Source organism: Sardina pilchardus, chromosome 5 (assembly GCF_963854185.1).
Source record: "Sardina pilchardus chromosome 5, fSarPil1.1, whole genome shotgun sequence".
In the NCBI taxonomy this organism is placed as follows: domain Eukaryota; kingdom Metazoa; phylum Chordata; class Actinopteri; order Clupeiformes; family Clupeidae; genus Sardina; species Sardina pilchardus.
This window is the reverse complement of record NC_084998.1, coordinates 20,784,050-20,856,138: the sequence shown is the minus strand read 5'-3', so window position 1 is coordinate 20,856,138 and position 72,089 is coordinate 20,784,050. Positions and strand designations below refer to the sequence as shown.

Genomic DNA, 72,089 nt, shown 5'->3' with positions numbered 1-72,089 from the left:
TCAGTAAGATGGTCAACAAATATACTTCTGATGTCTTATACTTTGGTGGTCTTTCTCATTTCATGCTCTCTACAAAGCAAACAGCATATAAGCAGTGATATAGGCAATACCTCCATTTTCCTTTAGCTTCTCTACCACAGCATTCAGATCCACCATTTCGGACATAATTTCACTGATTTGGACATCGGTGGAGTTTGACCTGTTTTCGAGAACATCCAGAACAAAGTCCTGGGCTGAAATCACAAAATATGTCAACATTAGCATGGAAAATAAAAAAAAGATGTGTATTTCATATCTATCTCTAACTTAGTCCTTATACTGTATGTGCTGATATTGACATTGGTATGTCTGTGCCAAAACCCAGTTTCCCACATCTATCCCTTTTACCTGCATTCTCCCTCTTCAGTCCATCTAACTCAGTCCTGAGCTCTCCCATCACAGTCTCATGCTCGTCCACCTGAGCCTCAGTGGTGTTTGACCTTTCATCAAGGGTCACCAGCTCCTGGTCTTGAACTGAAGTTAAAAGTGGTTATTATATGCATTGTGTGTGTGTGTGTGGTGTGTGTGTGTATGTGTGTGTGTGTGTGTGTGTGTGTGTGTGTGTGAGAGAGAGAGAGAGAGAGAGAGAGAGAGAGTGAGTGAGTGAGTGCGTGCGTGCGTGCGTGCGTGCGTGCGTGCGTGCGTGCGTGCGTGCGTGCGTGCGTGCGTGCGTGCGTGCGTGTGTTTGTGTGTTATCCAAAGGCTCAAACATAGATAGATAGATAGATACTGTAGATAGATAGATAGACAGATAGATAGATAGATAGATAGATAGATAGATTGATTGATTGATTGATTGATCGATTGATTGATAGATACTTTTGTTCTGTTGGCTTAGCTTGTCCACTCCATCCTTCATGTCCTGTAGCGTAGCTGCCTGTGCTAGCAGCTGACTCTTTGTGGAGCTAATCTGCTCACCAAGGACATCCAGCACCGAGTCTTGAGCTGATATGAAGGCACAGATGAGACAGTGAGTGTTCACATTTCACATTTCAGACACCATTTCAAATTTCAATCAGAGTTCAATTGCTCTGCTTTTTCTGCCATCATATAATAGCATGGAATCCAGGACATTAACCCTAAAGCACACAAACAGATACCATTACACATACGTAACCCATTAACTCACAAATACACTGAGTTGTTGGTTGGCTTATAATAGGTGTGAATATAGTTCTAGAGATAACAATTAGCTTGAATGACCAGGTGGATATAATTTCTCTGTGGTTTATGTTTATGTTTGTAAGATTTACCATCTTTTTAAATATCCCTGAACACAAGCAATTTATCCTATTTCTTTCACAGTGTATTGCTTCTGCTCTGTATGGGGCACAAAGTGGCCATGTGGCCATGTGTGTTACCTGCATTCTTTGCCTTCATCTCATCCATCTCATTCTGCAGCTCCACCACTGCAGATTCCTGTTGCTCCACCTGATTCTCAGTGGCGAGGGACTTGCTAGAAAGGGCCTCTAGTTCTGTGTCTTGGGCTTATAGTTAAAGAGACAAATACAAAGTGACAAACATATATACCCATTCATCTGTCTATCGGTATGTCTGTCTGTCGGTCTGTCTGTCATCCTTCCATTTAAGGCAGGATGTATTAGCCAACATTTTCAGTGTACACAACTCTCATGCCCCTTGTGCTTGTTAGTAACCGTGTACAAACTGTGATTGACAGTCAGATCAGATGGACCGGGAGCGGTGGATTTTTGCAAAGCAAATGACAGGCTGTAGGTGTAGGTAGAAGCGTGTTTTTTTTCTTTCTAAAACCTTTCTTTCTAATTTATGTTGTTCTGTCGGAGGATGCTGTCGGTTTCAGTGAATGTGATCAAAAACATCTTGCCAACGGCAGTTTTAATTTGTTATTCGCTGTTAATTTATTGCCAACTGTGACTGTCTGTAATCAACATGTTGGAACCAAGAACATTTAGAAGTGTATAGTTCGTCCATACTATCGTCCTTCCTTTGAACCCTGCACCTCTGACTGCTGCACCGGGTGGTGGAATCATTAAGAGTTCTACATGTGAGTAGCAAATTACACTTTGATTGGCTGGGATGCTGAAATGGTCCTACCCCGCAGGGAATTTCAAATTCAAAAGAATTCAAACTGATTTATCATCCCTGCAATTTAGCGCTGTTCGTTGCTGGCCTACTGTACACTAGGTGTCTGTGGAACCAGAACATGCATTAAGTCAGAGTTGGCTGTGACTTACATGATGTATGTTTGCATTTACCGTCTTCTTAAATATCCCTGAACACAAGCAATGCAACATATTTCTTTCACAGTGTATTGCTTCTGCTCTGTATGGGACACAAAGTGGCCATGTGGCCATGTGTGTTACCTGCATTCTTTGCCTTCATCTCATCCATCTTATTCTGCAGCTCCACCACTGCAGATTCCTGTTGCTCCACCTGGTTCTCAGTGGCGAGGGACTTGCTAGCAAGGGCCTCCAGTTCTGTGTCTTGGGCTTATAGTCGAAGAGACAAACACAAAACGGTAAGCATACTCTATACCCATCTGTCTATCTATCGGTCTGTCTGTCATCCTTTCATTTAAGGCAGGATGTATAGCCCAGCATATATGGTTAATATACACTGTACATAATCTTTGTGAACACTGTGAATAGTTTAAAAGTTTTATTGTTGTTAATTGCCCAAAGCAGCCTTCATTTTATGTGTTGTTAATTTGCTGCCAACTATAACCATCTGTAATTCACATCTTGGACCCAAGGATGTTTAGAAGGTATGTACCGTATTGTCCATCCATGCTATCGTACTTTAAACCCTGCACCTCTGACTGTCTGTTGATCTGTCTCAGTGTCTAACACACAACACGGTGTCATTTAGTCCAGATAGTGTTGTCATCCTCACTGCAGCCTACCTGCATTTTCATTCTTCAATGTCTCTACTTCAGACTCCAGTGTTCCCAAAGTAGTCTGCTGGTCCTCAACTTGGATCTCAGTGGAATTTGACCTCATGGCAAGGTCCTCGAGCTCAGAAGCTTGGACTGCAATTGGAACAAGAAAGTAAAGCATTTGATAATTAACTTAGTGTTCACTTTGACACAATTATACCTTGTTAAGGTCTGTTTCTTATGAAGTGTTTATTTTGGCTATAGTAACAGCATTTGACTCCGTACCGGCGTTCTCCATCTGTATCTCCTCCACTTCTCCGGTCAGGTCCACCAGCACAGTCTGGTGCTGCCTCATCTGCTCCTCTGTCTTGGATGACCTCACCCTGAGCTTCTCCAGCTCATCAGCCTGAGCTGAACCATACACAGGAGTGGAGTAGATATACAGTTGAGGTCATAAGTCTACATACACATGCTAAAGTTTCTTAAAAAGAGGTACAAAAAAATCATCTATTGGAAATTTGTGAAGGAATAACGTATTGTAAATAAATAAATGTTCCTAAAAATAAAAACAGGGGCCATAAGTATGCATACCCCTATGTTAAATTCCCATAGAGGCAGGCAGATTTAGATTTTTAAAGGCCAGTTATTTCATGGATCCAGGATAGGACTACTATGCATCCTGATAAAGTTCCTTTGGCTTTTGAAATTGAAATAGCCCCACATCATCACATACCCTTCACAATACCTAGAGATTGGCATGGTGTTTTTTTCAGATAGCCTATTAGCCTGTTTGATGCTCATTGAACTACTTTTCACCCATAGATATTAGAAAGCTATAGGTCAGGCTACCGTTTTCCCCGTTGAGTTCTATTAAAAGGCATAGGCTGGTGTGCCGCGGCACAGTGGTAGAAAATCACAGCTTTAGAGGGGGGTTAATAAGCTTCAGTACCTTCATTCACAGTCTTCACTTGCGCCAGCTGGTTTTCAGCAGCCTTCAACTTGGCCTCCAGGTTTCTCAGCTGTGTTGCTTGGGCTGCAGAGTACATTGAATCATTTTTTTTTTGCAAAGAACCCCAATGGTTCTATATAGCACCCACAAGCACCCTTTTTTCTAAGAGTGTATAACAGCCTCATTATCTAAAATGGTTCTAATGTTTAGTCATTCTCAAGGCTCAGGAGGAGTTTTTTCAGCAAAAATCGAATTGATTATTTATTTTCGTAAATGTGTGGCTCCTACCTTGATTTTCCTCCTGCAGACTGTCTACCTTTTTCTTGCCGGCCTGCAGCTGCATCTGCGCGACCTCCAGCTTCATGCCCAGCTGGGTGACGGTGGTCTGCTGCTGCTCTGACCGCCTCTCGCTGCTCTCCACTCTGGACTCCACTCCTCTCACGTCCGACGCGACTGTGTTGAGACGCCGCGTTTGCTCGGCTGCCAGCTCAAGCTGATCTTCTGACTGGAGCTCGCCGGCCCTGATCCGCGCCTCCAAACCGGTCATGTCGGACTGAGCGGCCGACAGGCCCATCGTGTGCCTCACTGCCACCTCGCCCAATTTCTTCACCACAGCCTGCAGTTCCCTCAGCTGAGTTTGGACGTCCGCTTGTTTAACTAGGCCATCCTGACTCGGCCCACTGTTAGCTTGTGCCCAACAGCCACATATTAATAGCACCAGTGCAAATGTAGCTGTCATTGTAGGATTAGTCTCTCAGTCAGTGATCTGAACGGACTAAATCATCGTGGGTTCATCTAAATATATGGAGGGAAATATGACAGAAAGGCTGCGACTGCGATAAGGCTTGTTTGCTCTTGATGATATGAACGTTCTTGTGAACATTGCTATCAAATATATATCTGTGGGAGGCATAACATGCTGATAAACTGATGTTTCCAAGCAGAGTTAAACATTTGTATGGTCAAAATTGCCGACTGCAAAGTGTGGGATTTCCCAGGACCTTGCCCAGACATTTGGGGGAAAAGGCAACCCTCATCGACACTTAGCCTAGTGCACTGCACAATCAATGGCACCCCTTGTCCTATAAAGATAAGGATAATACAAGATTAAATAAAAACTCTTTTTGATTAATTGTCTTAGCTTAATCCAGCCTTCAAGACAATATATTCTAAAAAAAAAGAAAAGAAAAAAACCCTTCAAATCATAAAATTACGACGGAGGATTAGTGCCACATGAAAATAGTTTTTCAATATTTTACGCAAGTTAAGACCAGTAAATCGGACCTGTGTGTTGAAAGAGAACCTATGTTTACTAACGTGACAGAAATGTCTGCAAAGTTCGTGTCGCCTTGGTGGCCTGTAGGAAGAACCGGCCCTGCCTATAAATTTTATGTAGGCCATCAATTCGTTGGCTTTTTTGGTGTGAGCTTGATACGTAGCCTATTCTCCTTGTCTCATCTGTCATGCACACGGTAACAGATCTCACAAAGCCTTTTGTGCGCAGCTAAAAATGTATTCATACAGTTTATCTAGCCTATATATTGTTAACCTAACGTTAACATGTTTGAAGTTGAAACCTCGTGAGCTAGTTTTGAAGAAACGCTGATTAAGCTCATTCATGAAACTGAAACTCGTCCTGCGAGGATAATAAACGACTTTATTCTCATAATTAATTACTTTATTCTCGTAATTAATGACTTTATTCTCGTAATAAACGACTTTATTCTCATAATTAATGACTTTATTCTCATAATTAATGACTTTATTCTCGTAATAAACGACTTTATTCTCATAATTAATGACTTTATTCTCGTAATAAACGACTTTATTCTCGTAATTAATGACTTTATTCTCGTAATAAACGACTTTATTCTTGCAATTAATTACTTTATTCTCATAATAAACAACTTTATTCTCATAATTAATGACTTAATTCTTGTAATTAATGACTTTATTCTCGTAATAAACAACTTTATTCTCATAATTAATGACTTTATTCTGACTTTATTCTCGTAATTAATGACTTTATTCTGACTTTATTCTCATAATTAATTACTTTATTCTGACTTTATTCTCGTAATAAACGACTTTATTCTCATAATTAATGACTTTATTCTGACTTTATTCTCATAATTAATGACTTTACTCTGATTTCATTCTCGTAATAAACGACTTTATTCTCATAATTAATGACTTTATTCTGACTTTATTCTCATAATTAATGACTTTATTCTCGTAATTAATGACTTTATTCTGACTTTATTCTCGTAATTAATGACTTTATTCTCGTAATAAACAACTTTATTCTCATAATTAATTACTTTATTCTGACTTTATTCTCGTAATAAACAACTTTATTCTCGTAATTAATAACTTTATTCTGACTTTATTCTCGTAATAAACAACTTTATTCTCATAATTAATTACTTTATTCTCATAATAAATGACTTTATTCTCGTAATTAATGACTTTATTCTGACTTTATTCTTATAATTAATGACTTTATTCTCGTAATAAACAACTTTATTCTCATAATTAATGACTTTATTCTCGTAATAAACAACTTTATTCTCATAATTAATGACTTAATTCTCGTAATTAATGACTTTATTCTCGTAATAAACAACTTTATTCTCATAATTAATGACTTTATTCTGACTTTATTCTCGTATTTGTATGGACAAGTTGTTTCAAAATTGCCGACTGCAAAGTGTGGGATTTCCCAGGACCTTGCCCAGACATTTGGGGGAAAGGCAACCCTCATCGACACTTAGCCTAGTGCACTGCACAATCAATGGCACCCCTTGTCCTATAAAGATAAGGGTAATACAAGATTAAATAAAACTCTTCATGATTAATTGTTTTAGCTTAATCCAGCCTTCAAGACAATATATTCTAAAATAATAAAAAAAAAACCTTCAAATCATGAAATAGGTAGTTTTTCTAACAAGAAAAAAAATCCCTCTCCTCTCATCATGTCTCATAAAGTTAGAGAATGCCAATATGAGACCATTCCTTGTTACAGAATACAGATTTTTAAGTCGCTCTTGTGTATTCTCCTCTTTAGCTCACCAACAGTTTTTCTGAAGTTCAGCTCAGAGGACAGAGATGGCCTAACCATGGCACAAATAGTCGGTGAGCCAGAGGGGTTGGTCGTTACCGAAAAAGTGGCAAAGTCTACCATACCTTTTCTGAAAGCCTGGAATCTCAGCTTTTCAATGATGTATGATGGCCATCTGACAAGAGTAGCTGTTTTGAGTTATGACGCATAATGTAAACTAAGGTTGAAGAAATAATGCGTATAAATCAAGCAGAACACTGAAATATTTTATTTTGTTATGTTTGGTATCATATTAAAGGGGAGACTCTGAGCTTTCATTTAAATCCTTTTGTGAACATTTTGGATAAGTACAGCCAACCCTGGAGCTCTTCGAACCTTTAATCACACACATTTTCCTGCCATTTCCCTGCCATCTTTTGTCTTTTAATCCTGTGGCACCTGGAAGCATCAGAGAAACAAAATCCAAACACTGAAATACTGGCATGACCCTAAGGATTCAGGAAATGTATCATTTACCCATATTATCTGATTTGGAGGGGATGATTTTCCGTCTTATATCAGACATGGCGTTTTTTCAAAGACATAAACAGTAGTGTACTATTACCCTTAAGGTTAATTTGTTGATATGTCGAGTTGAAAGTCTGAGGTAAATATATTTGAAATAATAATTATTGATACAGATAATTTTGAAAAAGTTGTTATACAGTGCAACACACTGACATGAGGAGTGACACAGTCCCTCTTGCATGAGCAGGACAGAAACTCAAGTACTGCTTGTGGACCAATGGAGACATTGAACCAGTCTATGGAGAGCTGCAAGTCACCATCTTGGTCCAGTCTAGACCACCCATGCTCAACTGGGGAAGGAACTTCAGGGTTGTTCTCGAGGCTTCTTCTCCAGATAGCACCTTGATAGTTAGCTCTGAGACCGTGCTTCCTGAGAGAATCCGAGCATGGAGTTAACTGCCAGGATTCTACGCCTTTCTTTGCACAAAAAAAGTGCATACTTCATTTCACTGATGTTGGTGATTCTGGACTTGGAGCTGTACATTTGACATGTGAACTCCTTTAAAGGGATATTCCACCATTTTTTGGAAATACGCTCATTTTCCACCTCCCCTCGAGCAAAACAATCGATATTTACCTTGTTCCCGTTCATCCAGCCATTCTGTGAGTCTGGCGATACAACTTTTAGCTTCAGCCTAGCATAGATCATTGAATCGGATTAGACCATTAGCTTCTCGCCTGCTAGCTTCATGTTTAAAAGTGACTAAGATTTCTGGTAATTTTCCCATTTAAAACGTGTCTCCTCTCAAGTTAGAAAGTGCAATAAGACCAACTGAAAATGAAACCTGGCGTTTTTCTAGGCTGATTTGACATGGAACTACACTCTCATCTGGCGTAATAATCAAGGCAACTTGCAGGCGCAGTGATATCGTACGCAGTATCTGAAAATAGTCCCCATAGACAACAAGCAGTAGTAGTGCCAGTAGCTGCAAGTTGCCTTGATTATTACGCCAGATGAGAGTGTAGTTCCATGTCAAATCAGCCTAGAAAAACGCCAGGTTTCATTTTCAGTTGGTCTTATTGCACTTTCTAACTTGAGAGGAGACACGTTTTAAATGGGAAAATTACCAGAAATCTTAATCACTTTTAAACATGAAGCTAGCAGGCGAGAAGCTAATGGTCTAATCCGATTCAATGATCTATGCTAGGCTGAAGCTAAAAGTTGTATCGCCAGACTCACAGAATGGCTGGATGAACGGGAACAAGGTAAATATCGATTGTTTTGCTCGAGGGGAGGTGGAAAATGAGCGTATTTCCACAAATGGCGGAATATCCCTTTAAGGCTGCATACAACTCAGGTGTCATTGCCCAGTCTACCCCAACCTTCTGAAAGGTCTCACAGAAGTTTTCATTCTTCGGAAAAAGTTTTAGGGCTGACACTTTACCATGGCCTGCAAATGCACTTACAGTATCGCAGCCTGTGTATACATGTATTTTCTTGCCTGAGAACAAGGCATTCATTTTTTCATGTAAATTCCAAGAAAGTGGGGACCTGATATAAATTATATGTGGTGGATATGTATTAAGGACCTTTTTAACTATCTAAAAATGTTGAGAATGCTGAATAACAACTTTTTCAAAATTATCTGTATCAATAATTATTATTTAAAATATATTTACCTCAGACTTTCAACTCGACATATCAACAAATTAGCCAAAGGGTAATAGTACACTACTGTTTATGTCTTTGAAAAAGCGCCATCTCTGATACAAGACTGTAAATCACCTCCTCCAAATCAGATAATATGGGTAAATGATACATTTCCTGAATCCTTAGGGTCATGCCAGTATTTCAGTGTTTGGATTTTGTTTCTCTGATGCTCCCAGGTGCCACAGGATTAAAAGACAAAAAATGGCAGGGAAATGGTAGGGAAATGTGTGTGATTAAAGGTTCGAAGAGCTCCAGGGTTGGCTGTACTTATCCAAAATGTTCACAAAAGGATTTAAATGAAAGCTCAGAGTCTCCCCTTTAAAATGATACCAAACATAACAAAATAAAATATTCCAGTGTTCTGCTTGATTTATACACATTATTTCTTTAACCTTAGTTTACATTATGTGTCATAACTCAAAACAGCTACTCTTGTCAGATGGCCATCATACATCATTGAAAAGCTGAGATTCCAGGCTTTCAGAAAAGGTATGGTAGCCTTTGCCACCTTTTCGGTAACGGTTTCCATAATTTGAGGCCCTGGCTCACGGTCTAAAATCTGAATTTGTGTTAAGCAAAAACATGTTTGTGTTGGTGTGGACACAGTGGTGTTGATCCAATGATACTCAGTGCATGACATATGAAGAGTTTGCTTCCAAAACACTATATCCTCCACTTTAAGAATGTTCATAAATCAGTTTTTTTTTTGTTTAGTTTTTCAGGTAGGCCTAATTTCAGTGGAACTGTAATTCGGTATCATTATTTGATTGATCTTTACTCAATCAAAACAACACAGTTGAAATTGTATTACTTGAAGTACACAATTAAATAACATTACTTATGAATGTTTTTATTATTCCTCATATTGTACCCTCAAAAAAGTTCTCTAGGCCTTTGGAGGACAAAAACACCACATCGTAGATCCTCCACCACACACAACAGTGGATATCAGGTTTTTTCAGTCATCCCTTCTTGTACACCAAAGCCATCCTGATTGTTTTTAGCCAAAAAGCTGGGCAGGGGGAAGCACGTTGTTGTTAGGCTAAAGATTTTTAGGATTAAAACAAGGTTCAACAGGGATTGTTTTATTTTAGCTATATCATCACATACCAAAATCCTAGCACTTGCAATGCCTCCTTGCCAAAATGATAAGCAGAATACTGCAGTAATAAATCAAGCTGACATTGAATGCCCCACCGGTAGGGGTTGATATCTGTGTTTTTAGAAGAGATATATTGAAGTAATTATGTCATTATCTCTGGACAGCAAAGTTTCATTATCTCAAGATAAATAAGTCAAGATCTCAGGAAAACAGGGGTCTAAAATAAAGGACTCTCATTCTTAATGCTCTTGTAACCTAAAATTGGATGACATTGTCATTACATCGCGAATTATATGTAATCCTTTCTGATTGAAAGAAGTTCACGGATATAACAAGGTCATATTACTGAATATATTTACAGTCACCTGTAGTGTGTGGAAGAAACAGATTGTGAAAATATACTGAAAACAACAACAGTTAGCGCGTTATGTGTCTACATCGATGAAAGAATTGTCTTGACTTGTACCTTATTGTAAATCACACAAACATTCAAAATGGAGATTTGACATTTGAGTGCAGGCCTTGTTTAAAGACAAAATACTGCAGCAACTCCTTGTAAACGGCATGTCGCATTTTCAAAGTAATCTCCACCCCTTACACCTTTAACACTCTATAAGCTTAAAATCCAGAGGTGGAAAAGTCTAGCTTCAGTCTAGCTTCATGTGGCATGTGTGTCTGTCTGTGTGTCTGTGTGTCTGTGTGTCTTTACAAGCGTGTGTGTGTGTGTGTGTGTGTGTGTGTGTGTGTGTGTGTGTGTGTGTGTGTGTGTGTGTGGATGGATTGTGAAATCAAGCGCCCCTGGACTAACAAGCATCCTTGAATGAAATAATAACATTCAAGAATGACAACCCGTCATTTATACCCTCTTGAGCGGCCCTTGAAACACACCTCTTTCTGGGACAACAATGACACTCACACAAAAAAAAGGCTTTAATAGTTTATGTTTTGTTTATTGTTTTTAATTCCCATAGATGTATGTCCATGTTCAGAGTGGTGACACCAAGAAACCACTGAAGGTGCTAACATTATAATCATCATGGCCATAGATTCTGTAATTCTGGGGAAGCCACATGTAGACAGTATCTCCCACATCCAGCTGCAGGACAGCTGCATTGGATGCATATCTGAAGTAGTTATGAGTGTCCTTCTCAGACACAAATGTAATGGCCTGGGTATTTTTGTACAGGTAGGCCCCTACTACTTGATTTGAGTACAGCTCTCCACAAATGGTAAATCGGAAGTAATAGATTCCCTTTACTGAAGCTGTGAAGATACCTGCGAGAATCAATACAAAACATTAGAATAAGTTAAAGACCAAGTGGCTATTATGTATACAGTGTAATTAACACACACACACACACACACACACACACACACACACACACACACACACACACACACACACACAACTTGTTTTGTGTTTTAAAGACCCACTACAGGCATCAACTCACCCCTCCTCAAAATTGCATATTCAGATTTTTTTTTAACGAAAAACAAAATATCCCTTCAAGGCCTTGAAATGACTTGAATGTAATTGCTTTACTTCATTTAATATTTTCAGAGCTATGCCAATACAGACTGACAAGCAGGCTACACAGGCTCATAACTGAAGCTTTCTTTTTAAGAAACTGGTCTAGACTTTTGAATGTATGCAGGCAGTGCCAGTGGTGTAGTACGTGATACGCAGAACTGCACAGTATCCCCACAATAAAACATCACCATCTCATCACATAAGGATGCTCCGGGCATATAAAGTCTGATTCTTTTTTTTTCTTTTTTTTAAAAACTAAAGTTTAAAGTTAAAATCGCCTGGTATTTAGCAGACATGTTTATCCAAAGTGACTCTACAGCAATACAATTGATGATGTAACATACCGTATCTAACAAAGTTGTGCCCTGATAAACTGTTTATTACCTTTGCCAAGGAGGTTATGCTTTTATCGGGGTTTGTTTGTTTGTTTGTCTGTTAGCAACATAACTCAAAAGTTATGGATGGAATTTGATTACATTTTCAGGAAAGGTCTGAATAGACCCAAGGGAGAAACCATTACATTTTGGGAGTAATCCGGATCACTGTCTGGATCCAGGAGGCGCTTGGCGGAGGTCTGCGCTCTCGGATTGCTTTTCTAGTTTGTATTGTATTCTAACTTGTATCTTGATAAAAGCTCTACAAATCTGCAAAATGACTGTAATTCTATACATTACCTGTTGCTGGATCATACTGGTTTCCGACATTTGCGAGGACATTGTTGTAGACAAGTGTCATGCCTGAAGAGGAGGGACCCAGATATCCATTCCCGCCCAAGGTGGCTGAAAATCCAACCTTAGGTCTGTCTGTAATTTTCAGGACACGTGAAGCATCAGTCATCACAAAAAAAAAAGCTTTTATTCTATTATTTCTGTTTTCTCCAGTGTTTCACCTTAAAGTGTAACTGCACCCTAAAATATGTTTTTTGAGCTGTTGATTGATTGAAATTATCATAAGTGGTGAACTACACTATTACCAGGGTTAGTATTGACGAAAATTGTTTCCCGAGAAAAGTAACATTTTGTATGATTTTGTATTGGAGATATAGCTCTCCGCGCCTTCTACAGGTTGAAACATGCCATGGCATTTTCGTCCAAAATGCTATTGGAATGCTGACGTAGTCCTGCACTTCTCTGGTGAATCTACGTCACCGGGTTGTTATAAATTAGGAATGAAACGCCCCAACACCTGCTGCCCTGATTAGGCTACCTGTGATAAGCCATGTCTGCAGCACTCATTCCCAGATTGACACAAAATCACCATGGTTGATTGGCCGCAGCAGTGCTGCACTACCTTCCAAATTTCAAAACGTCCCGCCCATTTTGAAAGCCTTTTTCAGAAATTTGAAGTGGGTGGAGTTATGGGGTGCAGTTACACTTTAATTTCTCACATGACTTACTGAGAGAAGAAAACCAGACACATCACGCAAAGCACGAGTTATTTTTGGCAACTGCCATTATGAATACCAATGGTCTTAAAATAAAGTAGTTGAACAACATGCCAACATGGCCGGGTTTCCCAGATTCGTTAAGAAGCTCTTAAGTGCTAAGAACTTCTTAGGAGCACTCTAGGAACGTTCTAAGAACACTCCTAAAAAGTTCTTAGCACTTAAGAGCTTCTTAACGAATCTGTGAAACCCGGCCTGGCAGTTTATTGTCATTTTACCTGCACTCTCCTTCTTTAGGTCCTCTACGGCTGTCCTCAGCTGTGTCACCAAACTCATCTGACTGCTCAGCAGATTCTCAGTGGTATTGGATCTGATTATAAGGGCTCCTAGTTCCTGAACTTGAGCTGCCATCACAGAAGCCACATAAATGATTCAACACATGCAAAAATCTTGTGCATATATGTACACAAACAATATTGTGAGCAGGTGTGCAAAGGAGGCAAAATATTATAAAGATATATATGAAGGGTTCAGATGCAAAAGCCTCTAAATTCGTCTGACCACTTTTCTTTTAAATGAGCATTTTGTATCAGGCTCCTATAGGGTTTCGCCTACAAATCGATATTTCAGACCAGGAAGAGAATGGTATTTAGTGAGGTTTGAAGCTAAATTATTGAAGTAACTTACACTATTATGTGAAGAGCATTCACTCACCATCATTATCTCATTTTTGACAAAAAGTGGATTTAGAGGCTTTTGCATCTGAACTCTTCATATATATGTGCATGAAATGTTATGGTTATGGTTATATATTTATGGTTATGGTTATATTTATTTAGCAGACGCCTTTGTCCAAAGCGATGCACTTGTGTCCAAATGTGCACTTAAGTTACATATCAGGTAATGGGAAAATTACTAATTGGCTTTAGGAATGCACATTGGTAGAGTAAAGTAGCACTGTGTGCAATACCTCTGTTTGCTTGTTAAATAGTGCCATCTATTGGCTGGTTTTAATATTCACTACACAAAATGAAATGAGGCTGGATTGCAACTAATGAACACTCTCATTATTCTGATTGTTTGTTTTGTGTTAATTGCTGCTCGATCATAATACAGTCTCCTCTCACCTGCATGCCCTGTGTTCAAGACGTCCATCTCATCTTTCAGTTTGTGCACTGCAGTCACCTGTGCTTCCATCTGGCTCTCCAAGCTGTCTGATCGTTCACCCAGTGTTGAGAGCTCAGAGGATTGAGCTTACATGTAAAAACGGGCCAAAGTCGGAAACCAAGTGATAAGTTATGTGATGCATGTTTTTAGAATGTATTTCCATAAACAAACAAAAAAAACATTGATTTAACAAATATATATATACATACACATATAGGCTACCCCGATTCTCTGACTGCATATAGTCTAAAGAACATACTAGCTATGTATGTGATTTGACTGGTGAATATATAAATAATACATAGCTTGTATTTCATCTTCACTCATACAGTCAAGAAGCTGACAGCATTACCTCAGCATCGTGGTATACTGTGTCAAACCAGCACAATGAAATAATTGGTATGTAGCCCTTGTCAATTGTCAATGCAGTAAGTACCCCTTACACTCATTTGTCAATATGTTTGGGCTTCACAAAAGTCTATAGGACTGCACTGCACATTGGAAAAGTATGCTAAAGGGGTATCCAGTGCATTGAAAAGTGCCAAGAAGAGTCAGGTTTGACCTGTACACCGCCGCATAGGCCTACTGGAATTAACAGATTCCATTCCATGTTTGGTGTTGTGTTAATAAATTAACTATCAAACACGTTGGTTCCCTTACTGTTATACTTCAACACAATAAATCTGTGATGAACAATGAGTGTCTGTCAATCCTTATAAATAAATAAATAAATAAATCTGGCGTTAAAGCTGAGGGAAATAAGTTCTGCATGTTGTGGAAATGTATTCTTATCTACCTGAATTCTCTTGTTTCAGCGCCTCCACCGTAGACTTCACCTGCACCAGCACTGCCTGCTGTTCCTCTAACCATGTCCCTGTGGAGTTGGATATGTCATGCAGGACTACCAATTCCATGCTTTGGGCTGACAGCAGGAGAGAGCAAGAGAGAAAGAGAACATGTGCACACGTACCCCGCACACACACGCACACACACATACATACACACACACACACACACACGCACACACACACGCACACACACACGCGCACGCGCGCGCGCGCACGCACGCACGCACACACACACACACACACACACACACACACACACACACACACACACACACACACACACACACACACACACACACACACACACACACACACACACACACACACACACACACACACACACACACAAAGAGAGAGAGAGAGAGAGAGAGAGAGAGAGATGATTTCTTAATGAAATGTAAAATTCTAAATGTCAGATGAGCCCATATTTGGTTATTGACAATCCCCAGTTCTAATCAATGGCTAAAAATAAAGAATAAATTTAGAGAAAGGGCACGATCTGAGACATAATCTCTATGAGGTAAACAACACTGTTGCATTCTGATCCGTGTACTGTGTGGGTCTATACAGCTTGAATAGTAATACGTTTGGACATTTTCATCAATACAGGGGCCTGGCCATACTAACAGAAGACTGCTAATGACTGCAACAACATTGACTTGTACCCCATGAACTGAAGCTGGTCCTGAATTGTTTTTATTTCTCGAGATCATGTTTTTAAACTCACACTAACATCTCCATGACAATATGGGAGGGTACATTTTTTTTACAATATAAATATAAAGCTTTTACAATATACAGTATTAGTCAGAGTCATGCAGAGTCATGCACCACCATCGTTTCAGTGTCAATACAACTACACTGCCATCCTCCAATAGAAATTAGATGCAATTCCTCATTATTGACTTGAATTGAATTTATTTAGACACCAGAAAATATTTTTTTGTCTAAGTCAATTCAACATGTAGATTTCACATCTTACCAGAATTCTCCGTTTTCAGATCCTCGATCCTGGTGGTCAACTCTAACATTCCACCCTGTAGTTTCTCTACCCGACCCTCAGTTTCTTCACATCTCACATCAATGGCCTCTAGTCCAACAGCTTGGTCTTGATTAAAAAAGAAAATAAGGTAGTATAGCATACTAAATAGAAGTTTAGTATGATAGAAGTAGAAGTATAGTATGGTACAACTGTAATTGGCATGTCATTTGTGTGTGCAATGTTGTTTTGTTGAATCTCCATCATCTATCATTCATTGTCATCATCATCATCATCATCATGTCAGTGATAAACCATTCTGTTTTCACATTTTGACTGGCTCAATGAACATGTACTGTATAACTGTAGGGAGTTGTCTGAACCAAAGTTATCGCTACACGACCAACATAGTCTTCTGATACTATTCTGTTTTTGTGTGTTTACCTGCATTTTCCTTCTTTATATTCTCCACTGCAGTCTTCAGGGCCACCATCTGGCTCTCCTGCTTCTGAACCAGTATCTCAGTTGAGTTTGACCTCTTTTCCACAGCTTCCACATCCAACGCCAAGCCTGTAATAAATAGGAGAACAGAATCCTGATATTTCAAAAGTAACAGTATAACAGCTTATATAACACAAGAATACATCCATGACCTATAAAAGACCACACAGTATATAATAGCATATAATCTGCCTGCTGCTTCTAAGGAGACCCCTGCCATTCTCATAATGAATGAGATCCCTTGGGAGGCTTTTGCATCAGGAAGGCAAGATTTCTTGTTATCATTCAGTGGTTGCATTTTATTCTTATTATCAACAAAATACATTACATCTACTACTACTCTGTTTACAATACAGCGATACCGATTGCCCAGATTTACCATTGCATTTGAAATGACTGTGCAGAAACAACACAGTTTTACATCATTCTGGCTCTCGATGTGTGATGATTTACCTGCATTGTCTTCCCTTAATATAGCAATCTGAGAATCCATTTCCATCACTACTGTCTGATGCTGTTTCACTTGACCCTCCACACTGTCTGACTTGTGTTCCAGGGTCTCTAATGTGAGTTCTTGAGCTGGAACAGTAGCAGAATGGCAGAAATCGTTATTCAACCAAACCAATCTTTTGCCATGTGCTTGCGCTGTAACTTCTGACACCAATAAACCCATACCTTTCTGCTGTCTTTTAAGCTGTTCCACCTCATCTTCACTTGCTTTCAGTCGCATCTCCATGGCTTCCAGGTTGGCAGCTTGGACTGCAAAGAAACACATTCATGTTGCTCATGTGTTTTGTGAGCTGATGATGGTTTTGTTTACTGTTACTATTTTTTGGTTCATTATCAAAATTACCTTCGAACATTCTCTTCATCTCATTAAGGAGACGCTCGCTGTCTTCCAGCCTGGTTTCCATGGCTGCAATTATATTAATACAATTGTGTATACACAGTGATTAAAAGAAAACACCAGTGCTGTGATTGTATCACTTTTGACTTCTTTTTCAGTCTTCTTGAAATAGTGCTTGCATTCAAATATCAAAAGATCAAAAATGATGATCTCTTTCTCCCACTCTGAGAAGATTGGCATCTCATCTCATTTGGCAAATAATGAGCTCCTTTCTATCCAGGTTTTGATAGCACAGAGCAGATAATGATCTTTATTCTGGCAATTCTGTAATTGCAATAGTTACTACAGACGTTGTAATTTATAGCAATTCATTCTCAGTAATTCATCACATATGATCCTATTTCTAGTAGCGGCTAAAAGTCTGGAATCAGAATTAGTTTGATCATCTTTTTTACCTTAACGTTTGTTCCACAACTGGGTAAAATACCTGCTACAAGTCCACAATACATGTGAGCTCTAAAACAAATGAATTTCAGAGAATACCTTGATTTTCCTCCTGCAGACTGTCCACCTTTTTCTTGCCGGTCTGCAGCTGCATCTGCGCGACCTCTAGCTTCATGCCCAGCTGGGTGACGGTGGTCTGCTGCTGCTCTGACCGCCTCTCGCTGCTCTCCACTCTGGACTCCACTCCTCTCATGTCCGACGCGACTGTGTTGAGACGCAGCGTTTGCTCGGCCGCCAGCTCAAGCTGATCGTCTGACTGGAGCTCGCCGGCCCTGATCCGCGCCTCCAAACCGGTCATTTCGGACTGAGCCGCCGACAGGCCCATCGTGTGCCGCACCACCACCTCGCCCAGTTTCTTCACCACAGCCTGCAGTTCCCTCAGCTCTCTCCCAACATCGCCCTGGCTGACATACTGCTCATCAACCAGGCTCCCATCTACAACCTCCACTTCTCCATTGCGTTCTGCCTGGATGACATTCTTTCCGATACCATCAGAGTTCTTAACTTCAGCCAGAGATGAAGAGAAGAGCAGCAGGATCAGCACACCTTCAGCCCTCATACTGACATGAGAAGGTTTCTCGAATGACACAGCAGCCTACTTGTTCCATTTTATGCATTCAATGTGGAGAATTTAGTCTACCAGTCACATCTGGTCAAAAGAGTCAACAGTAAGAGATAAGGTGTTCAACTCATGTTGATATGCCCTTGACTGGAGCCATGGGAAGGTTAAACAAGGTTTACACCTTTTGAAATAACAAAGCAACTTATTAATGACAATAATTAATAACATTAAGCTTTAATCTGTAGCCAACCCACAACCATCATGCATCAGCCTATTCTCTTGACATAAACAATGCATCTGCCAGTCACCCACTGAGTGAATCTCACGAAGCCTGTCAAACTGACATCAACACAATTCACATTCTACTTAGTCATTAAAAGGAAAAAGAAACAAATCAAATTAGACAGATCTATCTAATTTGATTGATTTATTTTTCATTTTAGTGACTAAGAAACTTTCATTTTCTGATAAAAGTATTATAGTGAAACAAATTAACATGACTTTATTTCAATGTTATGGTAGTATGATCCAGAATAATTCTCATTACATTATACAAAAATAAGTACATTAAGTGAACAGGACTGTTTTATATATTATTTTATTATCTTAACTCTCAATATCGAAATACTGCAGCATATCGGTAATGATAACAGTGTAACAGAATAAAGATTCTATGACAAACACAAACATCAGAGAAAAGAGAGAACAACTGAACTTGATAGTAGGCTACCTCTGTCCCAAGTGATGCATCATGGGTCTGCTTGTTAATTTTGTATAGGCAGGTAAAGTCGCATTACCCGCATTCGCATTTTTTTTTTTTTTTTTTTTTTTTAAATAATAATAATCAAGTGAGTACCATGTCAGCCAAGTTACTCCTCTCATCACCTAAACCTACACCTCATCACACTTTTTACAAAACGGTCAGCCTCCCTTCACTAAATGATCAGACATGCTAATCAGTCATTGCCAATTTGACCACTGGCACACCTGAAATAGTCCTTGCTGATTCCTCTGACTGACGGTATTAAACGAGCAGCACACCATGGTTCACAAGTTGGGCAGGATGAGTATTCGTGTTGAGTTGATTCAGCTTGTAGCACTCTGTGCTGGAGGTTTACTTACACACTGTGTTACTGGAGACGTTTCACTTACAGAGCCATCTGAAGCGTGGTATGGTGTTAAGGTAGCCTAACTATAAATGAGCTGATTCATGTAGCCTACTTTGAATGCCCTGATGGGGCGTAATCGAATGCAACGGTCTGTATTTTAGCTTACTAAATCAAACTGGGTGTTTCATTCATGATGCTAGCTGTCACTATGCCTAAAGAAAAGTTGATTTAGGAGGACGCTTCCGAGTGATGTAAGAAACACACGTCATTAACGCAGCTGATTGTGGTCCACAGGCGAGCAACTGTAATGTTACCGGTGTTTGGCGCAGTGACTTGGGCTCGCTCCTGCAGCTACACGCCGTGGGTTCCTTGCTGAAAGGAGTTTATGTAACTGTTGTTGAGACCACCACTGGGGCGGCAGGATCCCATGGGCAAGCCGGCTTGACTGGGTTCGTCAGCGAGGGGGCGCAACCCACCGTCACATTCTCGGTGTTGTGGGAGAGGGGTGAGCAAGCTTGGTCAAGTGGAGAATTATTGCCGTGCAGTCACCAACTTTTGTGTAATTAACCTGTTTCCCCCCCTTCGTTGTACCTTGTCGGGTCATTGCCAGCGTAGAATCCAGCTGATTCACAGTTTGAAGAAGACAAAAGCGCTTTACACGAAAATGTGACTCGGTTTTTGCTTGACAGGCTCCTGTACCTCGTGGGTGGGTCAGTGCTTCACTTTGTCGAATGGAGAGCGAGTGTTGAAAACCCACTGGATGTTACGCTCCGTTGCCAATAGCCTAAAAGAAAACTGGATGAGCACTAGGTATTATCCATTCAGTGAAAATTGAATTGTTTCCACACTCATTTTGTCCTTTAAAAATGATTTTAACAACGTTATCATTTTCCCCTTGACTCTTATCCAGGTTTGGTGAAGACAATTTTGCATTTGTTCATACTGAAATTCAATACTAGCCATGAAAAATAAACGCTAGTTTCAATCATTTAAATGAGTCATTTGTGGCAATGCTTGGCGACTGGTTACATCCCCATAAGGGTATGGAAGAGCCATCTTCCTACATTCTAACAAATCCAAGTCAATAACTGGGCTTATATTCTCCTGTAGCCTTTGTTTAATTTTGGTGTTAATTCACTACAGGCCATGGAAAACGAAAAACAAACTACTGAGCTAGGTGCATATCGCCAAGAATATATAGCCCCTGAAACCATTTCTTTCAGTGTGTTTGTAGTTCACCCTTTTACCCTCTGAAATGTATGCGTTCAGTCATAACCACAAGGCATACCCCAGCAACATCAGATGGAATTTTGATCGTTTGCTGTGCTTCACTCATCAATAACACATGTGCATCATATATAGTATAACCTGAACGTGCTTTGCAAAAAGTAATGTGGCAAGGTGTGTGGTGCATGCACATGAATGCAGCTAAAACACACTCATATTCTGTGTCCAGCCTTGTTTTAGGTCCAGAGTAATACAAAATGAATAATTACTCCTTACGTCCTCACAATATGATGTGGTTTTATTACCATCTACAGAAACATAAGTAAAAAGGGTGAAGCGTGTTCAAATGTCAAGTGTCTTTATTTTACATTCTTTATTTTTGTCTTTCATGACAAAAAGGTGTTCAAAATAACATCAACTTTCCATCTTAAGCTTCCTTACTGACTTCAGTCCCTTCGATTTTAAACTCTCACAGCCAATATCTGCCTGTGCCTCAATTAAAAATCAAATAGCATGGAATACACATGCACATAATAGACCTTTGATATTCAGTCACAAATAAAAGATGATCTTATGTGCTCCTCCTTTTCCTCTCTTCTTCCTCCAGCACCTCCTCCTCTCGTATGCCCTCGCCATTCAACCCGAGTGAGGCGTCTACATGGGGAAGAGCAGGAAGCCGCTGAAGGTGTTGTGGTTGTGCTCGTCGTCGAAGAGCTGGAAGTTGTTCTGCAGGCGCAGGGAGACGGTGTCTCCTTCCTCCAGCTCCAGGTTGGCCCCGCTGGAGAAGTGCTGCAGGCTGGAGATCTTGTCGTGCTGGAAGATGCTCAGCACCTGCTCCGAGTTCTTGTAGAGGACGGAGCCTCGGCTGTACTTGCCCTGGTCGCTGGCCACCGTGAACCGGAAGAAGTATGTGCCCTTCACTGGCGCAGTGAAGATACCTGTGAAGGTGACCCAGAACATGTGAATCCATGGCCCGTTCTCAACCTCTCTCCTCGATCCTCGGTCATCCAGGCTCGCTCCCACTGATCTATAACTAACACTGGATAGACTATCCCATTGTTGCCGCCCCATCATTATTTATGTATATCAGTGGGAATGAGGACCGAGGAAAGAAGGGAGAATAGATACAAAGACGAATGAGAGGTCCCATGAAGATAGATTGACTATACCACCATCAACTTGTACCTTAACTGCCATTTCCTTCACCACCACTATAACATTATAGTTATTCTCCTAAGGGATTTCCCATCCCAACATCCATTATTCTGAATATAGTAAAAAAAACATAGTAAACATGTCTGGTGTAGGCTACAGCACACGGGAAGAATAGCACTAAATTGACTGTACCTGTTTCTGGGTTGTAGCCATTGCCAGTGTTTGCTATGACCTTCTTATGCACGAGTGTTGTCTCTGTTCTGAAGGGTCCCAGTCGTCCTGAAATACCCAAAGCCGCCGTGAAGGCCACCTTTGGTCTCCCTGTGGGCCGTGAAATTACGCCATTAGTTTTCCGTGGTAAAAGTTCAGGGTCGAAGTTTATTATTTGTATTTCAGAGAGTATGATCTATCTCTGGTATATTATTTGAAGGGGAACAATAACAGATTTTTGATACATTTCTGATTAAAAGATGCAGGATGCAGTGATTACTGTGGGAGTTAAAATGCCTGTGGGCATACAACAGCAAAGTAATTTGTTGGGAACAATGAGAAAGTGTTTCACAGTGTTTTGATTCATTTTTTTTTGTGTGTGTGTCTGCATCTTTTGTTGCAATCACTTTTTTTCATTTTTGGCTCAGGAAAGTAAACAACTGTAACAAAAGCCTGAATCAAAGGAACAGGACACAAATATGCGTGATATGTGTGAGAAATTCAATCATGTTCATTTGCCTTCAGATTTACACCACTGTTGCAAAGCTATGAACATGATTTTCTTCCCTCAAGAAGAATACCTGCTGCAACGTTCAAAGATTCTGGAGAATAAAAAGAAAAGCTCTCTGCTGAAGCCTTAACTCTGAAACATTCTCTTCAGTGAAATGACATGGCTTGACAGGAACACGACCCAGTTATCTGGGTATAAAGTTCCGTGTCAGTCGTGAGGATGGATCGACGGTTAATAGTGGTTTCATCAGTTCATTTATACCAGTGTCTATTTGGAGTCCCTCCACTTCAGCCTTCAGCTCCTCCACTACGCCCTCCTGTATCTCCACCTTTTGCTCGGTGGAGCTGGACTTGACCTCCAGAGCTTTCAGTTCCTGGCTCTGGGCTGTAATCGTGGAAAGGACAAAAAAAAAAGAGAAAGCAACAAGTGAGAAAGAAAGAATGGCGGTGAATAGGCTGTGTATGTGGGGGTATTTGATAGGGCTTCGAGGTCCCACCATTGTTATTCTCAGGACTGAGGCTGTGAGTGTTGCTGTGGACAGATCAGGGTCTCTCTTTCTCAATCATTTCTATACTCAGCTTTCCAGTACCCTTTGTTCGCTTCATGTGAATACTTGTAAAGCCCAATCAATACGGATGAAAATGCAGTTAATAATTATACAAAAGCAGCCTTTGCCAGGTGAATGACAGACCATAGAGGTATATACTGTACAGCATATAGTATAGTTTATATATAAACTATACACTACACACACACACACACACACACACACACACATGTATATATATTTACTGTTTTATATAGCTATGCAAAGGCAATTCTCCCAGTGCCATGCTGCAGCAGCCATAGTGTTGCACTGAACGAAATAGGATGGAAAATGCATCCCATTAGGAAATGACTGACAGAGATGGTATTATCAGGCTGTGGTAGAACACAACAATCTTTTGATGCCAAAAGACATTTAAGATAATAGTATGTGTCATGCCAGATCAAGGTGTGTTTCTCGGGGGCTAAAGATGGTTCTCTTTCAACACAGCCATCATCAGTCATTCAAATGTCTGCCGGCTCCTTGACTAAGTGAAATTGACATTTTGCGGTGATGGGGGGCATAATGCATGCACACATGAACAAACACAGGCCCTCCTCTCCATCCCAAACTCAGGCACACAGGGAGACAGGCAGTGCAGAATTAACATTTCATCTCATTTGAGAAATGATCACATTCATAAAAAGCTGCCTGCCAACCTTCCTGAAAAGCAGACTGACGCACACAGACACACACATACAAATACAGACACACACATACACACACTGTGGATTTGTAGAAAAACACACACCCACACACATCCACCCACCCACCCACGCACACACAAACCCTCACATTCCGTCTGCTACCATCTTTCCATCTCTCATCAATAAAGATGACCTGACCACCCATCCCAGACTTGCTCATGCATGTCCAATGTCAAGCCACTGCAGCCTTGAGCAGCGGCACAGAGGTCATGGTGCATTAGCAGGGAGCAGTTTCGCAGGACTCTACTCACGCTAACTCTGAGGGCTTTTGTGTGCGTGTGTCTTACCCTCATTCTCCTCCTTCAGCGTCGCCATTGCCCCCCTCAGCTCCTGCTCATCTCCTTCAGGAGGGAAACAATCTGTTAGATGCGTTTTATATTCGCACTCGCAGCAGCGATCACGGCTATGTGCCTCTTGCCCGTGCGTTTTGCACAGTAAACCCAATTAGTATATATTAATCCTTCAACATCAGCACTATGTCATCATGTTATAGTGAATGCATAAGCATAACTGTTTTGAAATTTCACAGCTCAGCATTATAGTTTCACTCGCTTGTTTAAATGCTATTACCAGACTTGAGATAAAAGCTGAAAACCATGTCACCGTTTACCAAAAGACAGACACATTTCCCTCAAACTACAGTATAAACACTATTATTCCTGTTTTCACGCATGATTCTAATGTTTTGAATTTTGCAGCAAAATTCCCTCATGCTTTAACTGTCTACACTATGTTCTCATTTAGACAGCGGAGGCATTCAGTCTAATTAACTCAAGTCATCACATCTCAAATCCAATTAGCAGACAGTTCTCCAGGTGGAAAAACCGTGAGTCAAAACTGTTCACACACCAATCAGACCCTCACAATCTACATAGACACAGGTGCCATGTATCAGTTCACCTGTTTTAGAACATGTGAATCCCCAAAGACCTTTCTTTATACATGAACATTATTTCATTGCTGTGTATTGGAAAATACATGAAACATATTTTTTTTACTGTTTTCCACAGTCTTTAATAGGCTTATCAGTTGTATATGTTCACAGTACATTTATAGTCACTACGAATCAAAACCCTTGCCTTACTTTTGACCTTCTATCTATCTATCTATCTATCTATCTATCTATAATTTAAAGAAATGCATGTTAGCAATTAAGAAAAACTGTGCCAGCAAAGAAATTGAAATGTTGGGTGCAATTGACTGTAGTTTTGCACAATATCCTCTTATACCTTGTTCATAAACATACCGTTCACGTCAGAGAGTGTGACATGAGCAATTATTGTTATTTATTTATTTGCATTTGTATTTCACCTGCGTACTCTGCCTTGAGTGCCTCCACTGCGGTCTTCATCTCGGCGACAGCACTCTGTTGCTGCAGCACCTGGCTCTCCGTGGATTTGGACCTGTCATCCAGGGCTGTCAGCTCCTCAGCCTGAGCTGCGAATCATTAAGTTGTGTGCAACATTCGAAGATACACAAGCTGTCAATACCTCACTCGGTTGCGGGAAGACCTGTCATTTGATAAGCGTTCAGGGATCGCCCGCATCTTGACACCTTCATGCAAGTTTCACGGTTTGCGGCAAATTACTCCAAAACACCTTCAGTGGCTTGTTAACGGTAAGGAAATATGATTTGTGTATGTGTTTTGTGCATGATAATTGTGCGTCTATCACATACAGACAGATTCTGTGTAAAGTATGTTGCAACAGTAAGAGTTCATTTAAATTCAAATCAAGGCTTGAAGGATATTAGAGAGATTAACATGAATGTAAAAGTACTTTAAGGAATCTTAAAGAACCTGCTCATGAAAGATGAGCAAATTGTAAACAAACCCTTTGCTGAATTCACCAGTAAGCACCACAAAATGTGTGTCCTTGCCTGCTGCATTTCTGCTGTGATGACTAAGACGACGCACAGCTCTAAACAACATGATTGAGGATCTGTTCTCATTGTGCTGCACAGTTAGGCTCCGGCTGATTTGCTCTTATCTGTTGATCTATAAAATCGAGCAGAAGACACGAGGGCGAAATCACACGGCGGTCGTGAATACCTTCATTGTCTTTCCTCAGCTCCGCTGCCGTGGCCTTGAGTTGGACCACCTCTGCTTCCTGCTGCCGAACCAGGCTCTCGGTGGAGCCGGTTCTGTCAGCCAGGGCCTCCAGGCTCGAGGACTGGGCTAAGAAATGGTCAATATTTTAAAACATGCATGCACACAAAAACACAGTGAAGCATCTGGGTGAGCTTGACTTTCTTTGACATCAGTATCTTACATCAATAATGAATGGGGAAAGTGAGAGCATACGTGCATAGTGGAGGAAGGGGGGGGGGGGTGGATTGTGGTTTGGATATGCAGTACGACAAGCCCCCATTTTGGGGGATGCTTTAGGTCTGAGGTAATAGGGATGCATTACCAATGACTCACCTGCATTCTCTGACTTTGCCGCCTCCGATTCAGCCCTGAGCGCTTCCAACGCTGTCTGCTGTTCTTGTGCGAGATGCTCGGCGGAGGCTGACCTCTCATCAAGGGCTTTCAGCTCAGCAGACTGACCTGTAATCCCATCCAACCGCATGTTTAGATTGCGACTGAAATGCGCTGCTATTTCTGTTCCCCCCCGTTCGAAATGAGAGACTTCATCAAACACATTTCAGGGGTTTCGTGTCCAAGTAAACAATTCTATAATTGGAACCGCATGAATATTGTAATGCTGAAATTCTAAAAGAAAGTTATGGACCTGTGAGACCTTCATTCCGACAACTTCTTAAATATCACTTAAGTATCCTAGTCACATTCTGTGTACATTTTCAGTCAGCAGGGCTTTTCATGCAGATAGTCTTTTATGCTGCCGTGAGGTTGGCTGGTATTACTGTGAGTTCACTGCACCTGAGTTTTCAGCCTGGAGTTGGTCTACGGCAGATTTCAGCTCCACCACCTCATCCTGCTGATGGTCAAGCTTATTTCCATTGGATACCGACCTGTCCGATACAACACTGAGCTCCAGGGCTTGGGCTTAGTAAACAAACAAACAAACAAACAGACACATAATAAATAAACAAAAAGATCAATAACACAATACTTTGAAATATGTGACGTAGAAGTGAGTCATATCTATGGATATTAGTGATAAATTATCTGTGCTCTTTAAATGGTCACCTGCTGTCCCCTTCTCCAGCTCATGGACTCTGGTATTGATGGTGACCACCGCTGACTGCTGTTCCTTCATTAGACTCTCAATGGTGTTGGACTTATCACTGATGGCGGTGATTTTCAAGGACTGAGCTTTATTAAAAACAGATTTAAAGTCTGTTTAGCTGTGTGTTAAAAATATTATACAAAGTTGTGTTTTGACAAATGGATACTCATTGCATTGCCGACAACTGTAAATCATACCTTCATCATTTGACATGGACACCTTGCACTGTAACATAAAAATTGATTTTTAAAGTACATTTGATTCACCTGCATTTTCACTGTCTAACAACAGGATTTTCTTTTTCAGGTCCTCCACAACAGCTTGCTGTGTTGTCACCAAGCTCTGTGTTGAGCTTGACTTGTCACTCACGACTGCTATTTCCACATTTTGAACTTGAGGTGAAAAAAAGAGAGAGGTGAGTGCAAAAGTCGATTCAAACCTGACAAAGCGCGTGAAGAGGAGGGTTTTTTTTTCACTTAACGGCAACACATTTTTTCCACCTTTACAAATTGTACACGGAAGGTTGTACTGTTACCTTCATTGTCCTTTCTGAGCTGTACAAGTTCAGCTTTCAAATCAACCACCATGGTCTGCTGCTGTTCCATCTGATCGCCAGTTGAGTCAGACTTGTCAGTAAGGATGTTCACCTCCAGGGATAAGTCTTAAAAATTAATCACAAGACAGAGAAGCAGGTGCTTGTGTTTACTGTTAAATTGTTTATTTGGTAGAGCTCTTCGATTATACTTGAATAGTATCATCACCTAGTTTCCACCAACCAAAGCAAAGATAAAGCATGTGATTTGAAATCTTAAAGTGTCCTTTCATTAGTTTTCAATATTGAACATGCTTACTGTACATCTTCTGTGTAAATGTATAATTGCCAAAATACACCATATCATCACATTGAAAGCTCACCAGCATTCTCCTTCCTCAGCGCCTCTACTGTTGCCTTCAACTCGATCACCACATTCCCCTGTTCCTTCACCAGAGCCTCAGTAGTGCTCGACTTCTCACTCACAACAGTCAGCTCCTGGGATTGGGCTTCAGAAATACAGTAATATGTCAACAGCAGTTCCCTCCTGGTTTGTACTTCAAAGTTCAAAGTTCGAAGTTTATTGTCATGTACTCATAAATACGTATTTATATAAGTATTGAAATTCCTTGTGCTCAAGTGTCCATTCAACTACAGAATAGATTAAAAAGAAAAAGAAATAAATAGATACTGTTTTAATAATTTACAGTCGGACATTTGGTCATTTGGGGGCTCACCAGCATTCTCTTTGGTAAGCTCATTCACTGCAGCTGTCAGCTCCACCACAGCACTTTGCTGGTCCATCATGTTGTCAGTCTTGTCACTGAGGTTTGTCAGTTCAAGAGCATGGGCTGACATTTCATGAGACAGTGGAAATTTCAAAATACAGTTAAATTAATCTCATAGGGCATTTCACAAATTATACAATCACCAGTAATTATATGCAATTTTAAATTCTCCTAAGGAGTTGTAAGATTGAATGGCGTGATAAAGCTGACATTTCAATAGACAAGTATTCGACAGCGACACGTTAGCTAATATCTCCTGCTTCCAAATCAGATCACAACTAACCACAAGAGATGTAAAAACTGTAATGAATATTTTTAACGAGATGAAGGCAAGAATTCAACCCACAATGCAAAATAACACTTGTACTAAGCAAAGTGTGTTACCGGCGTTCTCCTTCTTCAGCTGCTCCACAGTAGCCGTCAGGTCCACCACGGCCGTATGCTGCTCCTCCACCAGGCTCTCCGTGGAGCTGGACCGGTCACTGATGTCAGAGAGCTCCACAGACTGAGCTGCGGCGGCGGCACGGAGAGGAGAAACATATTTCAAGATGTCACCTTAAAGCTTGTCCTCTGCTCAACAACAAACAAGTTCTGATTAGAGAGAGAGAACAGGGTTTTTTTTTTTTTTTTTGTATCTTGTCACATAACCCTTTGTTGCTCTGGGAACTGAGAAGCTGAGCCAACTAAGCCATCAGGGCAAGGGAAGAATGCTCCAAAGGAAAATAAAAAACACCAGGTTTAGCAAGTTGTTTATCCCTTCAGTAGTTAGACGTCTAAATGAAAGAGACAGTTCAAAACAAAAGGCTTGATGGTCTATTTTTGTACAATATTAGGATGCTTTATTTTATTTCAGGAGTATACTGCACTGGCTGATTTAAGGCTAATGTATTGTCTGTGGAGAGTGTGTGGAGTGTGGTGTCTGTGTGTGTTGTGTATCTATCTGTTTGTTTTAATGTGTGTATCTCGGCACCTTGACCATCTGAATTTCCCTCTTTGAGATTATAAAGTTGGCGTTGACTTTGAGCTGTATACCTTCATGTTTCTCCCTCAGTTCTTCAATCTCAGTCTGAAGTCCAGCCACCACAGTCACCTGTCCCTCTATCTGACTGGTCTTCTCTGTGAGGACCACCAACTCCTGGGCCTGGTCTAAAGGTATCATCAAAGTGAAGTTTCATTAACACGTGCATGGCATTTACATCACATTCCTCTCTATCTCCACGTGATAACTTTATTTTTCCCTCCTTTTTAATCCTATTGCCAAACATACCTGAGTTCTCCGTTTTCAGATCCTGCACAGCAGTCTGCAGTTCCACTACCATGGACTTCTGTTCCTCCACCACGCTAGCAGTTGAGCTAGTCTTATCACTCAGAGACTGCAGTTCACTGGCTTGCTCTGAAGTGACACAACCACCATGACTACATTCCAAACATCAACGATGCACAATGACAACACTGATAAATAACAGTGACATTTATCCAGATAGACACATTAATGTAATTACACGTTGAAGGAACAATGATGGGATTTAAGTTGACATTAAGAAATGTCATATCTCCTTTGTGAGCGATACCTATATTCTCATCATTCAGCTTCTCCACCTCTGCTTTGAGATCCACCACAGCAGTGATCTGGGCCTCCATCACAGAAGTCCTCTCTGAGAGATCCGAAAGCCCCTCAGCCTGGTCTAAGGTGTCCAAAACACAACGACACAGGAGAGGTTTTTAGAGGATGTGTTTTGCCATGACATAATCTTGTATGTTTAAGTAAACAGTGGGTTTTTAGCACCCACTTCATCCACCACAATGTGGCCAACACTCACTGGAGTTGCTTGTCTTCAGCCCCTGAACATCAACCTGTAGTTCCACCACTGCACTTTTCTGTTCCTCCAGTACAGCAGCAGCTGAACTGGTCCTGTCATGCAGGACCTGCAGTTCTGCGGCTTGCTCTGAAGTCAGAAGGAAACATGACTGAGAGCCTGCTGTTTACACTGAAGTGAAGTGATTGCTGAAATTAGTACTGACATCAGTGGAGAGGAGACATGAAAGCCAACCGAGCAGTCAATTCATCCCTCAAATCAAAGCTTACTATGCAGAGAGGATGTCATAACACTTACAGTGTTTACATTATTGCTGTTATCGCTATTATTATTATTATTATTATCATTTATTCATTTGGCTCTTTCAAAGCAACTTACATAAGTCAATTAGTGCAGGACAAGTCTCCCCAAATCCCCATAGAATCAACTGCCTAGTTTGAGGGGGAAAATGGTGGCAGCCAGAAATTGAACCCACACCGTTTCCAGTTACTGCATGCTATTGTGGTTTCTTAGCAACTATGCTACCCCCCATCCCACACACACACACACACACACACACACACACACACACACACACACACACACACACACACACACACACACACACACACACACACACACACACACACACACACACACACACACACACACACACACACACACACACACACGTAGTGGAATCTGATCATGGAATTTTACAAATGTAAAGTGTTGATACCATAGATATCTATGGTTGATACCATACCTGTGTGATCATCAGTCAGCTTTTCCACCTCAGCTTTAAGCTCCACCACCACAGTCACCTGTCCCTCCACCTGGCTTGTCCTGTCTCCAAGAGCAACCAGTTCCTGGGCCTGGGCTAGAATCACACACACACACACACACACACACACACACACACACACACACACACACACACACACACACACACACACACACACACACACAAAACAAGTTAAATAAATAAAATGTCAGTTTTTGTGTACAGATACATATTTTTAAATTTAGCAATATTTGCCATAAGAGGTAATTTTGTTTCCAATCTCTAAACATAATGATATAACAGATGAACGGGCAAATAACGATGTCCGACTTAATACCACTCTCACCATGAAGTTACTGAAGTGTATTATTAAAGGTAAGCTATGCAGCAGTAGACTTTGTGCCATTAATGTCGCACACTGTCAGACTAAAAAGAGATGTATGAACGGTCACATATGCCTGAAATGAAAATGAATGCTGTTTGGAAAAATGCACAGTCCTAATGTTATTTCCTCGGGTAAATCAATCTGCAGATGTCAAACACGTCTCATTTCCACCCATGAGTGACTTCAAAAACAGTTGCTGTTTCTCCAGGATTTTCTAAATGAATGACCTGCATTCTCCTTCTCCAGCTCTCCCGTCGTAGCCTTCAGCGCAGCCACAGCCGCCTCCTGCTCCTTCACCCTGGTCTCAGTGGAGTTGGAGATCTCACTGATAGCATCCAGCTCCAGGGCCTGGGCTGCAATTCAATTAAGAAATATGACATTCACTTGAAAGGTTTTCAAGACACTTGGGTCCTTTTTTTGGGGAGGGGGGAGTGCTAATGCTTTTTCTTTTCGTTCCATTTATTGATCAGACTAGAGCATGTTTGGATATCCTTTTTAAACAGAACATTCACCATCGAAAGCAAAAACATTTGTTTAGTGCTTCAGTGTCTACCTAATGCTTGAGGACAAAATGCATTACTGCTCTGCTTTTCTACAGTAGGTGAAGCTGCCATGATGAATGTGTTGTTGTTCAAAACGAATCCATGAAAGTGCACTGTATTTTAGAACAGCATCATTGAGATCTGTGTGGGTGGTTGTACTGAACCTGTGTGTTCTCTCTTGAGTGTGTCCACCTCAGTTTTCAGATCCTCCACCACAATCAACTGTCCCTCCACTTGACTAGTCTTGTCTCCAAGAGACACCAGTTCTTGGGCCTGAGCTGAAAACACCACAACAATATACAGTATAGTTTAGTTTATATAGGAAAGTAAATATATGCATAAGTGGAAAGTTGTGATGAACAATGACAACAGACACATTCTGATGTATGTGAAAACCCTCATAGTTGATCATTTTATTGTAATTCAGAATGTTTACGATATAGCATTCATCAATAAGTAATACATGACATAATGTGATCCCCTTGGGCATAATTTCAATTTCAATTTCATTTCACTTATAGAGCGGTTAAACATTACACATGTCTCACATATAAGAAGAAACCTCGGAAAGATCCATGACCCGTAACACACTACACACCATAGCCTCAACCTCATCCCATGCCTAACACAAAGTGCATCTTGCGACAAATCATAAATATTTACACTGTACACAAGTATGAAGTAAACTCTGCTGTACATCATACCTACAGTAACAGCGCACCTGAGCTGTTCTAAAATCACCATAACCTATACGGCCTCTCAGGGCTTATTGCTTAATTCACTCATACCTGCATTCTCCTTCCTCAGCTCCTCTACTGTTGCCTTCAACTCGATCACCTCACTCCCCTGTTCCTTCACCAGAGCCTCAGTAGTGCTCGACTTCTCACTGACTGCAGTCAGCTCCTGGGACTGGGCTGAGTAGAGATGGAGATTAGAGAAGATATTCATGAAATTCACACTGAATTAAATCTTTGGGCCCCATTTGCGAGCAAAAAAAAAAAAAAAAAAATCATCATCTCAGAATTAAATAGCTGTCTTATCATAATTATCCGTGTGCGAGAACAAATCAATAAATAGTCTGTACTTCCACATGCCTAATCCTAGCTATCCTCCTCTTGTAGCATGTTTACCTCACCCCAGTACACTTGATGACATTAGTAACTATCAATAAGTGCAGTGCATAGTGTAATTTCAGTTATCCCTTGGAAAGCTTCTTTTCCATCTTTTTGTATGTGCATGTGTGAGTCAGAAGCTTTAAAGTATTTGCCTTTTCCCATATAGATTGATACTACATTAAATATGCCTGAGGAGTGTGCTAATGCATCCATCAATAAGCACTTTGCATTCCAAATGAGAGATCTGAGGGATTCTGAGAAATGTCAATGCAACTGCAACCTCACACAGAAACGACCTCGCCTCTGCACGCTAGCCTTGTCCACACACACGCACGCACACGCACGCACACGCACGCACACGCACGCACGCACACACACGCACACACACACACACACACACACACACACACACACACACACACACACACACACACACACACACACACACACACACACACACACACACACACACACACACACACACAAACACACACACAGTCTTTACCTCCTATCGCATCAAAACAGGTGATGGTGCAACACACACACGCCTCTTTTGAACCAGATAAATGAGACTCAACATTTTGTTGCACAAGAATGGATGAGCCTGTCCCCCACCCCCCCTCCCCATCCCCACCTCTTGTGGATGCATACTTCACATTGAGTATGTATACAGCGCGGACTCGTGATAAATGAGCGCGCTCTGTTACGGGGGATGGATGATAAGAGGAAGCACGTGAGCCATATATATACCTGTGCTCTCGCTCTGTAGCTGCTCCACTTCTCCCTTCAGCGCCACCAACCCATTCTGCTGCTCTCCAATCTGGTTGGATTTGTCCGCAAGGACGCCCAATTCAAGCGCCTGGGCTGAAATCATAAAGGCAGAGCTTAATAATGGTGCGACTGGAGACCCACGAGGCAGTTCGATGTTTGACAGAGGCGTACAATGGGAAGCTTTGGCTCACTGGCATGCACAAATCAACGGTTTTTGTCCTTCATATAATACATCAGGAATTTTGTCTTAAAATGCTTTTTATGAAAGAAGTTTAGAATGCAGTAGTGAATTGCACGAAGAGAGAAAGGCAGACAAAAAGAGAGAAAGAAAGAAAGAAAGAAAGAAAGAAAGAAAGAAAGAAAGAAAGAAAGAAAAGCAAGAAAGAAAGAATTCTGTGAGGCTTTGCAATTAAGCCTTGAAGCAGCCGGCAGTTTTGAATAGAGACAATTGAGTAATTATATGCTCTGATACTTGTGACATACCAGGTACCTGCATGTCTGACACTGAACAATGTGCATAATTGATCTCAGTCTTTTGTTACCGGCGTTCTCCTTCTTCAGCTGCTCCACAGTAGCCGTCAGGTCCACCACGGCCGTCTGCTGCTCCTGCACCAGGCTCTCCGTGGAGCTGGACCGGTCACTGATGGTTGTTATGTCTGAGGCTTGGGCTGAGGACACACAAACATAGTTTGTTTACACTATTAGTTCACAGGTGATCTTCACTAATTAATTAATTAATTGGGGCTGGGATTAGGATCAGGGTTAAGGGGCATGTGAATAATTCTGACAGGCATCCTGTTATGTGTGATGTAATGCAGCCACAGAAAGCTCCTTTGATTACTGTAAATGGCCCATATACTAATGCTTGGGGGTCAGATATGTCATGATGATGACTGAATGCTGAAAATGAACGACAACCACTCTCACCGACAACACGTCTTATCTGGACATACAGTACCTGCGTTTTCTCTCCTGAGCTCCTCCACCTCAACTTGCAGGTCCACCAGCACAGTCACCTGTCCCTCCACCTGACTGGTCTTGTCCGCGAGAGAGACAAGTTCCTGGGCTTGGCCTGGGAATGAGCACATCTCAACAGGTTTAGGATCCCAAACTCTGAGTCAGAGATGAATTGCAAAGGGTGATTAAAAGGTGATGTTGACATGGCATCTTAGGGTATGAAAGTGTGTTGTAATTGTGTTGTTTCATGATATGTGATGTTATGTTATATTGTGATATTCACTAATAGTCATATCTCAGGTATGAATGTAATTAATTTGAATTTGTTGTAATTGTGCTGTGTCATGCGTGATGTTTTTGTGATGTTATGTGATGTATTATGTTAGTAATTTCCACATAACCCTTATGTCCATATTTCAGATTAATGATTTGAGTCAGAAAAATGACCCCTGTACCCTCATTCTCCTTCTTCAGCTGATCCACCTGGACCCTCAGCTCGGTCACCACGGTTTCCTGAGTCTTCACCATGTTCTCTGTGGTGCTGGCTTTGTCACTGACAGACGTGAGTTGCTGAGACTGAGCTGAAGATGGAACAGAATATTGAATTTTGAGTTATTGCATAAAACTCTCTTGCCAAAACTTTGACAATGATACATGTCTGAACATGCTCGACAGTGCAAATGATTGAATATTGACTCAGACACATTTCGAAGTAAGCTCACCTGCATTCTCACTATCAAGCATGGCCACTTTAGCAGTCAGGTCCACCACCACAGCCCCTTGTTTATTTAGCTGAATCTCGGTGGAGCTGGCCTTGTCACTAATGATTGTGATCTCAGCAGATTGCACTTGAAGGTAAGATAAAATGCCCATATAAACAACTCCACTTTGTTTTAGAATGGGTGTTAAACTAAAAAAAAAAAACATATAGTAAGATGTGCTATATTATACCTGTGTTCGCCTTTTTCAGCCACTCAACTGTAGCTGTCAGACCCTTGACAGCAGTTTCCTGTTCTTTCACCAGGGTCTCAGTCATGCTCGACTTGTCACTGATGTTGATGAGCTCCTTGGACTGGTCTTGAATCAAAATGGAGAGCTACACCTCAAGCTTCTAACATTTCAGTGACGCTATGTATAACTGGGTCTATATATTTCTATGATTATATTTATAGAGATTTAGACAGAATGAATTGCGCTTTAATGTTTGTCACTAATGATATGAAAATAAAGTATACCTGCGTTTTCTGTTTTTAGTGCCTGTACTTCTGCCTTGAGGTCCGACACCACAGTCGTCTGTCCTTCCATTTGACTTGTCTTGTCTCCAAGAATTACCAGTTCCTGGGCCTGAACTATAAACACAGCGAGAGAGCGAAATTAATGTGCACCTGTCACAACAAAATGTGAGGGAAAACAAGTAACATGCTGTTGGGCTATGGGTGACTGGGCATAAGTAATTGATATATTCAATTGGCTAATCAAAAGTAATCAATACCTTCATTTTCCTTCTTCAGGTCCTCTACTTTAGCCTTGAGATCCACCACAATGACATGCTGCTCCTTAATAAGGTTCTCAGCGGAGGTAGTCTTTTCACTTACGACACTTAGTTCCAGTGACTGATCTTTAATCACAGGACAATGATAGGTAAATAATATGCACAACAGGAGTGCATCAGAGTAAACAAAACAAGCAAATGCATCGCTTGACAGGACAAGAATATGTGCATCCTTTATTAGCCAATGGGAAAGACATGCTAACACTTTAAGCCCACTTTAAAAGGCTAATGCAAACATGTTGTAAATATGTTATGACAAGTCAATGTGTCTCTAATGCCACAGGGTCGTTCATATATTATGTAAGGGTATTTATATCATTGGAATGCAGAGAGTTTTTACCAGCATTCTCCTCCTTGAGTGCCTCAACAGCTGTCTTCAGCTCTGTCACTAGAGTGCTCTGTTCCTTCAATAGATTTTCAGTAGCACTGGACTTGTCCAGTACCACAGTGAGTTCTGATGATTGGGCTGAAATTGAATGGAAGATATATTTTAACATTAGCTTCCCCCCATTTTAGAAGAAGTGTCCCTAATATAGACTTTATGATTCTGGCGTAATGCCGTTGATATTTGAGCTCAATATATGTCATCTAATCAAATTATAACTCTCCATTCTGAGCTCTTGAAGCAACTTGAAGTCAGTCAATGAAGTATTAGGCCTACTTGCACAGCGTCTGAAGACACAGACAGTTTAAAGTGGGATGAACGGTAGAATATACTTGGAGCTTCAAAGGAATGAACAGTCAACTTTCATAGATAGTCATTTGATAAGATTGATTGTCCCTTTGGAGAGGACGTTATAATAATTAACCACTTTCCCTCTCTTCAGCTCCGATACAGTAGCCTTCAGTGTAATAGACAAGTATATGTAACAGCAACATGTACTGTACTCATGTACTACCGCAATTTCCCGACTATTAGCCACGGCTTATACATTGATTTTGCAAAATTTCTTCAGCTATGAGGTTAATACAGGGGGGCAGTTAATATGATAATAATATGGTTTTGTTTCTTTTAACTTGCATAAAACACTGTCCTGCGGCTTATACACAATGCGGCTAATATGCGGGAAATTACTGTAAGCAAAGTGTGTTACCGGCGTTCTCCTTCTTCAGCTGCTCCACAGTAGCCGTCAGGTCCACCACGGCCGTCTGCTGCTCCTGCACCAGGCTCTCCGTGGAGCTGGACCGGTCACTGATGTCAGAGAGCTCCACAGACTGAGCTGCGGCGGCGGCCCGGAGAGGAGAAACACATTTCAAGATGTCACTGAACCGAAGTGGGCCTCTCTCAGCAACAGATCAAGCTAATCAATAGAGAACGTCACATTTCGAAGATGCTTTTTTCGCTCTACTGAGCTGCACCTTCGTGCTTCTCCCTCAGTTCTTCAATCTCGGTCTGCAGGCCTGCCACCACTGCCACCTGCCCCTCTATCTGACCGGTCTTCTCCGTGAGGACCACCAGCTCCTGGGCCTGGACTGCGGCGTTATCACACAATGGAAGACATCAAAAACAAAACATCACAATGTAATACATGACTCGACTGTGAATCTGATTGCTTGTTTGATGTCAGTATTAATCATGAAACGCACATCAAAATCACTGGACCTTTTGTTATGCAAATAGTCTGCAAGCTGTGTATGATCCATATAAAGTGAACATAACTGTCTTTCAGATGCTTTTGAATTGTCCCATTGGGGATAGAAAACTTACGGGAGTTCTCCTTCTTCAGATCCTCCACATCCGTCTGCAATCCAACCACTGTGGTCTTCTGCTCCTCCACCAAGATAACAGTTGAGCTGGTCTTATCGCTTAGTAATTGCAGTTCAATGGCTTGCTCTAAAGTCACACGAAGGTCATGACTGCATTGCAATGAACACTGATGTACTGTACTGATGATGTAATAAATATGGATGGTCGTGATCAAGAGTTCAAATTCGTCTGTGAATGCATTACGTGCCAATGTAATTTAAATGGTAATAAAATGCATTGGGAGATAACCCCCACACCCCCATCGTGGATTTCTTTCCAAGATCTGCTCTGACAAAATGTCTGAGAATGTCACCTCTGATCTGTGCCATGTGCCACTGAGATCTGAGATCTATATGTACAGCATATACAGCATTTTTTTTTTTAAAGTGCATACCTGTGGTTTGACCCTTCAGAAGGTCCACTGTGTTTTTCAGATCAACCACCACAGCCTCTTGGTCCTTCACCAGATTCTCTGTGACCTTTGACCTTTCGTCAACAGAGTCCAGCATATGACTTTGAGCTGCAGCCACAAAGGAAGACACACAGGATGTCTGTCATCAATCAATACAGCTGAGAAGAACTGACAAAAGCCACAGTCAGATGTTCATGAAACGCTGTCTTCGATAGCTGCTCGTTATTGACCACCATACTGTAGGTGTTTGAGTTCGAGGAAAGCAGTAAATAGTTTATTGTGAAGCATCTCTAACCTTGCCTAGCTCTCTAAGCTGTGTGAGAGTCATATCATACATAATCGTTTTTTCATTAAACGGGAGCACTTTATCAGTGTTGCGGACATTACATTCCTTCCTAAGTTACTCTCCATTTGTCCTGCACCTGCAAGGTGGGATGTGCATACACCTACCTTTCTTGAGAGTCATATCATATCATATACCATACATGATTGCGCCTCATTATTGTTCACCTGAGTTCTCATCCTTGACCTGCTCCACCTCGGCCTTCAGCTGTGCCACGGCTGTCCCCTGCGTCTCCATCTGACTCTCCGCAGAGCTCGACCTCTCCACCAGGGCGGTGATGTCCAGAGCTTGAGCTACAGTACAACACAAAGCGTTGAATTTGCAACCGGCTGACCTATAGGTAACACCTTGCAATGAGAGTATGATTTACAGCCAAAACACACTTGCTTAAGCATTGAATGGTGTGTCTCCATGTAGGAGCAACCAAATCAATTGCTATTCAAGCCTGCTTTGAGATTATACTAACCTGCATTCTCAGTTTTTAACTCCTCTACCTTTGCAGTGAGGTCTACCACAACAAGCTGCTGTTCCTTCAGCAAAATCTCAGTCGAGATTGCAATGTCAGTGATTACAGTCAGCTCCTGTGAGACACCTAAAAAAAGGGCACAAGATAATTGCAGGTGATTTCTCAACCAAATGTTTCATACTGTATGCATTTTTCCCCCTGTTGTCTTTTCATGGAGCATATTATTGACAAGTTTAGTTTCAAGGCCATTCGGGGCGATGTCCCAGTGACTTCGGTGTCTTTGAGAGAGTGCTGCTGTACCTGTGTTGTTGCTCCTGAGCTCCTCGATCTCGAACTTCACCTGCTGCATGGCGCTCTGCTGCTCGGACATCTGGAGCTCAGCGGTGCTGGATTTGTCACTGAGAGTTTGCAGGTCATTGGACTGAGCTAAAAATCCAGGGAATGAAAGTGACTTAGTTGTTGAATGATTGTAGGTAACAGATGCAGAAGTCTCTCTCTCTGTGTGTGTGTGTGTGTGTGTGTGTGTGTGTGTGTGTGTGTGTGTGTGTGTGTGTGTGTGTGTTTGTGTGTGTTCAAGAACATTTTGAGCAGAGAACAATTCTTTGCTTTCTGCTTCCTTTTAGAATATGGAAAGACATTGATTTTTTGTACTTCTTTGATGCCATTGGGCAAATGCATAAAGCCCTTATTTATAACAGACAAACCAAAGCAAAGAACAAATGGCAATGAAGGAAGGACACAGTGTACAGTATGAATGCAACATACTGTGTGTTTACTAATCCTTTGCATCACGCATTTTCCCTCATGTACACATAATATGTACATGGATACACTATACATTTAGTCAGGATATTGCTTTAGAAGCTCTCCCATCTGACATGCATTACCTGCATTCTCCTTCTTCAGCTCTTCAATGTCACCCTTGAGGTCCACAACCACAGTCTGCTGTCCCTCCACCTTGGCGTCTATGGCATTTGATCGGCTATCAAGCATTTCCAGCTCCATACTCTGAGCTGGTGGGACACAATTTCCAGACATTGATCGACTTTATTGTCCATTTCACACACTGTTCTGTGATATAGGCCACGGCTGGCAGTGTCTCGATATGACAGCTCCCAACTACTGCTTTCTGTCCACGTCAAAGGAAATCAAAGCCAAGTGCAATGAACCTTACCACAGGTAGGATCAAACATAAAACTTTGGCATTTGTAGTTTGATTTCAAAACAACAAAGTGTAATGGTCCATACAGCCGTTATTCTCCTCAGATAACTTTGGAATATATTTTTTTGATTTTCTGTATACCTCATACACAGTTCAGCACACACATCAGAATCAATCAACGCAGCCTTATTCATGTAAGTCTCTACTTTTTGTGAGTAAAAAAAAAAATTCAAAACCTTTTATCGTTCTCTTGAAAGTAATATCATGACTCTGTCTTGTGGTTCATGTCAGCAATATAATACGATTTGGTTTGTTGATGACAAGACAAGTAATATATATATATGTGTGTGTGTGTGTGTGTGTGTGTGTGTGTGTGTGTGTTTGTGTGTGTGTGTGTGTGTGTGTGTAATGCAATATACTGTATGTCAGCAATGTAAAGTAAAGTAGTTTGGTTTGCTGATGAGAAGGCAAGTAAAAAAATACATAATAATGGGAGTCCTCAAATACCTCACATTAAAAGGAATTCAAGAAGAGGCAGTAATGATTTTCCTGAAAAGGTCACATTTTTTACCTTCATTTTCTCTCTTAACAGTGTCCACCTCAGCCTTCAGGTCCAGCACCACAGTCACCTGTCCCTCCATCTGGCTGGACTTGTCCCCAAGGGCTATCAGTTCCAGTGCCTGAGCTGAAACCATTAACTTCCACAGTGAATACATTATCATAAAACCCATTTGATTTGTGACTTTCATGTTACTTTTGGGGGTCAAGTTCTTGTCATAAAAAATACACATTACATGATGTGTGGCTCAGTAAACCCCTCTCCCTCCCCCCGGAAAAAAAAAGTTATTAGAGAATAAAATGAATTAGAAGTAGGGTTTTTCACCAGCATTTTCTCTCTTCAGCTCCTCCAAGTCAGCCTTCAAATTAACTATGACTGTTTGCTGTTGTTCCACGAGGATTTCGGTGGTGTTTGACATGATAACAAGCCCCTCCAAGCCTGCGGCTTGGTCTGCAATCACATACATAACCATAGCATCCACGGTCAAGAAAGTTAGGGTGGCGTTTTTAAGACTTCACACTTAACGAGCTCAGTCCTTCCAGCTGCTCATGACTTGCTGATCCATGTGTGTGCAAGAAAATGCTGCAGCTCTTAGTGTTGTTGCAGTTTATTTCCATTCTCGCTCACCTGAACTCTGTCTCTTCAACAGATTCACGTCTATCCTGAGCTCCGTCATCGTTATCTCCTGCTCATCCACCTGGGTCTCCGTGACGTTCTGCCGCACGTCCAGTGAGATCAGATGCAAAGCCTGAACTGAAATCATGGCGAAAAAACAACATGTCAAGTCACATACCCCTCATGCTTTCAACTCTTCCTTTTAAAATGACTTCATGTTAGTCCTGTCCAGAAACTTGTGTACTTGGGTCAGATGTTTGTGGAAAACCTGTTGTTACAACTTTGAGATCATATGATTTAAATTCCAAAAGTTAAAAGAAATGAATGATATTGGATGAAACAGTGGTATGGCGATGATCATGTCTGCATTTTCTGAACTAGTTGAAGTGATTTACTTATCCCCTGCATCATAAGACTGAGATAACCATGTTATGACCTTATCACATCATGGCAAATGCTGTGTGGTACAGTATGATTAGTAGTTGTCACATATGCTGTTATTGCATCTAAATGAGATGTTTTTACAAATATTGGTAACTTAAAAATAGTCAGAACACTGGGAATCAAGCATACAGTAGAAACAGAATGTGACATGACGGGTCAATATCAAGGGCGTCGGATCTTAGGAGCGGGGTTCAGGTACGGTGCTTTAGCGCACCATGCATCTCAGGTGGAGGGGGGACTGATTGTTTACCTGCACTCTCACTCTTCAGTTTCTCCACCACAGCTCTCAGACCAGTGTCTGCTCCTGAACACACGGAGGAGAGAACAAGGATACACAATCTCAGGTCTGCTTCATACATCCACTTGTTTACATGTTATATATATAGACAGGGGTGTAGTGTCCAAATAAGAGGTGGGTAAACTAGGAATTATGTGAATTCAAGTGGATTGCACCATACGGTATCACATTTTTAAATGATGTTTTATAATAATGTTTTATGATGGTGGAAGTTATTGTCCAATGTTCATAACAATTTCAGTGGTATTAAATGGTTCCTAGAGTTTTGATGAGTGAACACATAGTGTTGTGAATGTGGATAATACCATGTGACTTTTAAAATGTTGAAAGTTGCAATTTGGTGTATAAACTCTTTTGAGAGGTGGATAAACTCTAAGAGGGGGATACAATGTGTTTGCTTGTGTTTAGCCTCCGCTACAACCCATATATATATATATATATATATATATATATATATATATATGTGTGTGTTTGTGTGTGTGTGTGTGTGTGTGTGTGTGTGTGTGTGTGTGTGTGTGTGTGCGCACCTCCTGTCTTCAGTTCTTCCACGTCAGCCTTCAGCTCCACCACATGGGCTTCCTGTGTCTCCACTTTAGTTATGGTGATGTTGAACCTTGCATCAAGAACACTGATAGCCAGACCTTGAGCTAACGTACACACACACACACACACACACACACACACACACACACACACACACACAGACACACACATACACACACACACACACACACAAAAGTTTACAAACCTTTCAAAAGCTCTCAGATATTCACAATGTTTGCCTGAAGCTACAGGTTCTTTATACAATACCCTGATTCTCTTTCCTCGCTCTCTCCACTTCATTCTCATTGGAGGACAGCCTAGCCTCCATGTCTTGCAGCTGAACGGCATGTCCTTAGATGAACAAATATATTAAAAAAACAGAATCCACAGTGTTCATTAGCACTGTTTGTTAATACATATTTCCTCCCAGGTTTGAAATGCATAATTGCTTTTTTTTTGTCATTAAATTACCTTCATTCACGGTGTTCAGCTCTTTGATGAGGCTCTCGCTGGCATTCAGCCTGGCCTCCAAAACTGCAGAAAAAAAAGAAAAAAAAATCCCCCTCGTTGAATGGTCATCTAATTTTTATTATGCCTTCGCTGCTTTTTCATTCTCCCCTCAGCTCTGAAAACACTTTGCATTTCAAATGCGCAAAAAACCACGAGTGTCGGTATTGATGAGAAATAGTATTACTGAAAACACATAACTCTAAAAGTCTTCACTGAAATTTAAAGAGCTTCTTGAAGCTTATCCTCACGGTTATTTAAAAAATGAAATCAATTTCCCAAGAGTAATGAAGGGGGAAAGATCCTTCTCATTCAATGTGGTCATGTTCTTTTCCACCCGGTGGACGTAGTGTAGTTAAAGCAGTCCCTCAGCTTATGACTACATGCGCATGAGACTTTCTTTCTGTACACGACCAGTGTGTTTACCTGAGTTAGTCACCTTCAGCTCATCCGCCTCGAGCTCGGAGCTCTTCAGCTTCATCCAGAGGAGCTTGAGCTGTGCTGCGTGCTCGATTAGTTTGGGCTGATGCTCCTGCAGCTGACCCTCACTCACCCCCAGCCTGCCGTCCAGCTCCTTCACCTCTGAGGTGGTGAGGCCCAGCTGGATGCCCTGCTCCACCATCATGGCCCTCTGGCTGTCCGCCTGGCTCTCGCCGGCCTTCACCGCGGCCCGCAGCTGGGCCACGTCCGTCTGGGTGGCGCTCAGCGCGATCTTCTGCCGCACGGCCAGCTCGCCGATCTCCCGGACCAGGGCGCGCAGCTCCCGCACCTCCGCCGAGAGGTCAGATTTACCCTCTGCGGTGATGTCCGCTCCAGTGCCCACATCCTGCGAATGTTCCTCGCTTCCTCTCACGGCTCTCCTCCCTCTCTTGACCTGTGATGCCGACGCGCACGCCAAAAGCACGAGTCCAACGACGACAGCGATCCTCATCCTGAGCTGAGGTGCGTGACTGACCAGGTGAACTGAGAAAGCCAGTGGGCCCCCAATTTTGCCCCCCTGATATACATGTTGGTTCTGTTTCCACGGTTAATCATTAAGGAGGGCTATATGGACGGATATGTATGATATTTTTAGACGAGTGAGAGGCCTCCTGCAGCAGGCACTGTAAAGGGGATAAGGCCTTCACAAAAGTTGCCCTTTGACCTACAGTACTATGTATAGGGTATTGTTTTGGTCTGTGAGAGACCATGCTTCAGGTGTTGGATTCCCATAATGTAACATTCTATGTTATTTAAAGTAGCATGCCTGGACTGCTGTTTTCAGGTGCATTCAGCCATCGCAATATTGCATGATTTTTTTTTTTTTTCTGGATGAGATACAATTTTGCCCAATATTATTGCTGATGGATCACATTGTATTTTAGAGTTATGAGAATTCTTATTTAGCACCTCTCATAAAACAGCTCTGGTCCTCAAAACTGATTGGCCAAGATGTGTTTGAATCCACAATATATTTCCTTATCTAGTTAAACCCGTGAATCTCCCTCACTTAGAAAAAGATTTACAGCTCATCCTAGGGCTCCTTGAAGTATTATTTCATGTACCTTTTACGAGCACCTGCATTAATCCCCCCTCCCCCCCCTCCTCCTCCCACAGCTTTATATTGTAGCAATCATGAGCGTTTCCAACCCTGGCGTTCTGGTTACGACCACCTCACTCTTGCCTAATCTCACTCTACAATTGTGTTCATTACCTTCACTTGCAAAATTACATGCAATTTCCACAATCAGGGGGGAGAAAGATTAAGATGATAAGCTTACAGTCCGTGCTACAAACCTTAACTGCTAAATTGATGGTAATGCACTTGCACCTGTTTTACAGGCCGGCTCTTTAAACCGTTCCTTGATGTTTGCAAGGTGTGATTTAAGGAAATCTGTGTAAATTGATTGGCAATTGAATGTAAAAGTAATAAGAAGATAGCTATTAAAGTTGTTATGATTGAGCTGTGTGTGTGTGTGTGTGGGGTGTGTGTGTGTGTGTGTGTGTGTGTGTGTGTGTGTGTGTGTGTGTGTGTGTGTGTGTGTGTGTGTGTGTGTGTGTGCGTGTGTGTGTGTGTGGGTGTGTGTGGGTGTGTTTGTGTGTGTGTGTGTGTGTGTGTGTGTGTGTGTGTGTGTGTGTGTGTGTGTGTGTGTGTGTGTGTGTGTGTGTGTGTGTGTGTGCGTGTGTGTGCGTGCGTGTGTCACAAAATGTGCACACACAGACAATAGATATAGCACTGAAATTCTAAGCTTCTTTTCGCACATTGTGTCCCTGTTGCTATGAAAGTGCCAATCAGTATGATGACTATCAAGCCCTGTAAAGTCTGGTACACATTATAATAGCTTTGCCTCTCTCATGGGTTGTGATATATAATCAAGGTTTTTACACCATCATATTACAAGAGAGCTTAATTGCCTCTGGCTGTTGTAATTTGATGTGTATTAACAATTAGCGGTGGGCGGAGTTGCTTTCCTGCTCATCAGTCGTCAATCACAACAACTCCCTGTCATTAACACCCGTAGAACATGTCTTCCATCTTGACGCAGGTTCACTTTTCCTTCACTATCTCCGTGGAGACTCCGTCGTGTGTGTGTGCAACTCCATGACATGGTCGGCCCTGTCCCTGCACAGTGGTGAATCATTGATGTTAAGAATTAGATGTGTGTGTGTGTGTGTGTGTGTGTGTGAGTGTGTGCATGAGAGACCGTGAGCCTGTGGCCATGGAGGATTGGCTGGGCCTGAAGTGCCATTCTTCATGTGAACTACTGTTGAATAATGAAATGTCTGTCTCTCTCCTCTCTCCCCCCTCTGCAGTAAGTGATTGAGAGCCACACACTCTCTGCGAAGCAGGAGTCACATTTAAATATTTTAAGACGCTGTGCAAATATTATACTGCACAGGCGTGCGTGCCTAAAACCCAATTCAAATGCTGTCTTAGAGTTTTATCATGTTTGTGTAAGCCCTGTTTTGTTTAATGAGTGTCAGTGATTGATTTGCCCAGGTAAGGAAAGACATAACTTGAAGCAAAGTGTATGCTTTTTACTTGTTACTTCAGGAGGGAGAGGAACAGTAATTCTTTTCTTGAACCCCCTCCGATTATGAGTTTGTCGTAACAATGTCAAACATGTCATGGCGGATGTCATGGCATGAGTCATCATGTCAGTCAGTGTCCAATGATAACAACCCTTTAACATGACACCTCTAACTGCCTGCGTCATACTCAAACAAGCTGCCGTGCTATGAAACAATTTTGAGACCTGCCCTAACAAATCCTGGCATTGTGGTATGACTGTTCCACTTAGGTCCACGTGATGACTAACAACAATAACGTACATCTCCTGAGAAATGTGTGGAACTGTTACGACGGAAGTATGACGAAGCGTTTAAATATAGTCTTCCTGAGGTACCATTTTGTTCTGGTATGTCTCATAATGTTATTATGTACAATACACATCACAGAGTCTTTATCTCTATGTGTACACAATTTGAACAGAGGTACTTGTGAGTGCATTTTTGAATATGACCATGTGAAACACATGTGAAAACCTCCAGTCAGGAGGTTTTCACATGTGAGCCAGGTGCTGATATGCCCAAGAGTTGCACATCCAGCTGAGATCATGTTAAAGTGGAAAGTCAATTCTGTGGAGCTATGTATAGACATATGATAAGATTTCCCCCGGAAACCTGACCATTTATGGGCCTGGGAAAAGTAACCTGGAAAACAACTGTGTATGAGCTGAAAAAGGAAAGAATAATTTTCCTCCAAACAAACACTATCGGGATCATTTTGAATGGCCAGGATCAAACATGTGTTGTGAAACACTAAAGCATGCTGGTTTCCAATAACGCAGTAATAGCACACTGGTGATGCAAATGACTCTCTCTCTCCTGGTAGCTGAATCAAAGACATGATTAGAAGTGTTAAGATTTCACTTTGCACATGTAACTTGCATGTGCCATTTTTTTCCTCATTCTTTCATACATATTCAAGGGAACTTAACTAAGGGCAAGAAAAACACTCTTCGGCAATCGTAATTGGCTGATAATGAACTATACCAAGAAAACGGGAGTGAAACAGCCACCACAGGCTCAAACGCTTCACAGATCACTTCAATATTTTAAGCGTAAAAAGATAACTGTGTAACTTGTGTATTTGTTGCCCCAGGGCTCCCTTGTCAAAGAGATTTGATTATCTCAGTGGCATATCACCTGGTAAAATAGAGGATAAGTAAAATAACAACACAGGTAGGAATCAGCCCTTCAGAAAACCACTTGAATTTATTGTGCAAAGAAAATGAGGAACATCGTGTAAATCCACAACACTTCACATGAAACTTCAGATGCCTTTACTCTTCACATCCATCCACAACCACAACACCACCACCAACAACACCCATGGATCAGTTGGAGGAGATGAGGAATCCGTTGAAGGTGTTGTGGTTGTTCTTGTCATCGTAGAGCTGGTAGTTGCGGCTGAGGCTGAGGTAGACGCGGTCGCCCTGGGCCAGCTGCAGAGTGGAGCCGCTGGTCACGTGGTTGTAGCCGTCGTCGTGGCTCCTCTCGTTCACGTGACTGATCTGAGAGTTGTTCTTGTAGAAGATCACGCCGCGGCTGTAGCGGTCGGAGACGCCGGCGGTGGTGAAGCTGAAGTAGTAAACACCGTTGACGGGGGCGGTGAAAACGCCTGAAACACACACACACACATAAAATACCCAACAAAAATCACCCACACACACACACACACACACACACACACACACACACACACACACACACACACATAGCAACAACATGTGCAAGTAAATACACACGTAAAAAAAAATGCACACACAAACACAAACCACATAACATTTTATAAATAGCTTGAGGCAAAGTTTATATTCTGTCTGTTGTGATATGAACAATGCATTGATGACGAAATACACAAGTACACACCTGTCTTGGGATCATAGCCTTCTCCAACGCTAGTTATGACATTTTTGAACATGATGACACGTTCTGAATGATAAGGACCAAACCTTCCGGAGTAGCCCAAGGCAGCTGAGAAGGCCACTGCTGCTCCACCTGTGAGTTCAGAGGAGAGAAATAAAAAATAATAATGAAAAAAAAACATCAACATATCACTCAAAAGTTTATAAATGATATAAAATGATGTCAGTTGAGGTGAAAACGTCTTGTAACCATGGCTGACGCATCACGGGGAACACATCAAAAAAGCTAAAGATGCTGCTGAGAAAAAAAAAAAAAGCTTAATGGATTGCTGCTGATGAAAACATCACGACACATTAAGCTCTTGGGGGGAATCCCCGTGGCCATGGTGCGGGGTGCTCTGATTGGTCGGCTGGGCTCCCCGTGTGCCAGGTGGTACGGGAGGCTCCGCTACCGGCAGCAGCAGGCCCAGGAGGAGGCTCTTCCCTGAGGCTGGGACCCTGCTGGTCTCCACACCACCATCACCACAGCACTCATTACTGCGCTATTTACTCGCCTCCAATGAACATGTCATGTGCACTTTGCAGATTTACCGACAGTTCAAGTATGAGTCATACTGCAGGTATAAGTATATATACTTTTTTGATCCCGTGAGGGAAATTCGGTCTCTGCATTTATCCCAATTCGGGAATTAGGTGAACACACACAGCACACAGTGAATAGACAGTGAAGTGAACACACACTAACCCAGAGCAGTGAGCTGCCTGCCCAACAGCGGTGCTCGGGGAGCATTGAGGGGTTAGGTGCCTTGCTCAAGGGCACCTCAGTCGTGGACTGGTCGGGGATCGAACCCGGCAAATCTCCGGTTACAAGCTCGAAGCCCTAACCAGTAGGCCAAGGCTACCCTATACTCACTGACAGAACCACCTACGCACTTCAAGTAATGTTACCATACATAATCAATTGCACATATGTTGTTTACAGTCTGCAGGCATATATTTACTGTATGTTTGTTCTTCTGGTTAGATGGTAACCGCAATTCATTAGCTTTGTATCCTTACTCTGCACAATGACAATGAGACTGAATCTAATGCAATCTCATCTAATGTAATCTAATCAGATGGTTGATTCCTTGATATGATCAAGTCTACAATATACTGTAGCTATACTGTACGTGTGATATGCCTGAGGTACATATATGGGGCATGTGAGTTGTGCAGGTGAAATGCATCATAGGATGGACAGGACAAGAGGACAGGGAGTGAACGTTAAAATTTCAACGTCTGATTGATTTAGCATTTCTCATGAGCTAAAATGATGTGCCTCTGCAATCCCATTCAAAACCTGACCTTTATCTGGCTTCTCATAAAAGTGGTAAAATCACATTTTGGGCATGCAGACCACCGTTACCTCCAGAGCTTCCTCCAGATCCGTCTCCCAGACCCGCGACATGCTCCTTCAGGCCGCCGACTTCATTAACCAGGACCTCCACAGCCTTGTTCACCCCAGTCATGATAACGGCCTGCGCGTTGAGCATGCCCTGCTGATCTGTGGACTGACCACCAAGTGTCTTCAACTCCGTGGCCTGAGCTGTGAAGTCATTAAGGAACTTATCAGGACGGTGGTGGTGTCGCTACGTCGTTATAATTAAGTTCTCCGTGCTTAATATCACAGGGGGACGTTTGCCGATGCTCTTAGCGCGTCTAGCTTTCATAAGCACATGGGCGCTGTAAACAGCCATTTGAACAAAAGGGCATCATCAGTCTGTGTAATTGGTGACATTTGTGTGACCTTTTCAACGTATACTCACCATACCTCTGACATGGTTGATGTTCCAAAACATACGGTAGTTAAACACAATGTGAAATGTGTGTTTGTGTGTGTGTGTGTGTGTGTGTGTGAGTAAGAGAGAGAGAGAGAGTGAGTAAGAAAAAAAGAGTAAGTGAATGCGTGTATATGTGTGTGTGTGTGTGTGTATGTGAGAGAGAGTGAGTGAGTAAGAAAGAGAGAGTACTTACTGAATGTGTGTATGTGTGTGTGTGTGTGTGTGTGTGTGTGTGTGCGTGGGTGCATGAGTGTGTGTGTGCGTGTGTGCATGAGTGTATCTGTGTGTGTGCGTGTGTGTGTGTGTGTGTGCTTACCTGCATTTTCAGTCTGCAGTCCCTCTACTTTCGCCTTGAGCTCCACCACTGCAGCCTGCTGCTCCCCAACCTGCATCTCAGCGGAGGTGGCCTTCATATCAACAGCCTCCAGCTCAGCGTCCAGTGCTGCAATCACATCAATGGGAAACAGCTCCAGCTGCCAATCACTCGCCACCACACAAAACCAGGGAGGAAATGCGCTCCATTGTTGGCATTTAATTTGTGGGGGAAATTTGCATAACTTTGGGGGGCACAATGCGCGGCGCAAATATTTCTCATTTTCGTCCTCTTGTGAAAACAGAGCAAGGAAGGGGCTGTAATTGACCACGCTGGCGCTTTCTTCGCAGACAAAACAAATGGCCACGGACACTATAGGCTCTCATCATTTGCGGAGTGTGCTGTAATTCACAACAGACAATGGCCGCCGTCTGGATGGGACGTTTAGCAGGCAGGAGATTATGTTTTTACTCTGATTTCATTCTGTGCGCCTTCTCCATTCCCAGCAATTATTACTGGCATGAGTCACAAATACGCCCTGAGAACTTCTGCAAACTGTGCAAGGAACTCATACGTGCCTTTTAAAAAAATGGCCGCTACTTATATAACAGGCTTTTTTTCTGTCAAGAAAATAAACTGTGCTAATAAAATAAGATGTGGGCTTGAGGGAAGTGTCTGAAACTGAAAAGTACAATAAGAGTCGATGCACCAATAACACCAGTGACCTTTTGTGCTTCGACTTTCATGGCAAGGCACAAAGTGGAACTCGCCTAATGTTCTCTTATTGATACAATTTGAACTTGTTTTAACTTTGTTAATATATGAATCCTACACATATTTATACACCTCGCAGAAATCTTAACTAGGTGCTTCACCGTGCTTCGCAAGGAAGATAAAGTGAACTAATAAGAATGCAATTAATAGCATTCTCATTGCACAATCCCACACATACAGTACACACACACACACTCACACACACACTCACACACACACACACACACACACACACACACACACACACACACACACAAATACACCCCCCACGCACACACACACATACACGATCACACACACACACACACACACACACACACACACACACACACACACACACACACAGGCATACACACACACACACACAAAAACACACCCACCCACACACACACACACACACACACACACCCACCCTCACCCACACACACACACACACATTCTCAGAGGTCTACTGCCAGCTCCGATGATTACCACATATGAGTCACATCCCTTTACCTGCGCTCTGGCTCGTCAGAATCTCCACGGCCACCTGCAGCTCTGCCACCGTAATCAGCTGCTCTGCCACCTGGCTCCCCGTGGAGCCCGCCATGTCACCGAGCGCGTCAAGCTCCAGGGCCTGGGCTGGGGGAGGAGACCGGGGGGGGGGGGGGGGGGCTTAGTAGGAGCAGAGCAGAGCAGACGAGACGGGTGTGTGTGTGTATGTGTATATGTGTGTCTGTTTGTCTCTGTGTCTGTGTGTGTATTTCTGTGTGTAAGTATGTGTGTGTGTGTGTGTGTCTGTGTCTGTGTCTTTGTGTGTGTGTCCTGTGTGTCTGTCTCTGTGTGTGAGTGTGTGTGTGTATGTGTGCTGCGTGCGTGTGTGTGTGTGTGTGTGTGTGTGTGTGTGTGCATGCATGCGTGTGTGTGCATGTGTGGGCGTGCGTGTGTGCATTTGTGTGTATATCACACGCACATATCACAAGGTTGCACAAGTTCTTTTTATCTCCAGATCAAGCATGACATGGGTGTTTGTAGGCTGTTCTGTGCAAATGGAGATGTTATCTTTGCCTAGTGCAGTCTCTGTTAAAAATGCAGTAGCGTTTGCAGTGGGAATAGTTGTGGTGGAAACACCTGATTGTTTGACTGAATGATTTGTTTTTGTTGATGTTGTGTTTTTGAGCATGTTGTTTTAAAACATTCCACTTGGCCTTGGAAGATGTTGTTGTTGAATATTGTCTTCCTCCAGGAACCACTTACACAGTGTATAATCGAAACGCCTTAACACATGTAACATTTCTGACCTCAGGGTCTAAGCACCGGGGAAGAATTGGAGATACAGTATGCAACCATGTTTCTGTCTGTGGTAGCAACTACATTTTAAATTCTTGTATTTTCCCACAGTTGCTTGACAGACCCCAGGCTATCGATCTATATTATGACAGTAACTGCATGACTGCTTCATTCTATTTTATATTTAGATACGGTACACTCATTTCTCACACATTTGAATTAAAAAAACATATATCATCCACTTTACAGGTAAGGAGTATATTTGGCGATCAGTAAGTGCAGTCACGGAGAATCAGATGAATGGTGCTAAGTTGCTAATAGCTGTAACGGCTCAACATCAGTTCTATTAACACTTTCCGTCAGACATAAGACACACACACACACACACACACACACACAAACACTGACAGCTGACATGCATGCATACACACACACACACACACACACACACACACACACACACACAAACACAAACACACACACACACTGTCAGTGTAGTTTCAGGCCGCTCACTGTCTCACCTGAGGACTCTACTTTCAGGCCCTCCATCTCAGCCTGCAGCTCCACCACGCTAGTTGTCTGTGCCTCCACCTGACTCTGGGTGGCGTCGGACTTCTCCCCCAGCGCCGTCAGCTCCTGTGCCTGGGCTATAAGAACAGCCGAGAGCAGGGAGAGAAACGTGCTGTTACTGCCCACCAGGGCTGCGGCAGACAATAAATGTTTCAGCTGACAACTGGATGGGAGATACTGTCACGGCAAAGAAAGGCATTGCAGAGATAAGTGAGTGAAAAAGAGACGTGTTCGGACCTTCTGTGTTTGTTTGTCATGTCACACTGAGACAGACCGAGAAACAAACAGACAGACAGACAGACAGACAGACAGACAGACAGACAGAGACACACACACACATACACACACACACACACACACACACACACACACACACATACACTTATATCTAAGTTTCTTAAATACCCCTTTTTCACAAGGAATATTTTTTAAAAAACAATATTGTTCAATTAGCATCTATGTGAACTGATTTACAGGGAGAGGTTTTTTGGAATGCTTTAATGCTTTAAAGATATTATAGTGCCACGCCATATGTTGTCTTGTGCTGCAGCCACACCATATGTTGCTTCATATCCTGAGTTTGTGTGGCCTTAAACATATTCATATCATCTCAAGCCAACCCCCCCCCCCCACCCCTCTTAGAACTGTCAGAATGTTTCGGGAAGAGCAGATTGCTCTAATGCTTCTTTCCTACACCTTCACCAACAACATGTCACCAGGACATAAAATATTTCAGACATCTAAGAAAAGAATGCTTGCCTATAGATGGTTCTCACATTGCCAAAATGGAATTGGAAAATGGAGAGTGTCTTGTCTTCTAAATACCAGTCAGCTTTTAACTGAATCAGTCACAAGTGGGTAAAATATGCTCTGCCGAGGCAAATATACCAGATTCAATTGTGAGTTGTCAGAATTTTGTGTTGTTTATTAACAGTTATGACAATAAGTCAGTTGTTTTATATTTAAATATAAGGGTTTTAAACCTCTGTATTCTAGCTGATTTTCACATTTACTCACCTAGGGTGATAGGCACATAATCACAATATGAGTTTTTTTCACAGTAAAAGCGGTTCATAGCATATTGATTTTTTAATCTCGAATCTCTCTCAACCCTCATTACACACACAAACACACACACACACACACACACACACACACTCAAGCCCTCTGCCCGCCCACACACACACACACACACACACACACACACACACACACACACACACTCACTCAAGCCCTCTGACCACACACACACACACACACACAACACACACGCACACACACACACACACCCCGAGACACACACACACCCCGAGACACACACACAACCCGAGACACAAGTATCACATGTCCAGAGCCTGACCTGCGTTCTCTCCTCTCAGGCCCTCGACGGTGGCCTTCAGCTCCAGCACAGCGGCCTGCTGCTCCTCCACCTGCACCCCCGTGGAGCTGCTCTTGTCACCCAGGGCCTTCAGTTCCAGAGCCTGGGCTGAAATAATGAGAAGGTCGCAAACTGAGTCGAGATGACCGGCAGTGACCAGCTCAGCTGGCTGTTTCTTTTTTTTTCTTCAGTTTACCTAACTACAGGGGGGTTTGGTAGGTCTGTGCCATTAAAGTTTATCGTGCGTGTGTGTGTGTGTGTGTATATGTGTGTGTGTGCATTTGTATGTGTGTGTGTGTGTGTGTGTGTGTGTGTGTGTGTGTGTCTGTGTGTGTGTGTAGGTATCTGGCTCTCCGCTGAGCAACCTGGCTCTCCGTTGAGCTTGACCAGTCCTCCATAGCATTGATTTCGGGGGGCCTGGGCTATAGAGCAAAAACACTCATCACACTGCTCCAGTGGGTTGTGTCATTTAGATGGTCTCTGTCCACCAACATTTTACTCAATCCCCCTCCCCATCATCACCATCACCACCAGATGACCACTCTGTCATAAGGTTTCTCCAACAGCATATCGTACCCTTAGAATTATAAGGTTCTATCTGACATCTTTGTAAAAGTTGAGTTACTGATATGTTCTCATTCTGTGACACCTTTAGAAGGTGAGGTGAGGTGTTTCTTATAGATTTATGTATTTTTGGACATTATATATAAAGAGGCTTGTTCCGTTTACGTATCAATACAACTCTATGGAATTCTAAATCTTTGAAGCTTAATATCTCAGAACGTATAGAACTTTACAATTCTAAGTGGACGAAATCCCAAATATAAGCGCTGTGTCCTCATTGTTATTCAATGTCTTCTTATTAATCTGTAACATATGCTGTTAAGGCATTTAACAACAGCTGTCCTAGTATCTACCATTGCAGATGATTGAAGAGAACCATCACCACCTCTCACAGCCAAGGGCTCACATAGAGTGGGAGCGTGTTTACCACAGGTTCACCGAAGCTTACCTTCACTCTGGGTCTTCACCTCCTTCATCTCTTTCTCGCTCACTTCCAGTCTGGCCATTGCACATCCGATCTCTTGGCCTTGGGCTGTGGGTCAAAGCCAGAGGAAAGAAAACATGAGCAATGTTGATCCTGTGTGTTGCAAACTATATGTTTCTCAGCAAAAGCAATGATGAAACTATAACAAATAAATAAAGCAAAGAGACGTATGATGTGGAGTTTATTTTTCTGTTTTGGCAAGTAGCGGCATAATAAGCGGGGTAACGTATAGAACAGCGGTCTCCGCTGGCACGTCGGGGTCCGGTTCGCCCTGCAGGGAGCTATTTTCCCGGTTCTATACATTATCCCTGACATAATCCACACTGGTAACATTCTGCGCGCATATTCTGGAGGAAACATTTTCTGATTGATTTTTCTTAATCCGAGCTGTAATGAGCTGCCCGTCCAATCAGGTGAGAGCTGAACTTCGACAAAAATAGCATGTGTGATTTGGAGATGCCAACTGGTAGGTCTACTCACCAAGCAGCACTTTCTTCACTTTTTTTAACAGCTTGAGGGCAGGCTGATAATATGAGCATTTTCAATATACAGTATTTGTATAGGGCATCTGTTAATTAGTGTGAGTGTGTGTGTGTGTGTGTGTGTGTGTGTGTGTGTGTGTGTGTGTGTGTGTGTGTGTGTGTGTGTGCTTTGTGTGTGAGGAAGACAATCTGCAATTTCTAAAGGCTGAAACATTACTCATCAATCCATCTCACATACCAAGGGCTCACATATAGTGTGAGCATGTTGTCACAGGATTTCACCAAATCTTACCTTCACTCTGGTTCTTCACCTGCTTCATGTCTTTCTCGCTCACTTCCAGTCTGGCCATTGCACATCCGATCTCTTGGCCTTGGGCTGTGGGTGAAAGCCAGAGGAAAGAAGACATCTGAACAATGTTGATGTTGATGCTGTGTGATATACAGTATTAGAGGTGATACACAAAACTAGTTTCTATCTGGTGTTTAAAAGGTTTTGATTTATGTTCACAAAAGCATACTATTCTAAAATATAATGCAACCAAAATGGACAAACCCCAAACATTTAACATGTTATAATTTACCTTAAGTACAGTACTCAAAAGAATAAGAAATATCAATGTTTTGATTCAAATCTGAAATAGAGCTTCCTTTCCCATTTAACCCCAATTTAGACTCTGGTTTCCTTGGCCCACCATACCTTCAGACACCTCCTTTACCCCCATCACCAGCACCTCGGTGGCGTTGAGTCTGACGAACACAACTAAAAAGGTGATAAGGGAAGCATGAATATTTACACACACACACACCCTCCCTCCAGTCGACTAACCCCAACTAAAATAGGAGCACAATGAGTGGCTAAGTCTAACATACACTGGCTGGATGTGAAGGTGGAAAATGAAGCTGAACTGAATTTCCTGAATAAAATCAACCCCTTCGTCTTCATCAAGGGGGATCTAAATTCTTGTGCAGAAGCACCTCAGCAGTGCCGCGTATGGTCTGTCACTTCACTCACCGATTATAATCCACACTGGTAACATGCTGAGCGGAATGTTTTGATATTCTGGGGAATCATTTCCTCGAGATTCAAGAAGATTGATTTTTCATAATCCCAGTCATAATGAGTTGCACTTCGAAACAGGTGAGAGCTGAACTTTGTCAAAAATAGCATGTGTGATTTGGAGATGCCAACCAGTATTCACCCAGCAGCACTTTTTTTTTTTTTTTTTTAACGCTAACAGCTTGAGGGGAGGCTGATCATATGAGCATTTTCAATATACAGAATTTGTGTATGGCATGTGTTAATTAGTGTGTGTGTGTGTGTGTGTGTGTGTGTGTGTGCGCGTGCATTTGTTTGTGTGTGAGACATGGCAGCCTACAATTTCTAAAGCCCGGAGCGTTACTCATCAATCCATTTCACATGCCAAGAGCTCACATATTGTATAGTGTGAGCATGTTCTCACAGGATTTCACCAAAGCTTACCTTCACTCTGGGTCTTCACCTCCTTCATGTCTTTCTCGCTCACTTCCAGTCTGGCCATTGCACATCCGATCTCTTGGCCTTGGGCTGTGGGGTCAGAGGCAGAGGCAAGAAGACATCTGAACAATGTTGATGTTGACGCTGTCTGATATGATATTAGAGGTAATACACAAAACTAGAGTTCCTATCTAGTGTTTAAACGTTTTTAATGTTTTTAATATTCATAAAAGCATAACATTCTGAAATAAAATGCAACCAAAATAGTCAAACCCCAAACATTTTAACATGTTATAAATGGCCCTAAGTACTCAGAGAAATGAGAGGTACAGTATGAATGTTTTGACCAAAATATGAAATACTGTAGAGCTTCCTTTCCCATTTAACCCCATTTCAATTCCATATAATCACTCTTGACCCCAAACCAGACCCTAGTTCCCTCGGCCCACCATACCTTCAGACACCTCCTTTACCCCCATCACCAGCACCTCGGTGGCATTGAGTCTGACGTCCACGACTAAAAAGGTGATAAGGGAAGTATGAATATTTACACACACACCTTACCTCCAGTCACCCCCAACTGGAAACGGAGCACAATTAGTGGCTAAGTCTAACATACACTGGCTGGTGGATGTGAAGGTGGAAAATGAAGCTGATATGAATTTCATGAATAAAATTAACACCTTCATCTGCGCGGCTCTGCATGGGAAAAGGGGATCTAAATTCTTGCGCAGAAGCACCTCAGCAGTACCGCGCATGGTCTGTCACTTCACTCACTGATTATAATCCACACTGGTAACATGCTGAGCGGAATGTTTTGATATTCTGGGGAATAATTTCCTCGAGATTCAAGAAGATTGATTTTTCATAATCCCAGTCATAATGAGCTGCACGTCCAAACAGGTGAGAGCTGAACTCTGTCAGAAATAGCATGTGTGATTTTTTTTCTGCTGACAGCTTGAGGGGATGCGGATCATATGAGCATTTTCAATATACAGAATTTGTGTATGGCATGTGTTAATTAGTGTGTGTGTGTGTGTGTGTGTGTGTGTGTGTGTGTGTGTGTGTGTGTGTGCGTGTGTGTGGGAATGTGGGTGAGGCAGACAGCCTACAATTTCTAAAGGCCGAAGCATTACTAATCAATCCATTTCACATGCCGCACAAATTCAGAGCAGTTGTCCTTAATTTGACCATAAAATACATTAAACTGAATAGACGTAATGTGCTGAAACCAATAGCATTTTCTCCAGCATTTGAATCTGTGGTTACTTAGTTATCACGGGGTGAACCGCACGAGAGAGTCACCTGTGTTACCAAATCGATACCAGTGTCCTCCTCCTCCAACAACAACAACAACAACAACAACAACATCAACACAAACAACTGTCACTGGCCCCTACAGTACCTGCGTTGGCCTCTCTCAGATCTCCCAGCTGCTGGCGGGTGGACTCCAGCTGCATCTCCTGCTGGTTCAGCTTCACCCTCAGGTCCACCAGCGTGGACTGCTGCTGCTCCACCCGGCCCTCGCTGGCCTGCAGGCGCGCCTCGGCGGCCGACACCGCCGCCTGCGCCGCCGTCAGCTCCTTGCTCTGCGAGACGGACAGCTCGCCCAGTTTCACCACGGCCGCCTGCAGGTCCCGCAGCTCGGCCATGACGTCCAGAATGCTGGCCCTCTCGTTGCCGCCGGCGGCGGCGTCCACGGGCTGTCCGTGGGCCCGGGAGACGCAGAGGAGCAATGCCACAAACCAAATGCCTTGCATCGTGATGGGATAAACAGACTTCAAGCAGACTGGCCCCTTGCTCTCCCCTATAATATATATACACACTCACACACATACACACACACACACACACACACACACACACACACACACACACACACACGTGTGTATCATATGTTTGAAGAGAACATACAGATGGTGTTTGAACAAGGGAACATTCTTTTTGATAAGTTGTGCTTAAATGTCCTTGTTGTAGTACAGAACAGTAGGTTCAGGTCTCACACTCTTTCATGTCCAGTAGGTTCAGATCTCACACATCTCTTTCATGTCCATGTGGGTCAGCATGTCTAGTGTGGCTGGACCGAGCCACTGGCACCAGGTGCCGGATTCTCACACACTACATACTGTACGTTTTTTTTCACAGCACTTCATGTTCTTTATAACATGGAACACAGGTTCTCACTCACTCTACATTCTCTATGACTGGCCTGATTCAGTACAAGCTTGGAGTTGTTGGAAGGGACTGGATGTTAATGCCAATCTGATGCAATGGAGGCATGAATTTTCCTGATTGACTTTTTTCATTTTGGCGAGGCCAAACAGTGTTTGAACTTGAGAGGCATATAGGCAAGATCACAGTAATGATGCTATCATTCATAATAATACCCAACCCTCAGCACATAATAATACACAGTCCTCCATTTCTTAAAACTGCATTATACAACATGGTGCTCTAAAGAAATATATATATTTTTTTAATATTAATCCACAAAGAATGGAAGTTGTGCAACTTTGTCCTTGTGCAAACTTTTGTACAAAGACACACAAATCAATTAATAATGGACACAGAGACTTTATTAATGAACTGATTAAAAATTATAATATTTTGGCACATTAGCCAGCTTTCAAGGATATGCCACTATGAATAAATGCAAATACGGGAAAAAAAATGTTTTTGGCATGGGTCAGTCATGAAAGTAGTCTGTGATGGATTTTTCTCCCTTTTTTTTTTTTTATCGTCGGGCTGATTTATTGCCTAATGACATGCCTTTGTCTGCGTGACAAGGGGCACTTGGCCAGCTGATGTCAGTCCTAATGCTAACTCGACCACAAGCAGAGCAGTCCCAGTCATCCTCATCCAAAAGGTCGAGGCCGCCTCCCTCCGGGTTTCTCACAAATGTCTGGCAAGCACATGGGCCCTCGGGCTGAGCAAGCTGGGGGTCAGCTCAGTCATGATATTATTCCATTGATTTTCAGACTTTGAGTGAGGTCAATCATATTTTATGAAATTGTTTTACAGTCAAGTCACAAGCTGAGCAATTTGAATAAATATATGAGCATGGAGTTTCGAAACAACATGCAGAACTTTTTAAAGGCTCTAGCACTTAGAGCATTATCTGGAAAGTAATTTACACATTGACACTAATAATTGAGTTGGATTAACACCATGGATAATTACACCTTAGGCTAACAGTCTAAAACTAAGCCCAAATCAACCCTGTCAATATGCCACACAGTGTTTAAAACTTACTCAACTTAAGAAACTTGGGAGAGCCAATGCTAGAAAGGTAGGTCTATAATTATGATACGTTAACAGTCGTGCTTAGTTTGGGAGCTTGAGCTTGAGTATAGAAACACACACACACACAGACACACACACACACACACACACACACAGACACAGACACACACAGACACACACACACACACACACACACACACACACACACACACACACACACACACACACACACACACACACACACACACACACACACACACACACACACACACACACACACACACACACAAACACAATACCCTTTTCTTCACAAGGATTCAAAGGAAACTTTTGAATAACACTTTATCAAGATCTAACAATATTGTTCAATTAGCATCTATGTGAACTGATTTACAGGAAGAGGTTTCTGGAATGCTTTAATGCTTTAAAGATATTACAATATAGTGCCACACCATATGTTCTCTTGTGTTGTAAAACAGAATGAGATCAACAGTCTGAAATATCGTTCTTATTTGTGATGTGTGTCAGTAGTAAATATTTGTATACAAATATTTGTTACTGTTGAGGAATATTCCATGGCATGAGCTATTGAATTCAGACACACTACACTCCATTGACAGCGCACCAATAGCACAGTGTTTCACCGTCATTTCCACTCTCGGCCTGGGTGCTACAGCTACACACATCCTGTGTGGTCTCTCCATGACTGAACCAAAAAAGATTCAGCAGAGACACAGTGCGTAGAAGACAGGGTTCAATTAAACTAGCTCCAAACACTGCAGGCTAAATTTGAGCCATTTGACCTCATACCTGGGGTGACCTTCTCTGAAAAAGTCTTTTAGACCTAGAAATACAAACGCACGAATTGGCTATGAGCTCCAGTCGAAGCTGCCATGGTTACTGAGGATCTTAATAACTCCGTTGTCGAGCAGCGAACACTTTTGACATTCTAATTACTGCACAGTGGAAGGACGATAAACACACAGCCTACAAATCTACAACAAAAAAGACCCCGAGGGACTTAACAAAGCTAAGGTGTACTCTTCAAAACTATAATTTGTAGTGACGAGTCCATCAAGAACTCCTTTTTTTAGAATAAAGCACACAGGGCTGTCACGTCAACAGTGATTAGATTGCCACCAACTCGTAGTGATGAAAAGGTCTCCTCGGGCTATCCAGGTTTAATGAGACTATCAAGTACCCATGAAATATTTGTGATTGAAATAGGAAGTGATCCAAGCACATGTTGCTGAAGAGAAAATGTAAAGAGACTATTTCTCTCCAGTTTAAGATGGTTAAGCATGCAAATAATTCCTCGACATGAATGTGAAGGTTGGTAATGCTGCCCTCAATGCAAACAGAGTTCTATGGACTTCTATTATAATGATTATTGCAAATTACACGTTAATCATGTGATAATGGGTAGGGAATGAAAGACGAACATTATTTGAAACTCATTTTTACATTTTGTCCATTGTGATTGAAACCAAGCATGTAGACATTTGTTGTTAATTACATTGCTCCTACAAGCCCTTATCTCAAGCCTAGTGTCACACGTGTTGTTCCAACTGGGTAACATTAATTAATTTACTCAACATAACAGCTGTTAATAACAGAGAAAGTATTACATTTGTCCTTACTTGCAGTCCTTACGCAGTTTGTGTTTATTGAATGTTTTTTTCTCCATTCGAGACATTGGCCTAATATGTAATCTATCTATGCTTAGCTGTCTAGCCATAAGAAATGCCTGGAACACGTGGCGGCTGCACAATTCCAGGTAATTCAATGCTGTGCTGAGAGTAATGCAATTTATTTACCGCATGAAGCCAGACGCAGACGCCATAAAAAGTCATAAATGCTAAGCCTGTTTTCATGTTGTAGCCAGGGTAAGGATCGAGAGAGAGAGAAAGAGAGAGAGAGAGAGAGAGAGAGAGAGAGCAAAGAGAGAGAAGAATCAAACACAGCTTCTTTGGAGGCTTACAATATCCATTGTAAAACTTGCCTTGGTGTGATTTATCTTTTGGGGACAGATGGTGGCTTGTCTAGGAGAGCTGATGACACTTAAAGGAGATTATGGTTCAAACTTGCTGCAGCAGCCCCGACTCTCTGATAATGGATTTACAGGAAGCTAAGTATCTCGTTTGTTTGAACCAAAGTTTTAAACACCAGAGGCAGTCGGGGGGGACACTTCATAAATCTCCATTAAATCTTAAATGTCAGAGCTAGTGTTTCTTCCAGGGGAGGAGAGGGAGAGAGAGAAAGCAGGAGATGTTGTGTGTGTGTGTGTGTGTGTGTGTGTGTGTGTGTGTGTGTGTGTGTGCGTGTGTGTGTGTGTGTGTGTGTGCGTGTGCGTGCAGGGGGACTGAGAGGAGCCACAAAACACATTGATTACAATCCATCTCAGGTGCTCAATCAGTCTCAGTGGAGTGTCAAGGAAGCGAGATTTATCAGAGAGAGAGAGATTATCAAAATTAGAGATTAACAAGCAACCTCTCTCCACTGTATGCCCTTGTGACATGAGCATGACCCCCCCCCCCCCCCCCCCAGAACATCTTCTCTGCAGTGCAGAAAAAAAATAACCGCAGAAATGACTGGGACTGGGACGCTTTTCACCTGGTTTTACATCATTGGTTTCCGTCACAAAAAAAGGACACGAGAAAACAATGGGATGCTCTTTTGAAATGCAACAGTTACAAAATTCAGATTCCTCTCTCACTCCAGTGCCAGGACACATGATTGACAGTGGCTCAAATCATACCCACCCCCACCACCCCCACCATGCCCCAGCCACCATCCTCTGCCCTTCCACCACCCAGTTTGCTTGGGCATTTGGGGCATTTCCACCCCCAAGAGCATTTACTTTATCAATACCTGCCAGAACGTGAGGGGAATTTTGCCAAATATGACAAAAAAAGTGTGCTGAATTCAAATGAAGTGCACTATACCTTTGGGTGCTGCACCACTTGTCAGAGCAGTCTGTCTGTTTAACAGGAGGAGATTACAGCCGGAAGAGAATATGCCCCACCAACACCACTGTTTGTCAAAGCCCTCCGTCTCTCTTCTTTTTTTAGGCCATTTTAAAAAATTGTATGTCTTGTCGTGACAGTGAAGACTAGTGAGCACTTAGCCTTCGCTGATAGCGATGGGGCATAATTGTCTGAAGGAGCAGCATCTGCTCACATGTGATTTGGTCCATGAAATATCTGCCCCTGCTCAATTTGTGCTCTTGGATATGTCAGCAAAACAAAATGGCTCCAACAAAAACATCTGCTTGGGTGATATTGGAGCCCAGAGAAACAGCTGCTAATATTGCACTGGCTCTGACGCAGCCAGGGTGCTGTGAATTGTTGGCACGTTTTAAAACCCTGGGCATATAATCCAGTTTATGAAATTATGTTTTATTAAGACTGTGGTATGGGTCTTGTTATGAAGCCATGCCACCACTGTATGTAATTGGAATAATTGAAATGGCCAATGAAATATTATTTATCGCTGCGACGCTGGCTAATATGATCCATGCTAATGTTTTAATCAAAAGTCTGGTGGAACTCCTTTAATGTGCGGTGTGTTTGCTGTGCAGAGAGCTGAATGGTGTGAACAAAAAATAATTGGATCAAATGTACCTTTCAATAATCAGTTACAATTCAAGGCATTTTCAAGTGATTGTTTGGCTGCCTTTAACAAGGACCGGCTTGTCTCTTAATGTCCATATCTGTTTCTGTCTGCCTCGGCTTCGGTTGTTTTCTAGCTTGGATCAGTTTCAAATATGGTAAACACACAGTCATTCTACTGTGTCTGCCTCCCTCTCTCTCTCACAGACACCCAGACACATTCACAGACAAACACAGATAGTGAATATACCACCCTCACACAGGAGAGAGGGGAAAATGACGGCGATGGCAATGGGGGTGGTGGTGGGGTACCCCTCACTAAACAGTGCCACATAGACATAAATAGAAATATAACCTACAATCTATAAGGAAAGTGGGTTTGAATTGCTGGTATCAGATAAAGAGCACCTGATAATAGCCCACAGACCCTCCCCATCTTTCCCACTGACCTGATGGAACCGAATGCCTGGAAGGTGGGAGTGCACTGAATCAATGCTAAGCACTTATCATGATTGGACGCAATCACAGAGATGACGGCATGAAAGACAGTTAGACAGAGCCAGGCATGAATGCCCCCTGCTCAGAGCCTCAGACTAAGCCCCCCCTCCCCAACACATACATACACATGCACACACACACACACACACACACACACCACCCTACCAATCTCTCTGCTTTTATGCTCCCAGGGCTCTGGAAAGGTGCAACAAATCAAAGCGCGTTTTTTTCCTTTTCTTCGTTTTTTAAATGGACATGTCATGTGCATATGGGAAGATAGCAGAGAATGGTACAACTGCATGACCAAACACATACAAAACTACGAAAATACATACAGACAGACCACTCACACATACAGTACACATAATCATGCACTCTCATAATCAATCCAGCCCCCTCCCCTTTAACACTCACATGTCTGTGTTCACACTGAGTTACCCTCACAGTTGTCCACACATAAAATCAGCACACATAAAATCAGTACGCACACAATCACTTACATATGTTCAGACACACACAGACCCACACAGACCCACACACACACACACACACACACACACACACACACACACACACACACACCTCTATCCCTGCCAGGGGGTAGAGTGCTAATCACACTTGTCTCCAGCAATACCATAGAACCAGACCTCTTTCATTCCAGGTCAGCTGGTCATCAATAATTCATGCTTTCACATTACTAATGCATTAGTAATTCATCATAACCACCACATTTCTTGATGAGACTGTCTTTTCTGAGGAGTACATTATTATGGCAAATTAATAGTTTAATATTAAACTGGCAATTTAAAACACAAAGGAGCTCATTGGGCTATGCTCACCTTTTCTTCAGACGTGGGGAACGAGAGTGAGTGAACTGAGGTTGGGGGTCACAACTCTCATTCCGTCTTACGGCTGAGAAAGTTTCCAGGTTGACCTCGGGATCACTCCTAGCTGGAGAGTGAGGTCGTCCAACCAAACATCGAAGCTTCTCGGATATCAGAGACTGTTTGTGAAATCACACAGAGACTCCTTGTGAAATCACGCAATGTTTAAGATGAATGTTGCCATTTGATTAGTTGAGTTTCATTATTGTGCCATTAATATTCTATTGCAATTAAAAATGAATGTTCCTCAGAAGGTACAGGTGTGACTGTTGTTTCTGATCACTTGGCTGATCCATCACACAAGCAGTGTTCCTATGTTGCGACTTTGATTGTTTTCTAATTCTTTATTTGCGCAGTTTATTCAATTATGCCGTTTAAATATGAAGTTATATTCTTTTGACAAGACATGGATGTTTGTTGACTGTGGAACTGTCTGTTTGAGTGGGCGTTCACACACTGCTCAACCTCTGCTGAATCATTACGCTCGTAGGCGTTGGCTGCGACTTGACAATAGCCTACTGTCAGTTTGTTCTTTGAGAGTGTTCCTGCGCTTCAAGGCCATCAGTGTTTGTTTGAAGCTTTCAAATCTTGATTCACGAGAGCCAGCTATCTTTCAAAATTGTATAGGCCTAGGTTTCATTTTTCTTCCTTTCTTTCTTTCTTCCTTTCTTTCTTTCTTTCTTTCTTTCTTTCTTTCTTTCTTTCTTTCTTTCTTTCTTTCTTTCTGTCTCCCTGTCTTTCTCTTTTGACTTTCCTCCACCTCTGTCTCACAATGAAACAAAACACTCTTGCCAACAGGAGAGTTGGGCTATTTCTGTTTTTTTATGGGCTATGGGAGACATAATTGGTCGATGCAGTGTCGTAAACGGCAATTAAACGGTAAGTTCTTTCACAGTATCAACCGGGCCATCATAAAAGGTTCAGATCGTACAGAGCCTAGATGAAGATTGAATGAATGCAGCCAGTGAGCTGGACACTGCTGAAACAATTGGAAAGGAGAGGACTCTACTGAAAGGACTCTGACAGGAAGACAGGAGCAACAAGAGATGAGAAAGTTGAAAAATGACAAGCTTTAATTTTGTGTAATGCATGAACTGATCACTGAACAGCGTAACTAGATATTGTTGATAGAGAGAGAGAGAGCGAGAGAGAGCGAGAGAGAGAGAGAGAGAGAGGAAAGAGAGAGGAAGTGAGAGCAAGATGGGGGAAAGGGAGAGAGAGATAGTGCAGGCATGCATTGATTGTTGGTGTGAGAGAGAATCAATGGAGTAGGAGAAATATGCTCTGTGGTTACCAAAGGCTTGTCTTCGACCCGCTTGGAACAACCTCCACCTGAGGAGAATGAAGGCTCACTGGGAGTCTCATACAGTACCCCTAGTAGCCATTAGGGGGCACTGTGACACCTCACTCATACCAAGAGCCAAAGACCCACAGAATCAATAGAGGGGGAAGTTCCTAATTGTGGTAGGAGTTGTATTAGCAATGACTCAAAACTCAAGTCAAAAGGTTTGACTTAGAGCATAACCTGCTCCTGGCATTGAATTCACGACTGTCAAAGAGGTAAGAAGTGGAACATATTACCACTGTCACTCACTCCTGTTTTCAACATTGACTAGGAACGGAGAAATAAACGTCTGAACTTGCCGGATTTACCTAAACCAGTCGAAAGGCATGTGTAAATATGTAGATATATTCATAAATATGTTCAGTTTCAAATGAACTTGAGAGGCAGCTAGCCGCCAATACCAACCAAGCAGCAGAGTAGGTAGGCTACAGTAGCAACCTAGCTTAGGAACTACTGATAAGTATGCACACCACAATGACAGCACATTTGCAAAACAACAGCTATCTTCCCTCAGAGAAGGATACAGAAGAGAATGAAACTATCATGCTCATACATTAAGACCTACGATTTGACAGTCTGACGAATTTGTAATGAGAATTTTACATCTGTCAAACTACACGTTTCTATAATGCTACTGTGATGCACATTTGCTTACAAATATAGCTGAGGCCAATTCATGGGTTTCATCAGGTCCCTTTCCACAGGTGTATTAATCAAGCACCATGCAGTCTGCATTGTTAATCAAGAAGCTTGATTTCATACACCTGTGGAAAGGGACCGGATGAAACCCATGAATAGTATGAAGGGTCAAAGTAACAATAATTAAATATAAAGTAAATTACAAAGTAAAATGTCATGTAAGTCATATCACCAAGTATCAAATTTAAATATATCAACGATTATTAAATGTAATCTAATTTAAAGTTTAAATCAATGTCATTTGAATTTTGAATTACATTAAACTTTAAATCAATTGAATAAGAAGTTGAATTAATTTGAAGTCATACATTACATTTACATTTCCCTGTTGTTCTCATTTTGAATGAGACTTAAAATTTCAGCCTCATGCAATTCCGTGCGCCACCATTTAATTCGAACGCCTTTACTTCAAACTTTGGACTTTGGTACTTCAAGGTTGTACTGTTACCTGTCAATCATGCTATGTCCCCCGCCCCCCGCCCATCCACTGAATCTGAGTTGATTTATCAGGTCTTTAGGAAGACTCACTCACTCCGGGCGAAATTATCACCACGTTGTACACTGTACACAGAGGTGGGAGTAACAAAAAAAACAAATCAATGGCGGTGGCTCCGGAGGTCGTAACTGGAAATATTAAATGTGAATAAAGGTTTCTTGACCACTTTTAATGGCTTATTTTGATACGGTTTATTGTTTATATGCTAAACAAATGTTCAGGACACACTATCATTGAAGGTTAGCTTGTTAGCTAGTTAGCTTGTTGACCCATTATAACCAATTGAAAACACATAGCAAGCTAGGCGACTAGATAGTTAGCACGCTGATATGAACTGTGGTGTTTCTGTAAATTATGAATTGTTGTCAACATGAAAACACTCAAACGGAATTTTGTGTGTATGCCACTTGAACATACTTGGGCTAAATAAACCCCTGAATGTAATCTGAAGCACTGGACTGTCTAGCTAACTAAACACTAAGCTAACCACTAACCACTAAGCTAACCTGTTGACCACTGAGCCGAAACGCTAGGTGTGTGGCAACTGGACAACACCCCCTGGGTGAAATTTTAGCAGGCGTATTTCGCGCAAAGACAGTAGAAGATCTCGCATGGTGACATGCTCTGTGGAAACCCAGCGTCAGACGAAGGACGAAGGCTCTAGTGATGGTGATGAAGTGGGGGAAACCAGAGCGGTAGATATAACAGAGTGGCGACACTCCCATAGACCTCCATAGGAAACAATGGCGGACGTTTTTTCAGGCTACTTCCGCGTTATGGAGAGCTCAACAGTTCTTAACAGTGACATTCGCGGAGTTTGCCTCATTCACTTCCATTGGTGTCTGCCTAACTTTGTCAGCGGTAAGTAAACGAAAGCACGACCTTTTTTGAAATTGTTATATATTTCCTATATCAACTGTACCAGTATGTACTCGTAGTGTTATTCGAGTTGTTTGTGCTGCTCGTTTAACTGTTATTTTTGTATCTTAGTTATGACCGAAATTTCAGAGCATAAAGTTACGTTAGCCTACCAAGCTAACCTTAGACGTGGAGGGAGGCTATCTTAAATGTAATGTTCCTATGGAATGTCAGACATATCACACTTGGTTACGCTACTGTAGTAGAGCAACGTTAGATAATATATGGGGTTATCAAGGAGTTTGTATGACATTTATAATCCTATTTGCTGAACCTGATGGCGTTAGCTAATGTTAGCTAGTCAGCTCACGCACATTCGAAATGCAATGAAGGGGGAACAGTAACGTGATCTTAATGCATGCAATGGCATCAGATGTGCTCGTTATCAACGAGTTTGTGATTAAGTTGTTCTTCAGATGAACAGTGGAACTAATTAATGGGATGACATTTCATTTAGACCTGATCTAGCTTGTTAGCTTGCTAGATGGAATGTTTCATGGCACTATGAAGTGAACCTGAAGCTAAACTTGTGATCAGAGAGCATGATATGAACTCGGGTACATCTCTTCACAACAGAAATTTCAATTATGAACTTCAGGCCAGGGGAGCTGTAGAAGCAAAAACTGTACTATACTCTCCTGCCGTGCGTGTGTCACTTGCCTAACTGTCCAGTCCTGCCCCTAGTGCCACTACTGTTCCAACTCGGGAGTCGGGACAGTGGCACGAGACTAGAGCTTGGGATAGGGGCGCGTGTACAGTGCAGTACTTATTTTTGTTTCAACTGCTGTTGGATGTCAGGTTGCAGTCAATATTATTCTACATTGAATGTACATTTCTGAGGTCTATATCACCACAGCAGGTCGATGTATTTGATGGAATAATTTTGATTGCAATGACTATCTTGCAGATGCTGAAAGTGATGTGACAAGACATTGTCTTCAATTAAGTGGTCCTTGTAAGTAGGCTATAATAATTTTCTTTCTTTTTTTTTACCTTGTATGGATAACTGAAAAGTGTAGGTTAATGATGCTTTAAGGGTAGAATTAGGTCCATCCATAGAATAAGAACAATGTTTGCAATGATGTAGCCTAGTCTAGTTAGCTGTAGTGGGTATAGGCCTACTGTAATCAATCCCAATTGTTGTCTGTACAGCATGCTGGCATTCCTCACAAAGTCAGTTACTGATTACCCTCAGTATTGTTCTTATTACAATAAGAAAAGTCTCCTTGTGTTGATGAATGCAATGGCTAAAGTGCAGTGATTTCTTATAGCCTGTCAGCTTTTTATTCTCAAAATAACCATGAAAGATATTGTTGGGAATCATTGGTGTTATAAAAGTTATAAGGTGTGGCACCCCCAACCAACCTTGAAGGGTTCAGCCGTGTATGTAAAACTCTTGCTGGCCTTTTGCTTTTGTTTATGCTAATACCTTGATGTGGCATCTGTGAATGTATTTTACCAAGTATACACTGACTTTTACCTGCTCTCTCCATTTTCCACTGTGCCTGTTCTTGCCTAGGACCAAGGATGCAGAGGACAAGACGGGTGTGTAGTATTGACTGAAATGATCAGAGAAGGTCATTTTTTATGGTTTAGGTCCAAACAAAGGGACCCTTCCAACCTCAGCATCTCCAACACCTCCTGTCACACCTCCAGCCAAATGTGCTACATCTTCCTCAGTTAACCTTCTTGTACTGTAGGTGTGCATGTCCAGCATCCTTTGCACATTAATGTCTTTAGTTGTACACACGGTACGGTTGTTCAGATTTGGGAATCTGAAATGTTTTTCAGAATGTCTTTGAAAATATAAATGGGTGTTAACCCTCCTTTTTATATTGCAGTCTCACCATATCTCCCTTAAGCCTTTTCTGTGTGTATTCCTGTTCTTGATGTTGTTAAAACATAGCCTACTTGTTCCACACATTGAAAATGTAATAAACAAATGTATTGAAAACTCAAAATGTATCAGTCATCCTTTTTATGCTGTTCTAAGTGCTTTCTTGAAACAGATGATTGCGTATTGAGTTACAATGTTATCGAAACAGTGGGTGTCCTGAACGAACTGTTGAACAAACTTAACTTTAACATACACACTTTTAACATTTTGGCTGTTATTTATCGTTCTTTGTTAATGTATTTTCATATGTTTATGGCTTAATCTGAAAATATTACTAAGGCTGTGTGGTGGCCATATTTAGGCTATTCCTTAAAAAAAACAAATTAACTGATTGACTGCATTGATCTAACTTTTAACGTATAACCTGTTACTGGTTGCCATATATTATAGATGTTCATGGCTTACTCCTAAAATTGTGAAGGCTGTGGGTGTGTAGGCCTACATAGTTAGGGTGGCCACCTTCATCTCATCAAAATAACTGGAGAGGATCACTGAACATCTCAAATACCCACGGTAACATTGGATACAAAATACATACATTTCAACAATGTAAGTTTATTATGCATGACGACAAACAGGCACGGAACCAGGAATGGAGCTGATGCCGAGAGGTAGGCTAAATGGCAGTGTCAGCTACCACAGAATAGACTATTTCAGAACGATGTTTGCAGAGCAAACTTGCGATATGTCATGGGCACTAATGTAAACATGCTAACCAACGTTATAGCACTTCAAATTGAACTCGTGTTTGGAATGTTTCGATGTTTCTCGTGATCATTGCTGTCTATCCCATAGAAATAACATGGCAGCGCCAGGGCTGGTTAGAACTGTTGTAGCGTACATGAACCACGTGACGGCGCGGCGGCGACTTCAAAGAGTGTCGCAACTCTCTCTATC

The 72,089-nt window shown here is 42.0% G+C and overlaps 2 protein-coding genes and 1 long non-coding RNA gene across 3 annotated transcripts in view; 2 read left to right on the top strand and 1 right to left on the bottom strand.

The window, feature by feature from the left end:
- Positions 1–19,575: 19,575 nt before the first annotated feature.
- Positions 19,576–20,695, top strand: LOC134079573 (avidin-like). Its single transcript, XM_062535666.1, has 4 exons — positions 19,576–19,729; positions 19,950–20,160; positions 20,345–20,465; positions 20,566–20,695. Exons 1-4 carry the CDS (start codon positions 19,589–19,591, stop codon positions 20,612–20,614), a joined length of 522 nt encoding a protein of 173 aa, XP_062391650.1. The 5' UTR covers positions 19,576–19,588; the 3' UTR covers positions 20,615–20,695.
- Positions 20,696–24,830: 4,135 nt separating this feature from the next.
- Positions 24,831–44,491, bottom strand: LOC134080798 (nuclear mitotic apparatus protein 1-like). The gene is made up of 38 exons (XM_062537408.1): positions 43,987–44,491; positions 43,525–43,587; positions 42,463–42,516; positions 41,781–41,906; positions 41,166–41,279; positions 40,320–40,445; positions 39,733–39,858; positions 39,433–39,558; positions 39,134–39,259; positions 38,606–38,731; positions 38,173–38,298; positions 37,824–37,937; positions 37,559–37,684; positions 36,405–36,530; positions 36,148–36,261; positions 35,864–35,989; positions 35,635–35,760; positions 35,368–35,493; positions 34,914–35,027; positions 34,498–34,623; positions 33,935–34,048; positions 32,858–32,983; positions 32,234–32,347; positions 31,755–31,880; positions 30,383–30,508; positions 30,134–30,247; positions 29,830–29,955; positions 29,595–29,708; positions 28,947–29,072; positions 28,512–28,625; positions 28,158–28,283; positions 27,778–27,903; positions 27,203–27,328; positions 26,933–27,058; positions 26,474–26,599; positions 26,102–26,227; positions 25,371–25,488; positions 24,831–24,888 (listed from the first exon to the last, which is right to left on the bottom strand). Exons 1-38 carry the CDS (start codon positions 44,489–44,491, stop codon positions 24,831–24,833), a joined length of 4,848 nt encoding a protein of 1,615 aa, XP_062393392.1.
- A 22,791-nt stretch (positions 44,492–67,282) lies between these two features.
- Positions 67,283–72,089, top strand: part of LOC134079693 (uncharacterized) — a 70,913-nt gene continuing 66,106 nt past the window's right edge. Inside the window, exon 1 of the long non-coding RNA XR_009939122.1 lies at positions 67,283–67,397. This is a non-coding gene — a long non-coding RNA (uncharacterized LOC134079693). The remainder of the gene's footprint in view (positions 67,398–72,089) is intronic.

What these genes read in the sequence shown, in the direction of transcription:
- LOC134079573 (XM_062535666.1), top strand. Translation starts at nt 19,589, where the DNA reads ATGGTTCACAAGTTGGGCAGGATGAGTATTCGTGTTGAGTTGATTCAG. An exon ending in AAGCGTGGTATGGTGTTAAG is followed by an intron (nt 19,730 to 19,949) that starts GTAGCCTAACTA and finishes TGTGGTCCACAG; the next exon opens with GCGAGCAACTGTAATGTTAC. An exon ending in GAAAACTGGATGAGCACTAG is followed by an intron (nt 20,466 to 20,565) that starts GTATTATCCATT and finishes ACTCTTATCCAG; the next exon opens with GTTTGGTGAAGACAATTTTG.
- LOC134080798 (XM_062537408.1), bottom strand. Translation starts at nt 44,491, where the DNA reads ATGAGGATCGCTGTCGTCGTTGGACTCGTGCTTTTGGCGTGCGCGTCG. An exon ending in GCTGAAGAAGGAGAATGAGG is followed by an intron (nt 35,028 to 35,367) that starts GTACAGGGGTCA and finishes GCTCATTCCCAG; the next exon opens with GCCAAGCCCAGGAACTTGTC. An exon ending in GCTGAAGAAGGAGAACGCCG is followed by an intron (nt 28,626 to 28,946) that starts GTAACACACTTT and finishes ATGAAATGTCAG; the next exon opens with CCCATGCTCTTGAACTGACA.